This window comes from Siphateles boraxobius, unplaced genomic scaffold (genome assembly GCF_051911475.1).
Source record: "Siphateles boraxobius isolate OS27281-9 unplaced genomic scaffold, OSU_SipBor_1 12, whole genome shotgun sequence".
NCBI lineage: Eukaryota > Metazoa > Chordata > Actinopteri > Cypriniformes > Leuciscidae > Siphateles > Siphateles boraxobius.
The window spans coordinates 34287713-34357898 of NW_027508722.1; the positions used below are offsets into that span (position 1 = coordinate 34287713).

General features: G+C 41.4%; 2 protein-coding genes across 2 annotated transcripts; one reads left to right on the plus strand and one right to left on the minus strand.

Moving 5' to 3' along the window:
• Positions 1-3444: 3444 nt before the first annotated feature.
• On the minus strand, positions 3445-19501 carry rheb (Ras homolog, mTORC1 binding). The gene is made up of 8 exons (XM_077219240.1): positions 19225-19501; positions 14024-14095; positions 9109-9176; positions 8676-8758; positions 6943-6999; positions 6579-6626; positions 5207-5288; positions 3445-4215 (listed from the first exon to the last, which is right to left on the minus strand). The coding sequence occupies exons 1-8, from the start codon at positions 19274-19276 to the stop codon at positions 4123-4125; spliced, it is 555 nt and encodes a 184-aa protein (XP_077075355.1). The 5' UTR covers positions 19277-19501; the 3' UTR covers positions 3445-4122.
• A 4257-nt stretch (positions 19502-23758) lies between these two features.
• Positions 23759-38642, plus strand: LOC143726586 (uncharacterized). Its single transcript, XM_077219236.1, has 3 exons — positions 23759-28953; positions 29052-29129; positions 36554-38642. The coding sequence occupies exon 3, from the start codon at positions 36638-36640 to the stop codon at positions 38135-38137; it is 1500 nt and encodes a 499-aa protein (XP_077075351.1). The 5' UTR covers positions 23759-28953; positions 29052-29129; positions 36554-36637; the 3' UTR covers positions 38138-38642.
• The last annotated feature ends 31544 nt before the right edge of the window (positions 38643-70186 follow it).

Below are 70186 nucleotides of genomic sequence, written 5' to 3' on the forward strand. Positions count from 1 at the left end.
TATATTAAAATGCCGCAGCGCCCGAAACTCTGACCGCGCCGCTCTCACTGTGGAACAGGCATGAATTCCAGCGCGTCTCCTCTGGTGTTGTTAGCCAATCAGAAAATAGCACTATTGTATCTGGGTAACATTTAACGCAACCGTCAATGACACCCCGTAGTCTGGGGTGTTTTTTTGTCTGCCTGACTATGTTACGGAAGCTATCTTATCCTCCGTTTATCTTCATGAATCAGGTAATGATTATTTGTCTTGCCTCAAGCTATAATGCAAATCGATTTGTAAAATTTGCAGATTTATTTATGGTAGCTTGATATTATAATATTGACGATATATGGTTATTATACCACTCAAACATTGCATTGAAGTAGGCTATCATATAGATTCAGTAAAATGGAATAAGTCTACTATAATGACACTGGCTTGTAAACGTGATCATCGCGATCATTTGTCGTTAGAAAAAAAATAAAACCCATGAAATTATATTCATATGACATGCTGAAATATATGCCACTGTACCTGGGATGAAGACATTTCACACGCGACGCAAGCAGAACACCTGCATGTGACCTCCTCCTACAGTGTTCAGGGCTATCATGGTTGTCAACAAATGCACGATGACAGAGTTTACGACAGTAGTAGAGGACAATACTTTTTCCCAACTGTAGGGGGACCCCGAGAGCAAAAGTTACCTGGTGTTACTTTAAAATAATTCGGAAATACCTTTGCAGAGCCGTCCATGCTGTTGAGAGTGACGTTTAGATTTTTGTTTGCATCAGCTCTCCAATTGACCTTTCGCATGGAGCTTGATTGACAGGTGATCATACTTCGCCATCCGCCATTTTGTCCGACAAAGCAGTCAGGAGAGTTAGTAGATTAACATGGGAGGATTTGAACTTGAAAAACTGAATATACTGACGCCTTTCCGCGGTTAAAACAACATTCCTTCTTATGTTCATTCATGTTTATTTGATGCTATAAATCATAGGTTCTCTAAGTGCGGCCCGCGATATCTGAAAAACATCTGTAAAACTGTTAAAACTGTACATTGCTTTGAAAAAATGAATCTATCCGTTTAGTGGTGTTCAGCGGCCGAAAACAGCACCACAACTCCCATTGTAATTTAAAAGGGTTGGTGACCAAGTAATCAATATTCAGTGTGACTTAATGACAAGCTTATTAATAGCCGCGTTTCCATTACCTTTCAAATTTTTCGCCGGCGCGAACACTTGCATTTTCCTATCAACAGTGGAATTAACTTAAAATACTCTATCATTTCTGGTCATACAGAAAATAATAATACATTATTCGCAACTACTTTTATTTGTGTAAACTCGTAATACAAAGAAAACATTGTGCTTTTGTAAAATAAAATAAAACAATCAGTACCTACGCGCTTTCATGATCTCCGTGAACTGGAGCGCGAGAACTGAAACAAAATATATCCTATGTAGGCGAAAGCTTGAAATGTCCACTTTTAAACAAATTAGAATCGAAAGCTAATACCTTCTGATTATGTAATCCGTATGAAAGGTGCATTTCTCTCTAGAAGCGCATCTGCTTAACAGCGGAGATAGAGATATGTTTTTAGCCGACACTTAGAAAACAATAATTAATAAACAATTAAAATGCCTCGCTGTTTTTTCAGACACATTTATTATCATTCGCCTATAGTTCATAAATCACCTTTCTGTGGGCTGTGGTTCCAGAGACACAGGCTATAGCCAGCCTATATGTCTCTCAGTCAGCAGTCAGCACTGCGGGAAAAATATAAATCCCAGGTTCTAATTTGGCCTTAGAAAACCAGTAAAATCGACATGTTTTCCATATTAATTTGTGAATATTTTAAATGTTTAATAAAGGTAATTAAAAAGTAATTTAAACAAAAATCTGAAAAAGTCTGTCGATATTTACTTTTTTGCGCAGCAGTTGCTGTTGCCAGTTCAAATTAAAATGTTGGTGTTCAACTTTGCGTTTTAAAAAGACAACAACCGTTAATTTTTCGTTTTTCAGTTACGGGTTAAAAAAAAGATAATAATAGTGCAAAACATTTGCGAAAATCTGCAATAATGCAAACGCGACTGACAGGCAATGATAGATATGAATGATGATGACTTGTTTGGTAAGCTTCTATTTTGAAAGTTTTTGTTAAAAAAAACTCGCCAGGTTTTGCCTCAGTTATGAATTAAAATGTGTTTATTGCAATAAATGTAAACTGTAGAGATGCAATCTGGTCATTAAAATTATTTCAAATGGGATTTTCTTTTCAGTTTTTTTTTTCTTTTGGCCCTCAGTTCAATGTTGGGTTACTAAATTGGCCCTCACCTATGAAAACTTTGAGAACCCCTGCTATAAATGAACTAGAAGGAAGAGATGATCGGTTCACGAGCGATCTGTCACGACACATTAAAGAGCCACAAAACGGTATTTATTGTTTAAATTTCTTTTTAAAAATGACCAAATTTGAAAGGTGAGACTTTGTTTAATATCAAAAGTAACCTGGTCTGTCCTGTCTGTCGTCGTATTGTCAGTCTCCTCTCTGATCCGCGTTGTATTTTCCACTGCATGAGAACATGGTGATGGCGTGAGAACGGCGTAGCTTGTCGGACATAGCGACAGTAACTATGGGGGGCGGGTCTTTGCGAAGGGTCAATTAACCGGCATCATGTCGACAGATGAGGTAAATCACACTGACAGTTTGATTATATATAAAAGTATTATAGACTAGATCTGACTATAGTTTGAATGAATCCCTTTTCTCCGCATTACACATTGACATTAAAGTACAGAACGGCTCGTTCAGTATTATCCTGATGTATCCATGTGTAGCCTACTTGCAATAGCATTTGATTTTCCCGGCAAAAACGTCCCACTCCGTCACATAAAAATCAGTCTACAGACTTTCATAGGCAACCTAGGAAGTCAGACTCGGAGAAGGACTCGTTAAGTTTCGTTACAAACTGTTCACACTTTGGCAATAAAAAGCGATTAACATCGAAAAAATGAGTAAAATTAAAAATTCTTACAAATAGCATCTTTAAACTTCATTTCACCTGGTTTATTTCCTCCATTACTCTGATTTACAAACTGAGTAATGGAGGAACAAACTGCATTTGCACCTTAATTTAACCAATTACTGCATCTGCATAATGACTGATTTCTACAAACATTTGTCTTTTTTTGTTTTTTATTTTGCATTTTGACATTTTCCCCTCTACAGTCTACAAACATTTTACCTCACCAAATTTTCATTACTGATATATTTTATTTAAACTAAAGGATAAAATGTGAAATACATGTTGCACTGTTTTAATTTCAACAATTTTTGGCATCTAAAAAGTCTCTGTGTGATTAATGATTAAGCAAATAAATACTAATTTGAAACTGCATACTCATTTGTGTTATTAATGGTGTTATTGTGTAAATCACAACAAGCGACTCCAGTGATAGTGAAACAAAATGCTGTTTAATGATTACAATCAAAAAAAGTCCAACAACATTCATTACTGAATGAATGCTGCCAACTTTATTGGCCATAATTACCGTTTAAGAAACATGATATACAAATTCCAAAGGGTTTGGGACAGAGAGGAACATGAGAGGTAGAGAAGAGCTGAACGAAAACATAAGGCTGAAGAGGCAAAATGGACATGAAGCAGAGGGTGTGTGTGTGTGTGTTATTCATGTATGTCACAGGAAGATTCAGAATAAATAAAAAGAAAAAATATCACAACTTAAAAAAATAAAATTAAATGAAGATTAAACTAATTAAAGATAAAAGAAAATGTCAATGCAGGAAAACAGGCAGTTAGCCACTTCAAGTAGAGGGATATCCCAGTGTCCAGTGCTGTGGTGCAGGCCGGGGCAGGAGGACTCTATAAACAGACTTTTCTAGCAAACATTTCATATTAAGAGTCTTTAACCCCGTTCAAATCAGTTAATCCTACAGCTAACCGCGTCTTAACCGTAAACTAGACCAAAACACAGAAGCACAGCCGCTCAGTGAAGCCCAAACACCAGCCTGAAACAAACATGCTTTGCTAGAAAAGTTTGTGCTGTTCTCCGGTGGGCGGGGCAGACTGCGGGAGAGGGGGCGGGGCCAGTGTGGGAAGAGGGCGGGGTTATCTACATCATCGAGCAGGGCGTCCGGCCCTGTGGAGCGCCACCATCCATCTTCTCTGCTTCCAGAATTATCCTCTTAAACACCTCCACCGCCGTCTGCAAACACACACACACACACACATACACACACACAAGATCTTCATTCATTATCCTGCTTCACCTCTCAAAACATTTGCTTGTCTACTGACGTCTCTTCAGGTGTGTGGCAGACTGGTTCATGTGCACCAATAGCCCAACAAATTAATTTAAAATTCATAAAACAGCAAAAAAAAATTAAGCAAAATATCTCAAAGGAAAATAATAGCATAAAAGCAAATGTAAATGTAGCAATATAATAAAACAGCAGCAACCAATGACATAATCTATGATTATTTAACTGAAACTCATGTTTTGATTCATATTTGTCTGTCACTCATACATGAAACAGGTCAGATTTCTGCACTCCAAAAAAATCATGGCATAGTTTTATATTAACTATTTTTATCTTTAAATAATCACATTTCGAAATGCATTTATTAAAAAAATGTTCCTTGTGAAAAGTGAACATGGTTAAAATATGTCTAGCTGTGGAATACGCAATATTCAGTTAAAATGTGTGAGATTGAAACAAATTGGATTTATTGATGATAATATATTAACGTGGTTATTGTGTATTTAAAACACATTACGTTTATTAATACTATATCAGAAATATGACCCGTTTCATTTATGTATGACTGACAAATATGCATTGCAATAAGTTTATTAGTTTGTTCGTAATGCAAATGGATTTTTCAAAAACAAACAAAAAAATCTTAAATATAGGTCTAAATATTGTTTTGAGTGTGTTTTCAGGTACATAACTACCGGAAGAGCATCTTGAGATCTGACAGACGACAGGAGATTGAATAATAAGAGGAACTGATGAAAGTGGATCAGAGATGGAGTGAGTGATTGAGTAATGCATGCAGACCGACTGCTGGATAAAACATTACTGAGCATTAGAGAGAGTGGAGATCAATGATCGTCTTCTGACATTAATGCTGGAGTCATCAGCAGATACAGCACTTCCTCAGCAAACACTAGAGGACAGGAAACGCATCATCACCTGATTCTCTTTGGCTGAGGACTCCATGAACGCTGCGTTCCACGAATCTGCCAAAGCTTTGCCTTCTTCACAACTGATGACACTGAGAGACACACAACGACACGTACAGCTCACATCACATGTTATACATTACAGCGCACAAGCAAATCTGCACTCATTTTACAGAGTTTTATTTATTAAACCTTTATTTCAGCCAGAAGAGAAACCTCTCAGATTAGAAAAATAAGACTGTGCTCGATTAATCGCATTCAAAATCAAATGTTGTGTTTACATAATATATGTGTGTGTACTGTGTATAATTATTTTGTGCATATAAATACACAAGTATGCATGTATATATTCAAGAAAAATCTGTTATTTATATATAATATAAATAATGTACAAATATATATACACTATACACATGCAAATATTTCTTAAATATGATATGTATACATTTGATTTCTTAAATGCATCCATATGTGTGTATTTACATGTACAAAATAATTATTAATATTAATTATTAATTTTTTTTTATTTTGGATGCGATTAATCATTGCACAGCCCTATTAAAAAAATCACTTGTACAGTTTTTTCATTAATCAGACGTGAACATGAACGCTTGCCGGAGCAGTAAATATTCTTAATACTACGAGATTCACACAGAAGCCGCATCATCAGGCGTTTGATTTCTTCCTCTGATGTGTGTGTAGCGTGAGGATTCACTGCAGGAATAACTGTCCCATCATTCCTCCCGAGGCTCAGATCACGCTCGCGGTATGAAGGAAACGCTAGTAGAGGATGTTGACAGCGGTTTATTCCATCGCCTCAGATCCAGGGAATTTACACGGATTACATCACATCCTGCTAACCGTTTCCTCTCTATTCCCACTCAACTATTGTCTGATATACCGTTCACAAGAGATCATATTTGTGGAAAAGTTGAATACTTTATCACATCAATATGAGCACTAGCACTAGTGATGACTAACTGAAATAATATCATGAAGAAAATAAAGTCATCAGTGTCTGTAACATTTATGTTTTAAACATCAAAACTGGGAGAATTGAGAAAGAGTCCAGATATGATTGAGATCTGATTGTATTCTTTTAAAGTACATTATTTCCATAATAAGTACTCTTTTAAAAAATGTATGCTGAGTGTTTCTCTCCTGACGATGTCTGACTCGGGTTATTATAGTTTTTTGGCAGAAAGATTAATGTGCCTTTAAATGAGGTCAGAGCATCTGCGTCTGCAGAACATGTGAAAGTGCTGATCATCATCATCATCATCATCATCATCATCATCATCATGTGACGTATCAGGAACAGAATATCACATGCTTTCATTAATCAAACACCCTTCATGCAAAAATAGCCTCGCGTGACGTACCGTTCCATGTGAAGGTCTTTCTTATTGCCCACCAGCATTATGGGTACTCTAGGAAAAGGACACTGCGGCATTAATGTTGAACATTTATAGCATGCAAATATTTATTCTGCGGATAATTAATCATTACAGTCAAAACTGACCACATTAATATTCTTAATACAGCTTTATTATGAATGATTCATCAAGATTAATCACTCCCGTATTCATTCTTGTGAAATATCATGTTTTTCTCAGAAGTTCATCACATTATGGAAGTAAAATGATTAATGTTGACTTTAAAATAGTTATTAATTATCAACACAACTCCAGTCTCAGTAATTAACTGCACTTTGCAAATGCTGAATTAAAAAATAAACATACTTACTGCACTTTTCCCACCATATCCAACAATTTTTCATGGATAACTTTTACTACTTCAAAACTGCAGAGAAGAGGGAAAGATGGATCAGAATTGGGATTTCTAAAAGCTTGCAGATGATTTTAACCAACTTAAAAATGAGATACAGGCAGAGGTGACTAATCACAGAATAAAATCACTGAATTATCTATTGGTTTATTGCATTATTCATAAAGCAATAAAAGTATTGCTCATAAGCTCAAACCAGATTGTGGCATAAACCCCATCATCCTCCTAAAACATTATTCATAAAACACTCCTGGAACGACTCTTGATTACAGTCACCTTGGGCTTTAAACCTCGACGGCTGAATTCAAACACTTTATAATGAAGGACTTATGGAAACACATTCATTTACATATTCAGATTTTAAAACGCAAAGACCGTCAGCACTGCTTCATGATTGGGAGGCTGGATGGTTATATTTAATAACTGGTTACGGGGTGTAACACAAAGAGAGACTGACATTATAATTTAATTAAAATCATCTAATATCCGGAGACGAAGATAATCATGAACAAACATAAAACATTAAAAACACTTTACCATCTTCACCAAAAATAAAAGCTCATGTCTGGCATTAAGTACTGGTTGAAACAGTTCCTCAAGTACAGTACGTTATGGTTTAATAATCACTGAGCGTCTGAGGAGGTGAGATCAACTAAATAACAACTCAATCAGACACAATGATTTATTCATAAACTGGATTCTGACAGACTTCAGACACATTTACATTTATTCATTTAGCAGACGCTTTTATCCAAATGAGAACAGTGAAACTAACAGTCAGACAACAATATGCAAGTGCTATGACCCTTCTCAGTTTAATCTAACGCAGTATATGTAATTATTATTATTTTTATTTGTTTTAAATAATAAAAAATAGAATAGAGGAGAAAGTGTTAGTATTACTGGATCTGAAGTGCTGCCGAAAGAGATGCGTCTTCAGCCGTTTCAGAAACGTGCCGCACAAATCATAATCACTTCATCTTCACATTAAAGAGGCTATATAGAGTTTAGACTATATAGAGTTATATATAGAGTTCAGAAATAGAGTTGTGAAGTGAGCAACACTCGAGCACAGTAACGTAAAGGAGACTGAATGCGTGTCAAAGCCCCAGTATACTCACGGCCAAGATCTTTTTCGTTCTTTGCTTAGAAGTAAATAGAAGTTACAGTGATATATGGTTCATGACGCTGCTGAAACCCACGTTTAGATGAATATGTAAATATGTACTGTGTGCTTTCCTCTCAATAACTAAATAAACACAACAGGAATGACAGCAGTTCAGAAAGATCATAGAGATGTGGATGTTTTTCACCAGCTCTGCGATTCACGGGCATCATGTTGACAGATGTGGTAAAATCACACTATTATAATAATGAACTGTTATTATAAAGTATATTTGAGACTATATAGATCTGACTATTTGAGACTATAGAGCGTTGATCCCAGAAAATGGCAATGAAATTACTAGAGAATCTTCTGTGTGAACGCAAACACATCCCGGGATTGGGACCCAGAAACACTTCTGGGAAGCTGTTCACACATTGGCAATAAAAAGCGATTACAACATGAAAATTCATACGCACAGCCTCTTTAAGCAGAGACACATCCTTTAGGAATCAGTCTCAAAGAAAACTTGTTGTTCATCCCAGTGGAGAGTTTAAAAACATCAGGAATAATAATCTGCACTCACCTTTTATTTGACGTGACTGAATACACCAGAATGTAACCGTTGATATCTATGGAGTAAGTCTGTGGGAAAATTGAGTATTCGTCCTGAAAGAGGAGATTCAAAACACACTTCAGAGATGATGCATTCAAACATGTAATTATTCATGCCATGATGTTTTTATTACAACTTTGTGAAAGAAAAATTAATTTAAATAATGAATGATTCTGAATGAATGAATTTAAATGATTGATGACAAGTTTTCATTACAATTTTTTTGAAAAAAAGAAAACAAACTGAAAATAATAACTGTAAATATTTTGTAGTACTTCACTTTTTCTCAGTTAGTTGGCAAGGCAACATTTCTAGTTTGTGGTATCAAAATATGTATTGAGATTCCTGGTGTTGGTCTATTGAACTGGGTTATTAGTAAAGACGTGTGTGTAAAGCCTCTCACCTGTCCTGCGGTGTCCACTAACTGCAGGTGATACTCCTGACCGTTCACTGTGATCATTTTCGTAAATGCTGCGGAGAGAAATAAAACACAGTTTGCAGACATCAGCAGCTTCAATCAATACGCCAACATTAATCTCACAAATCGTATAAATAAACGACTGCTCAAACGATTGGGGTCGTTTTTTTATGTTTTGAAAGAAGTCTCTTCTGCTCAACAAGGCTGCCTTTACTTGATCAAAATACAGGAAAAAATATGAAATATTATTACAATTTGAAACAGCTGTTTTCTAAGTGAATATATAGTAAAGTGTAATTTATTCCTGTGATCAAAGCTGAATTTTCAGCATCATTACTCCAGTCTTCAGTGTCACATGATCTTTCAGAAACAAGAAACATTTCTGATTATCAATGTTGAAAAAGTATACAAATAATAATATCTTTAAAAAAACGTTTGAATGTTGGCAAATATATGTTATTTTAGATATTCCATAATGTATTTAAATAAATGGGCAGTTGTATTATGATATAAGGGAAGGTGTGTTTTATGTGATTTAAAACTATTAAGAAAAATAATTAAAATTTTAGAAAATGAAACATGCAAAAAATGTAATAAAGACAAAAAGGTTTTATTTGACAAATTATGCAAAATATTTATAAAAGAAAGGGAATATATACTTCAGTTAATTAGTCATACGTTCATGATTATTGGCCAAAGTTCAGAAATGCTTGAATATGTAGTTATTAGATACAGCCTGCTGAAAATATTCCTCTGAAACATTGTTCAATTTTCAATTAAAATAATCAGGAGTCGATGTGTTACAGACCCTTAAAACACAAGCAAAGAATACTGTGGGGGTGGAGTCACCTCCGATAAAACCACACCCACATGACTCAAGCCCCGCCCCCATGAGTCCACTGAAACCACTCAACTGTTCCACTGAAGGACATCTGCGTTATGAACCGCCCCTTTAAAAATATCTCCTCATAATCTAATAAGACAACATGTGGTCTACTTAAAGCTCCAGTAGGTAGCTTTTGTAAACAAATATTTGTTAAAACTGTCATGATGTCCTGAAAGTAGAATATGAGACAGATAATCTGTGAAAAAAATCAAGCTCCTCTGGCTCCTCCCTGTGGTCCTATTGCCATTTTCAGAAATACACCGCTCCCGGTCAGAAACAACCAATCAGAGCCAGGAGGAATGTCTTAGCAGTGTCAATCACGCTCCTGTACGCGCTGATCACCCCTCTCTTGCACAGCGCGAGTGCGTACCGTCGTTCGTGACTCTCCTGTTCGAACTCGTTCATCCAAATGAACAAATCTTTTTCCGAGTCATTTCGTTCATTCAACGAACGAAATGACTCGAAAAAAGATTCGTTCATTTGGATGAACGAGTTCGACCAGGATCACGAACGTGCATCACAGAACAGAGCAAGGCGAGCATTTGTGCTTATAAAACTTAAAGTTTTTTATTTATTTTTGAAATGACCGATCATTTCGCTAGATAAGACCCTTATTCATCGTCTGGTATCGTTTAAAACCCTTTGAAGCTGCGCTGAAACTGTCATTTGGTCCTCGAAACGTTTGTGTCCTATTGAAGTCCATTATATGGAGAAAAAGCCTGGAATGTTTTCATCAAAAAGCTTAATTTCTTTTCGACTGAAGAAAGAAAGACATAGACATCTTGGATGACATGGTGGTGAGTAAATTATCAGCAAAAGTTTTTTTTAAAGTGAACTAATCCTTTAACGTTATCTTAGTAGCTATTTATAACTTATAGAAAGAGTGCAACCTTATAAAGTTACATGTATTGCAAAATACATAATGATTTGAGGACCAAGTTTGTAGTCAAAGTATGAACAGGCCATAGTCAATGTAAAGCATATTGTTGATGTTTATTAGTGAATGTTCCATAACTGTTTATAATCCTCCGTTATCGGTGGTCCTGCTTACTAGCCTGCGCGTTCACGGCCGGCTCCGCTGTGGGGGAGGAGCTGTGAGGGAGGAGCTGTGGGGGAGGAGCTGTGGGGGAGGAGCTGTGGAGGGAGGAGCTGTGGAGGGAGGAGCTGTGGGGGAGGAGCTGTGGGGGAGGAGCTGTGGGGGAGGAGCTGTGGAGGGAGGAGCTGTGGGGGAGGAGCTGTGGAGGGAGGAGCTGTGGGGGAGGAGCTGTGGAGGGAGGAGCTGTGGGGGAGGAGCTGTGGAGGGAGGAGCTGTGGAGGGAGGAGCTGTGGGGGAGGAGCTGTGGGGGAGGAGCAGTGGAGGGAGGAGCTGTGGGGGAGGAGCTGTGGAGGGAGGAGCTGTGGGGGAGGAGCTGTGGGGGAGGAGCTGTGGGGGAGGAGCTGTGGGGGAGGAGCTGTGGAGGGAGGAGCTGTGGGGGAGGAGCTGTGGGGGAGGAGCTGTGGAGGGAGGAGCTGTGGGGGAGGAGTTGTGGGGGAGGAGCTGTGGAGGGAGGAGCTGTGGAGGGAGGAGCTGTGGAGGGAGGAGCTGTGGGGGAGGAGCTGTGGGGGAGGAGCTGTGGAGGGAGGAGCTGTGGGGGGGAGCTGTGGAGGGAGGAGCTGTGGGGGAGGAGCTGTGGGGGAGGAGCTGTGGAGGGAGGAGCTGTGGGGGAGGAGCTGTGGAGGGAGGAGCTGTGGGGGAGGAGCAGTGGAGGGAGGAGCTGTAGGGGAGGAGCTGTGGGGGAGGAGCTGTGGAGGGAGGAGCTGTGGAGGGAGGAGCTGTGGAGGGAGGAGCTGTGGGGGAGGAGCTGTGGAGGGAGTAGCTGTAGGGGAGGAGCTGTGGAGGGAGGAGCTGTGGGGGAGGAGCTATGGAGGGAGGAGCTGTGGGGGAGGAGCTGTGGGGGAGGAGCTGTGGAGGGAGGAGCTGTAGGGGAGGAGCTGTGGAGGGAGGAGCTGTGGGGGAGGAGCTGTGGAGGGAGGAGCTGTGGAGGGAGGAGCTGTGGGGGAGGAGCTGTGGAGGGAGGAGCTGTGGAGGGAGGAGCTGTGGGGGAGGAGCTGTGGAGGGAGGAGCTGTGGGGGAGGAGCTGTGGGGGGAGGAGCTGTGGGGGAGGAGCTGTGGGGGAGGAGCTGTGGGGGAGGAGCTGTGGGGGAGGAGCTGTAGCGTAGCAGCGAGCAAGGGGGTTGGACCTGTAGGTTGTGCTTCTTCAAATTTTCAGGCTAAGTCAACATTTTCTCAAAACTCCCTACTGCAGCTGTAAGCGGCTCCTGAAAGTCACAGTGAGGAGAGCAGAAGCAGTTCATGCTGGTGTGTGTATCTTCATGCTGGTGTGTGTATCTTCATGCTGGTGTGTGTGTCTTCACTGAGTCTGGAATCAGCAGCACAAACACTGAAGCTGCAGGAGGGAGTCACATGCGTTTGCATCTATCCCGCCTGCCATTCACGTACCACACAACAAAACATGACACACACACACACACACACGCGCACGTGGTCAACGCAGGAGGTCAACATACGGTCAATAAATTCAGTTTACCAACAAGCTAACAGACAAACACTGTGTCCAAACTAGACTGAATGCAAAAACAAGCCATTAAAGGTGAATCATAGTTTTAGTCCAAATCAGCCAAAATGTGCAACATATATGTTGCATAATGCATAACTTATCATAATTTAAACTACATGTCGAGTCATATCAACAACTCAGTAACAAGTCTTAAGTGCACACATATTGAGTCAGACGTGCGGTTCAGTGAGTCAGATGTTGAGTAATCATCCCGAATGATTCAGCGAGTGAATCATTTTAGAATCATCTGAGTCATTATGAAGAACTGATTCATGAGTCATTTGTAGTAGAGCAGGGCTCGCAACCATTGGAGAGTGTGGAAATAAGATCATCACTGGCACCTGACAATAACTAAAGAGGTGTATGTATTTCATTTAGGCTAAATAAAGTCGCTTTAACTTGCATATGGATGTAAATTTTGAGGAAATCCTCACAGTTAAGTGCTAGAATTACTATTAAAGGGATAGTTCACCCAAAAATGAAAATTCTGTCAGTATTTACTTTCCCTCATGTTGTTCAACCCCGTAAGACCTTCGTTCATCTTCGTAACACGAATTAAGATATTTGTGATTAAATCTGAGAGCTGGATCACTCCTCCATAGGCTTCTAATGGATTGAAACTTGTTCCCCGAAAAGTTATTAAAGACATCGTTAAAATAGTCCAAGTGACTACAGTGACTCAATCTTAAGTTTATCAAGCGACGAGAATACTTTTTGTGCGCAAAAACAAACAAAAATAACGACTTTATTTCAACTATTCATTTCCTTCTCTGTGGGCCTCGAGTCAGTTCACTAGTGTAACAGCGCAGCGCTTCTGTTGTTGTACGTCACACGCATCACACACATGACCAGCGTCGGCCAATAGTGAGCCTGCGTGTGACGTAGCTCTACGCTATAAGTTAACTGACTCGAGGCCCACAGAGAAGGAAATGAAGAGTTGAAATAAAGTCGTTATTTTTGTTTGTTTTTGCGCACACAAAGTATTCTCGTCTCTTGATAAACTTAAGATTGAGCCACTGTAGTCACTTGGACTATTTTAACGATGTCTTTAATAACTTTTCAGGGAACAAGTTTCAATCCCTTAGAAGATGAACGAAGGTTTTACGGGGTTGAACAACATTAGCGAGAGTAATTACGGACAGAATTTACATTTTTGGGTGAACTATCCCTTTAAAGCGTGAGATTTTATCCTGTGCTATCGCAATCTGACAAAACATTCGCTTCAGTGATTATCCCTCCACGTGCCATAAGGTTGCAGACCGCTGTAAACTCTATATATGTATACAGAGTACACCAGTCGAGAAGGAAATAGGAATATATATATCATCTATGGTTATTTATCACTTCACAGATTGAATTTCAATTCCCAACCCTACATTATTATTATCATGCATTGATTATGATCTGATTGACTTACTGTTTTCAATAGTAGGGTCGTAGGAGTCGACAAACTGGCCTTCCACAAACTGTATTGTCAAGGACGATTTCCCTGAAACACAGAAACATGAGAACAAAGTCAGAGACGTGAACGATCTTAACATTCAGATCACGAGAGAATGAACACTAGTAACAAGCATTAACACATTACATACATAAAGAGCGAGTGTAGTTTTCTTCAGTTATGTAATGCATGACCAGCCTAAAACTCCCAGAATACATGTATAGTAAAATGCATATGTTAGATTCATGATAAAGAGATAAAGCAATTCATATCTCACACACAAATATCTTAATAGATGAAGAAAATGTCAGTGCTAAACATCTTTTTAGATTTCTTTATGCAAAACATTATTTATCCTTTTGATTTTGGGGTGAATCGTGATCTAGACGGGTTCTTGACTGGTTTCATGTGATTCGCTCTTGATCTGGATCTCTGCATGTGAATGTATCATAATCAAACACATTCCCATTCAACAGAGCGTTAGTGATGAAACTGCCATAGTGGTAGTAACGCAGGACATTTACACACACACACACACACACACACACACACACACACACACACACACACACACACACACACACACACACACACACACACACACACACACACACACACACACACACACACAATGAGTGTGTGGGCAGATTTGCCCTGGAGCCTGTTGCTATAACAACGGCGAGTTCTGCATCCAGCATTTGTAAATGCGAGCTCTCATTCACCGGGAAAAGCCCACAGGAACATCGGGACATTCCGGAATGGAAGTGAGGCTCTTTGAGGACAGAAGCGTTTTTGATCATTCAAATGAAACATCCAAACATGTTCTGACTAGAGATGCAGGAGAACAGGAGAATCTTCGATGAAAACAAAGAAATGAATATTTTACACATCAGGAATAAACTGGATTGTGAAAAGCAGTTCCTGAAGTCATTCCACTCAGCAGATAATGGGGAATTACCAAAGGCAAAGCCTCCAAAACTGTAGCAAGTTTGTCAATGTTACAGTTAAAAAACATTCCAAATCAGAAATAAAACGCAACAATTGTAGTAACTGTGTCTCTTCAGCTCAAATGATACAAAATAACAGCTTCTCACACTCTAAAGGTGATTGGCTCTTTTAAATGTAAGGCGGGGCTACAGACGCCATATTGGGTGTTATGACTTCTCCTATCAATATATTTAGGCTGTCAGCGGTAATGCATGCGATTAATTCAAAATTACATGCAAATAAATTACTGAAGCATGTGAAATGCAAACCAGTAAAGCCTCTCTAGTAAAGTTTTGATGGATGAGGTTTGTAATCAAGGTAAAGATGATTGCGATGACGTACAGAAAGAAGAACACGCGAGTCAAAACAAACAAGCGGAAACAAACCGTATGTGCGCTCTCGACACACTGAGCACAGTGTATTTATTCAAACACATTCACATTGTTTCCACACACATTCAGGATAATATTTTGCTTTTGTCATGTGTATGTTGCTATGTTTAGTAAATCTGAATTAATCTGTGTACTGTAGCGGGTAAATGCAGTCAGGTCAAGGTAGTTGGTTAGTTGTTTTTTTTTTGGCATCTCCATGTGTAATCCTTATATTATTTGGTTTCCTTTTTTGGAAAGACAAACAAATTTTCCTTGAAAAAAGCTAGCAGAAAATAAAATTTTGTGAGAATCACCTTTAATCTGATGGTACTTCAGGATATAGCAAATGATGACTAATTGAATACATTAAACAAGAAAAATGGTGTATGCTTAATTTCACAAGTGTGTTATTAATTGCGATTAAAATGTTTAATCTATTGACAGCCTTAATTTAAATTTGTTGCCATATAATCTTCACAGGTAATCAAACAAACAATGAACACAATAAAATATCATATAGGCTAATTCAATCTAGAAAAGTCTAAAAAAGTTCGTAAATACAACTCTATGGAATATTCTTTAAATGTTCTTGATCAATTTTTTTGGGGTCAATCTAACAAACTAGGCTAAGTCCTTAAAAATGTGTCCTTATGCCATAATACATCTCTGGCAGAATGGAAAGAAAAGGTTGGAGTAAAGTAGTAAGCGATTGATGACATCAACAGAAAAAATAAAGTCGTTTCAGAGACTGACAAAAACCAAACATTTATTTTTGTTAGAATAATGTCACTGATGAATCATTCACAATAAGACCAGGAATATGAATTAATTTTTAAAAAGTCTAAGGAAACATCTATTGCATTGGTTTCTTTTCAGTTGTTCATTACAAGTATTTCTCGACGGTAAAGCCATTAGAGAGCTTCAGCCCTGATTCACTCCATTTTAATGGAAGCGCATCGGATTTCAAGCATCCTTCCTCATCAGCTCTATAAATAGACCCTGAAACCGGAGCAAACGCATCAGGAACATATAGTTCCGATCGGCCGGCGCGTGACCCCGCAAACAAAGCCCAGATGTGGGCGGACGGCGTTTAGTCAGTGACCGGTGAAGTGGACACGCAGAGATCCTCCAACGCACAGCGCTGAGTCTGTGCTGAGAGCAGGAATACTGTACAAATACAACAACACACGGATTTAAAGACTTACTACTCGAAAAGAAATTCAATTGATTTTGGAAATCAAAAAGTAGGGAGTTTATGGATGGTTTAATCAAACTGAAAAGACTTGCATAAAGAATGCATCATTAGAATAAAACTTAAAGCTTTTCATTAGCATTGAATAGTGAAGGTTACGGCATTGCCATACACTGAGCTGGAAACCAGAAATATCACGAACGCAGAACTGACGGCTGAATCCAGTTGAAACTGGAGGACAAAACATACACCATGTTATCTAAAGTTCACATGCATCTGACATATTGATGCCTGAGATGAACCTTACGAGAGCTGACAGCTTCATTAAATCATCAAACAGAAAACATACATTTATTTCTCCTGCATGCTTTCATGAAACATTTTCACTATAGGTCCAAATCTACATCATACAGATTTTTCTTTGCATTAATTTTGGCATACCCGACTCAAAAACAGTTTGAGAGGATGGATGGATGGATGGATGGATGGATGGATGGATGGATGGATGGATGGATGGATGGATGGATGGATGGATGGATGGATGGATGGATGGATGGATGGATGGATGGATGGATGGATGGATGGATGGATGGATGGATGGATGGATGGATGGATGGATGGATGGATGGATGGATGGATGGATGGATGGATGGATGGATGGATGGATGGATGGATGGATGGATGGATGGATGGATGGATGGATGGATGGATGGATGGATGGATGGGTGGATGGATGGGTGGATGGATGTGGATGGAAGGGTGGATGGATGGAAAGATGGATGGATGGGTGGATGGATAGATGGATGGATGGAAGGGTGGATGGATAAACGGATGGATGGAAGGGTGGATGGATGGAAAGATGGATGGATGGATGTGGATGGAAGGGTGGATAAATGGAAAGATGGTGGATGAATGGAAGGATGGATGGATGGATGGATAAAGCACCAAAATTCTGGCAAAATTTTACTACAACTGGTTTAATTCATTACCTGAGAAAATGACATCCTGAACAACATTAAGAATTCAATTACACACATTTTATTACAGAACTTTTTTAGTCTCATCTTTTTGTTGCATCACTATTTTTATATCAGTGACATTGATTTGAAACGTTGAATCTGAGTGCAGTGCATATGCATGCAAAGGTTTGGGAATGTATGAGAGGAACTGTTCCCAAAGGCTGAAGTAACTCAAGTGTGTCCTGATGTGATGTTGGCATGTTCCCTCAACAGTGATCTGCAGGAATCATCGTCACACACGTGTTCTGTGTAAACGCTTTATTGCAGAGAGAATACATTTGCTTTAAATGACCACTGACACAATAAAATCCAACAGATCACGATCCAACTCAAGTGGGAAGAATCAGAGTTTGTACGTTTGAGTCACTTATTGCAAAATCCATGAGCATCAGAACATCCACAATTAATTTCAAGCTCCAAAATAAGTCTTCTGAACTCATATAATAACCTCCAAGTTATCAAGCTGTTTTTACTGAAAACCTTTCCTTTTAATTCAACTCTTAATCCCCAATTGAGAGTTCACATAGGCCTTTTCAATTCTAAAAAATACTCAAGAGCATTAACACAATACAAAAACTCTAATTTTTTCAATCTGAACATCAAATCAAATGAGATCTGCTGAGGAAGGTCAAATTTTCTCTGAGTAGCCTAATAAAAATGTGTTCAGACACTGATTTTAGGGTGAATTAGGCTATTACTCTGACACACTCAATGAACAGTGAATACATTCATTACACAACACTCATGTTTGAAATCATATCTGTGTCCGATCCATGAATTTATTATAAATTAGCTTTTTATAGCAACTGAGATGTAGACAAAAACTGAAATCAAACATTTTGACACATTATTTAATGAACATCATCAAAAATAACTAAAAACAAGCATCATTGACATAGCGTGTTATTTGGAGCTGATTTAAGGGGAGCCAAAGCATGACATTTATTTGCCGATGCCGATAATCTCAAAACGGTCAAATATCGGCTGATATAACTCTGAGGAGAAAAACTGATTGGACAAACCTGCAGCATACAAACTCATTCACAACATCACACCACAGTCACTAAAAAATAATGTGATAACTTATTATTTAAGTATACCAATTTAAATAAGTATAAATTGGGTTTTCACATGAAAATATATCTGCCTTTTAATGTTAGGATGAGGTTGATTGATCATTTTTAGTGGTCTATGGCATGACTATAGATGACATGAAGCTACTATAAATGAATACTGGCCTCTGTTAGGTGTTAACATTTCTATTCATGATATGAAGAATGGAAATGCATGAACCATAATGAATATACAGACAGTATAAGCACTTTGACACTGGACCGAGGCCTGCATGCGCCTGCATCACACTGCATTAAAAGTAAAGAACAGGCCAATCAAGTTTAGGGTTAACTGCATGAGGTTGTAGGGTGTATTTTACCATGTTATATGTCACTAAGCATGCATACATCAGCTCGTGCTTAAATGCATGCGGATGCAGCACGCGCATGGGGTAACATTCAGCTCACGCGAGCACGCATTAATCTCATGCATGCGGGGAAATATAAAAAGCTGATGTAAATGATACATAAGACGCAACGATCAACGCGCACTTACCGACGGATCTGTAGCCCAGGACGGCGATCTTGCGCGATTTCGGCTGCGGCATCTTTACTTATTCCCTACCACATCAATATCCACATGTAAGAGGGCTTGTGCTGTCTGGAAGAAACGAAATCACATGGATTTAATCCGGTATTGCGTTACAACGTCGTGAAGCTAGAATGGGATAAAGCAATTTCTCCGATCTGGCGAATAAAGCAATTTTTGATAAATTACGAGGAAAGTCACAGACTCTGCGTCACTGCCCGCCGCAAGCCTACGTTAATTATGCAAGAATGAGCGCGCTGGATTGGTTGAGAACGCCCTGAGAGGCGGGACGTGTCGCTGTTAATAAGCACAACCATTGGCTCACCGGGTCTCAACTGTGAATGTGATTGGATGACTACAGTTGTCAATGACGAGACGCCAGATTGAACACATTGACATTTGTTTTACCATTTTCTGACTTGCAGAAGTGCAGAATTACTTTCAAATTATATTATAAGGACTTTACGTGCCACTTGTGTTTGGTCGTTTTAACTATACATTAAATGTCCATTATTATATAGCTGAATCTATAGGTAAAATGATCAAACTTTAAAAAAAGACGCAAATCATCATACATATACACCACAATATCACAATTAATCGATGGCCTAATAATTTCACACTTTTGAGCTGATGTTAATTTTATCTGCACTTCTAACAGAAAAAAAGTAGCCTATGATCAAAATCTAAAACAAAACATGTTTTCTTTGGAGTATCATTAGTAATTAATTTTTGCATCCTTCAATCCCTTTATAAAAATACAGTTTTGTAAAGACATCATCCTGCAGGAAGTGGCCTTTTTTTGCAGGAAAACAACAGCACAAACATCAGTAAGGATCAGTATTATCAATTGGGTTAATTTTGTTTTTAGTGGTTCTTCAGGTTGACGTCCCTATAAGATAACTGTATTTCACTATGACTCACTATAACTCTTTATGAACATCCAGTTAATTTCCTTGTCATTAAATACGTGCATTACATGTGCATTAGATAATTAATGAAGCTGAAATGTCTGACTTAACCAAAGCAGATTTGTTCTGATTTACACTATAATACAAATACTTTTTTTAAATTACACAAACTCAATCCAGTTTCTCCATGTTATAGAGCTGAGCAGATTCAGGAATGAGCCAGTTCAATTCTCAAAAGTTTTTCATCAAATTAATCTACATGTTATTTGAAAGATTTTGATCAAATGAATATAATTTACAATACCGGTTGACTTTCTGTGAAATGTCAGTCTCTGCTGCCCTCTTCTGGTCAGTCAAATATTCACACAAACTTTAATTTCTTTATATTCAAAAACTGAGGAACCTAAGGACTAATAATCATAAACCACAATTTATTTTCTGTTTGTCTATCTTTCCCTCCAACATTTTCAGAATTTGCTTCAATGAAGCTTGCTTCCAGTAATACAATAAAAATAATATGTTTCAACTTCATAATCACAACAACAACAAAATACTTTGTCGATAGGTGTAAATGAAGTGCTCAAGTGAACCATCTGGGACAGGAATATGGAGAAAATTATTCAATGGCATTATTTTACTTAGTATCTGTCCAGTTTTTGCTCTGTTTTGTTATCGACAGTGAAAGTGAATGTGTATTAATTAATGTGTATTAGAGACTATAGTGTTTAATTTAATTTTATATTGAGAAATATTCTGTGAAATAAGTTCACAGTAATACTTATATTACTAATACAATAAAAAACAGTTTTTGCACTTATTAATGGTTTGAGGCAATTTACCATGAAATTAAATTTTTTTAATACATCATCTATGTTTTTAATTAAACAGTATTTTATTGGATACTCTGCTGCCAGAAAAGTAATGTTTTTTGTTTGCTTGTTTATTTTTTTTTTTTACAGTGTACAGCCCAATATATTCTAAAACAAATATTGGCAATCTACATTTGAGTGCATTGCGTTGAAACACACACAGCTGCTGCCTAAAAAATAAAGTATAACAAATAAGGTGAGAAAAGTACATTTTAAAATACCTCAACTGGTGTACCCTGTTAAAATTCATGCAGGATTACCCCCTTTTTAACTGCATTATATTTAATGAATAAAAAAGATGTTCATCTGTGAAAATGATCATGATTAACAAAATGTGTAAGTATCATAAACTTTTGTTTATCACAGAGCTTGTTTTTATTTTATTTTATTAAATCCAAAAACCTATGGGAAAATCCCATTGGGTTTTGTTGAGGAAACCAGTGTGACGCAAACTGCCGATTGGCCTCCTTTTACAGTCTATAGGTGCGTTCCATTCGACCGTAAGTGGACTGCGAAGTGGACTTCACAGGGTATTTCGCCATCTTAAGTGAGATTCCAATCCGAAGGGAATGAACATGTTCTGTTCGAAGGGCACTGCAAACGGCGTAGGGAATAAGGGAACATCGATACATCACTTCACAGGAAGTGGAGAGCGAAAATCAACCAACTGTCTTTGTGCATCGCGTCACCAGTCTGAACTAACCATAGAGCAGAGCCGTTGGAAGAGATTTTAAATTTAAATTTCTAACAGCTCATAGTTTACGTATGCATTGAGTATTCATAAATATTGTTATTATTATACAAACTAGAGTATTTATGAACGGTTGGGCTGATTAATGTATCTTTAGGCCAATTATATGATTTTAAATTAGAAAGGAAAGTAAATTACAAAATTTTATTCAGTAATATCATAATCTGTTGACCCTGTTGTTGCCTTTCTTTGATGACGTTGCAGGGCATTCCAAATGAGTGATTATTGTCAGCGAAGTCCACTTCAACTGATGTACCGTGTGTAGGGAGCAGTGAACACTGCGTAGGGACCCTGTCAGATGGAACGCACCTTATGATTTGCCTACTTACTGACGTCATTATCAGAAACGGCACCCGTCCATTTTACAACATTTACCAGGAAGAGACCTTTTTTGTTGTCGTGACTAACGTTATCTATTTTATCTATTGAGAGAAGAAAATGAAAAGGGAATCAGCGATCAATGAAGAAAAAAGATACTTTTTAAATAGTTTGTTTCAGAACAGACAGCAGATCTTTGTTATTCTCTTGGTTGTTCGTTTTTGAAACCATCGTTCAGAAAGTGAAAGTAAAGTGTAACTTAGAGTTCAGACGGTGAAAATGAGTGCACATGTATTTCCAGAAAAACTGTCTTGTCCTGTGTGCCGTGAAATCTTCAAGTCTCCTGTTCTTCTGTCGTGTAGTCACAGTTTCTGTGAAGAGTGTCTTCAACAGTTCTGGAGAAGCAAGGAAACTCGGGAGTGTCCAGTCTGCAGGAGAAGATCCTCAAACGAGTTTATTCTTCCTAATATGGCGTTAAATAACTTGTGTGAGTCGTTCCTGAAGGAGAGCGATGAGAGTCGTTCATCGGTATCTGAGGAGATCTGCAGTTTACACAGTGAGAAACGTCTACGGTTACGTATGTAACCCTCGTTCCCTGAGTAGGGAACGGAGACGTTACGTCGGATGACGACGAATGGGGTTTCGCTTAGAAAGCCTATCAACTTCGAGTATTACAAAACGAGCCAATGGCAAAGAAATGCCATGGGTCTGCGGAATTTGCATGGCGTAACTCCGCCCCACCTCGTGGGTATAAAAGGAGGAAGCCGGCAGCAAGCAGATATGTTTCTTCGCTGAGGAGCCAAGACTGAGCTCAGGCGATCCCCGCGGTACAGCGGAAAGTGGCAGGCAGACGTAACGTCTCCGTTCCCTACTCAGGGAACGAGGGTTACATACGTAACCGTAGACGTTCCCTTTCGTTGTCACTCCGAGTTACGTCGGATGACGACGAATGGGGTTACCAGTCTAATCACGCCACCTTCTCAGCTGTCTTCCAGTGCCCTGCGTAAATCGAGATCCCTGTCAACCTGGACAAAGGACTCCATATAACACAGGAATACCAAGGTACACTGGGAAGCATATCCCAAGCTTAGGGGAAGTATGCAATTAATGCCAGCCCGGAGGGGGGGGGACTTAGAGAATACAATATGACCCGAAGGAAGCATATGGGAAACACTGGGGTGTCCAGCCGCAGGTGGAATATTTAAACCCCAGGGGTGGCAAGGTGGCTTGCCAAGGGAAAGACACACGCTCAGAGAGGCTTACAGTGGAAATACACATGTGGGGGTCGCTCAGAGGAGGGACCATGCACACGGGAGGCACCTAGCCGACGCACAGGCAATAGACACTGGCGCCGACGTCAGGAGTGCTGGAGGAGCTCAGGGCTTTCGGAGAAGCTCACCTGAGGAAAGTATCGCACGTATCCAGTCCGTGGAGTGGAATGGCGAGCAAGCGAAGACACCTGAGCGGGTCCGGTACTAGCTGGTTGAAGCGAGTACACGAGAGGACACAGGCTCCACTCGGAGATTATAGAATCTGGCGAATGTGTTAGGTGTCGCCCAGCCTGCAGCTCTGCAGATGTCTGTTAGCGAGGCGCCATGCGCTAGAGCCCAAGAGGACGCCACACTCCGGGTGGAGTGGGCAGTCACACCAAGGGGGCACGGTCGACCTTGCTGCTGGTAAGCCAAAGCAATGGTGTCCACTATCCAGTGAGACAACCTTTGCTTGGAGAGAGCCTTTCCCTTCAGCTTCCCACCATAACAGACAAAGAGCTGGTCTGAGGTCCTGAAACACTGCGTTCTGTCTACATAGGCGCGGAGAGCGCGTACTGGACAGAGCAGTGCCAAGGCTGGGTCTGCCTCCTCCGAGGGCAGCGCTTGCAGGTTCACCACCTGGTCCCGAAAGGGAGTGGTAGGAACCTTGGGCACATATCCAGGCCGGGGTCTCAGGATCACGTGAGAGGAAGCCGGCCCAAATTCCAGGCACGCTTCGTCAACGGAGAATGCGTGCAGGTCCCCAACCCTCTTGATGGAGGCCAGTGCAACCAGGAGCGCTGTCTTCATAGACAGGAACTTAAGCTCGACTGATTGCAGGGGCTCAAAGGGAGCACTCTTCAGGGCAGTTAGAACCACTGAGAGGTCCCAAGAGGGAACGAGAGGAGGACGAGGAGGATTTAGTCTCCTCGCTCCTCTCAGGAACCTGATGATCAGGTCGTGCTTCCCTACCGACTTACCTTCGATGAGGTCATGATGTGCGGCAATGGCGGCAACATAGACCTTCAGGGTGGAGGGAGACAGCCTTCGCTCCAGCCCCTGTTGAAGGAAGGAAAGCAAAACACTGATCGAGCATCTCCGGGGGTCTTCTCGGTGAGAAGAGCACCAGTTGACGAAGAGGTTCCACTTCAACGCATAGACGTGTCTCGTGGACGACGCTCTAGCGGAAGTGATGGTAGCCACCACCGCTGGTGGTAGGGTACTCAAACCTGCCTCGTCCCATCCAGGAGCCACACGTGGAGGTTCCAAAGATCGGGACGAGGGTGCCATAGGGTGCCCCGTCCCTGAGAAAGAAGGTTCTTCCTCAGAGGGATCGGCCAGGGAGGTGCTGTCGCGAGGAGTACTAGTTCGGGGAACCAGGTCCGGTTGGGCCAGTAAGGGGCAACCAGAATGACCTGCTCCTCGTCCTCCCTGACCTTGCGCAGAGTGTGCGCAAGAAGGCTCACTGGGGGAAACGCATACTTGCGGCCCTGCGGCCAGCTGTGCGCCAGAGCATCCGTGCCGAGCGTGCCCTCGGTCAGGGAATAGAACTGGGCGCAATGGGTCGAGTCGTGAGAGGCAAACAGATCTATCTGCGCGTCCCCAAACTGGTCCCAAATCAGCTGAACCGACTGGGGATGGAGTCGCCATTCTCCAGGGAGGGGCTGAAGCCGTGAGAGCTCGTCGGCTGCACAGTTCAGCGCTCCGGGAATGAAGATGGCTCGAAGCGACCTCAGATGCTTCTGACTCCATAGGAGGAGGTGGCGAGCGAGTTGTGACATACGGCGGGAGCGTAGACCACCTTGATGGTTGATGTACGCTACAGTGGCGGTATTGTCTGAGCGGACTAGTACGTGTTGACCCCTGAGCAACGCCCGGAAGCGGTGCAGGGCAAGGCGTACTGCCAACAACTCGAGGCAATTGACATGCCACAGCCGCTGGGGTCCTGTCCAGGAGCCCGCAGCAGCATGTCCATTGCACATGGCGCCCCAGCCCGTGGTGGAGGCATCTGTTGAGACAACAACATGCCGGGAAGCTCGTGCCAGGGGGACACCGGCCCTGAGAAAATCGAGGTTCGACCACGGGGTGAAGAACTGACGGCAGGTCGGAGTAACTGGTACTCGGAACGTGCCGTGTTGCCATGCCCACCTCGGGACTCGGTCGCGAAGCCAAAGCTGAAGCGGTCTCATATGAAGCAATCCGAGCGGCGACCGCGGCTGCAGATGCCATATGCCCCAGGAGCCTCTGAAAAAGTTTCAGTGGAACCGCACTCTTGCCCTCGAATTGTCTTAGGCAAGTCAGCAGTGACTGCGCGCGCTCGCTCGTAAGCTGCGCGGACATGGCGACCGAGTCGATGTCCATACCGAGAAAAGAGATCCTCTGCACGGGGCAAAGTTTGCTCTTCTCCCAGTTGACCCGAAGGCCCAGACGGGCTAGGTGCCGGAGCACTAGGTCCCTGTGTTCGCAAACCTGATCTCGAGAGTGAGCTAGGATCAGCCAGTCGTCGATATAACTCAGGATGCGAACCCCTTGCTCTCGAAGGGGAACAAGGGCCGCCTCGACGACCTTCGTGAAGATGCGAGGAGACAGGGCTAGCCCGAAAGGGAGAACCGCGTACTGGTATGCCTGCCCCTCGAAAGCAAACCGGAGGAACGGTCTGTGTCGAGGAAGAATGGAGACATGAAAGTAGGCGTCCTTCAGGTCGATCGCTGCAAACCAATCCTGGGGCCGTATGCATTCGAAAACGCGTTTGGCGGTGAGCATCTTGAACGGCATCCGGTGAAGGGAGCGGTTCAGCACGCGCAAGTCCAGGATTGGCCGTAACCCACCGGTTTTCTTGGGGACAATGAAGTAGGGGCTGTAGAAGCCGGACCTCATCTCGGCTGGAGGGACAGTCTCGATTGCACCCTTCGCCAGCAGGGTGGCAATCTCTGCTCTCATGATAGGGGCATTGCCACCGACCAAAGTGGAGCGGACTCCCCTGAAGCGGGGAGGAGACCGTGCGAACTGAATCGCATAGCCGAGCCTGACGGTACGCGCGATCCAGTGGGACAGACGGGGAGCTCTAGCCAGGCTCCCAGGAACTGAACCAACGGGATCATGCGAGCCACAGGCGTCCCCCCGGAGGGGCAGCGAGGCGGAGTAACTGGCCCAGATGTGGACGGCATAGCGGCCCGGAGAGGGGGCACAGTTAGCAACCGCACCCTGGCAGAGGGGGCCAGGGGAGGACCAGGCTGGTCGTCCCGCAGGGGCCTGCTCTGCCAGGGGTCTGGCGACAGAGGGGGACAGGGGCGAAGCGGTCCGTGGACGGCACGCCGTGTCAACCGCCTCTGGGACAGAGGGGGACGAGGAGAGCACGGCTTGTGGGCGGCGCTCTGTGACGTCCGAGAACTCTGTGCTCAGAGACGGGAGAATCAGCTCTTTGGAGAATAAGGATTCTTCCCCGGCCCTCCCCGGGGAAAGGAGTGGTCCTGCTACCAACTCCTGGAAAGAACTGAGTCCCATCTCTGAGGAGCCCAACTCAAGAGCGCCGCTTAACCCGGCGTGTAGCGGGGTGCGGGGCTGGAGAGGACTGTGGCGTCCGACCGCGGCCTCCAGAGCCGACCCGGGTGAACGGGCGGGGTGGGAGCCGCGGGGGGGCGCCCTCGGCAGTGGGCAGACCGAGGGATCTGAGCGGACGGCGGGGCCGTCGGGACAGAATCAACCTCAGTCTGCTCCATCGCCGAGGTGCCCGTCTCACGAGCGCCGCTTAACCCGGCGTGTAGCGGGGGGCGGGGCTGGAGAGGGCTGTGGCGTCTGCCCGCGGCCCCCAGAGCCGGCCCGAGAACGGGCGGGGTGGGAGCCGCGGGAGGGCGCCTTCGGCGGTGGGCAGACGAGGGATCTGAGCGGACGGCGGGGCCATCGGGACAGAATCAACCTCACTCTGCTCATGGGCGGCTGAGAGCTGTTGGGCAAGCCCTCAACCGCACCGCCGAAGAGGCCGACCTGGGATATGGGAATGTCGGACAGACGGGTCCGCGCGACATCCAGCACATCAGACAGGTTCAGCCACAGACTGGTGAGCATCACCTGACCCAGGGAGCGTACGGCCACTTTCGTCGCTCAGAGAGCAAGGTCAGTGGCGGCGCGCAGCTCAGTGAAGAGCCCTGGGTCAGTCCCGCCCTCGTGCAGGTCTATGAGCATCTGGGTCAGGTGGACCAGCAGAATGACCATGGCATGCAGTGAGGCGGCTGCCAGTCCCGTGGCGCTATAGGATCTCGCCACAAGCGTAGACGAAAAACTACAGGCCACGGGCGGGTGCTTAGGATTGCGCCGAGAAGAAGCACTCTGAGGACACATAGCATCGCAACAGAGCGTTCAGCCGGGGGAACCCCAGTGTACCCATGGGCAGCGGCCCCATCGAGGGGAGGAAAGGCGGATGAGATCAGCGAGCGGTCCCGAGAAGACAAGGGGGTCTTCTTGGACTTCGAGATCTCATCATGCACGTCCGGGAGGAGAGGTATTGGGGTTTGCCGTGGACGAGGGTCGGCGGCCTTACCCAAAACCCATCGTCCCAGGAAAGCATGGTCGTCATCTCCGGATCAGACTCAGGCACAGCCGTATGCACACCGGAAGGTGGCAGCTGTGACGAGCCCTCACTTCCAGAAGACTCAAACCCACCTAGTGATGCTGCAACAGACATGGCATCTTCCTCTGTAGCTTCAACTGAAACACGCGGGCCACCAGAGGGTAGACTCGCGGGAATCAGCAGTTCACTAGCGGGCACCGTCATTGAAGAGGGGGGCTGGGGACACGGACACATAGTCGGCGCCTAGATCCAGACCGTAACCCTCAGGTCACCCTGGCCACCAGCCGAAGATCGGGGGGTGGATGAGGGGACTCTCACTCTTGCGAGTTCACCGAGTCTCGACCTATATATGACGCGATGATCACGTTCCCAGCGAGAACATGAGTCACCCACGAGCGCTGTTCAAGCATGATCAAAGCCCAAACACACTAGACAGCGCTCGTGCCCATCAGAGTCCGATACCAGTCCGCTGCAACCAGAAATGCACGGGCGAGCCGTCTTTAAAAAGACGTGCCACGTGTAAGCTCTTTTAGTGAGAGAAAACTCAAGTGTTGAAGCACCCGGGGAGAAACGCACCGACTGGCAGACCACTGCAACAGATCAGCAGGAAGCACGCTCTCGCCGTAGATCGCCGTCACACCAACACTCGAGGTACTCGTTTGTAAAGCTGACAATTCAGAGATGGCTTGTGGAGAGAAGAATACACTTGGCTCCGAAGCGAAAAACATATCTGCTTGCTGCCGGCTTCCTCCTTTTATACCCACGAGGTGGGGCGGAGTTACGCCATGCAAATTCCGCAGACCCATGGCATTTCTTTGCCATTGGCTCGTTTTGTAATACTCGAAGTTGATAGGCTTTCTAAGCGAAACCCCATTCGTCGTCATCCGACGTAACTCGGAGTGACAACGAAAGGGAACTAAAACTCTTCTGTCTGGAGGACAATCAGCCGGTGTGTGTAGTGTGCAGAGATTCACAGAAACACGCCAATCACACTTTCAGACCCATCAGTGAAATTGGTCCATCATATAAGGTAAGAAAGATTTATTTCTGAGGATTAAAGCGTGTACTACTACATACATGAGCATTTTACAGAAATATCTGGTGTCTTATTTTCACTTAAAATTTTAGGAGGAACTGAAGTCCTTAAAAGAGAAACCTAAACACAAAGAAAACATTAAAGGAGAGGAAACAGTTCAACACACCAAGGTGAGGATTGATTCTTTTGAAATATTCACAAATTTAATTAGAACAGCTTAATTAGACAAATATCTGAGATTACAAGTTCCATTATTGGAGAACACACAGTCGACTCTGACTCCTTGATTCCATTTACTTTACATCAAAACATGGTCAGGAATAATACAAGATTGCAGTCGTTATTACACACTTAATTATTTTCCTTCAATGCAAAGATTTAAAATCCACTGCGCTTTCAGCTTGACTGTCCTAATTAGCCCAGTTTAGTGAAAACATTACCATAACTTATTCTACGGAGCTGTTGAATGCTTGAATCTGATTGGTTGACAAAGATTCTAAGGTGCGCAATTATTTTCAGGGAAACACGGCTAAAGTAGTTCCAGGCAGGTTTAGACCGCATTACAGTTCCATATCACTGCGCTGAATTATTCCAGTTATTTCAAAGGTCCTTAGACTACAACAGAAAAAGAACCAAAACCCACAACGACACTGACCAAACAAATAAATATAGTAAACAATAGGATAAAAATGTAAAAATGTGACATTTCAAAAAAAAAATTGCCACAAAAATGACATTTTATGTATGAAAAGCACATACTCTCTCTCTCCTGCTCAAACACACACACACACACACACACACACACACACACACACACACACACACACACACACACACACACACACACACACACACACACACATACGAAAAAATGTGTTGTCAGCTGCTCTGACGATTTTATCAGTGAAATAGTTTAACAACTTAAAAGCTACATGGAATTTCTCACTAGCAAGGTAATAACTGCACTGTTCTTGAACAGATAAACATACTTTTTATTGACACTGCTGTTGAGACAGTTGAGACTCCAGTAATTCACACATGAGTAATCTCTCTCTTTCTCTCTCTCTCTTAATAACTGCATTGGTTTGCTATCAATGGCTCAAACATCTGTTACTACTCTAAAATGGTGTTTTGAAAGTAGAATCGGAGGCTTGGGATTTGATGCGGTATAAATTAGTCCTTCACACAAGAGTGTTTTAAGGACAAAAACCTGACAAACATCTTGAAATAGATCACTTGAACAATGTTTTGAGGTGCGGTAACCACAGTACTGTATAAGCCGGATAATTGACTCTGGGCCGTTGAATTATTAGAAAATAATGTATACCTGAGGTGTAACTCTGCTTCGCATAATGTCCGCATTACCACCTCAGTGTGGATTATTTTCTAATAATTCAACGGCCTGTCGTCAATTATTCCTTACTTGATGAATAGCTGTCAACGTTGTTACCTAGCTGTTGCCGATAAGGCATACCTAATTTTACAGAGGCAAAAGTTATTAGAAATAGCCATGTTCTTTAATGAGTTCATCTTATTATAATGGTCAGGTGATGGCACTAAACGCACATGATCATTGTCTTAAAAGGTCAGGGATTAAAGTTCTCCGTCGCTACGACGGATTTCCGTTAATTGCAGCGAGTCTATGACGGATTTCCGTCAATTGCAGGGTTCCCGTCTGTCCATGCCTTAAATTCACTTTTCATAATTTTAAGGCCGTAAATAGGCTTTCGTTTCTCAAATAGTGTGATAAATGTCTTAATTTTAGTTTACAGAGGTCTTAAATTAAGGAAAGACGAGGTGTAGGCCTATTCACCCTGCTGAGGAGGATGTGATAAAGCCTGGATTGGAGCGAATGCACGTTCCTCTATCCACTCTAAGCATTTTGTAATCGCTTCGCTTTTGGTCCACTCCGGGTTTTCAAATCCCGCGCACGGAAAAACTGCTCCGTGTTCACTTTTGGAGAAGTGCATGTCAGGCTACAGCTGGTTTGCTGCGGTCCGAATTCGAGCGCGTTTGTTCCCGGAGCCCCCCGCAGCGTTGGTCTTGTTTCACACTCAACTTGGCGCATGCTAGAAAACAGAACGCGGGTCAATATTGGCCGTTTCTCAATACCAAGTAACCTACGCAAACTTCGGACTTGCGTCCTTGGTAGTTCAGACTTGCCAAGTTCGACTCAGGAGAACGAACTCCCGAGGACGAGATTCTGCAAATGGAACAGCGCGTTCTTGATCGCGTCACTCAGCTCGCTCTGCTACTCCGGTTATGTCTTTATGTATATTTTAGGCAACAATAAAACGAAATATGGTATAAAATACAACTCTGCCTCTTTTCATCAACAATACAACGAAATGTAACTTATATAAAACACCTCTTTTCATTATAAATGAACATATTATCATAAACATATTGGCCAAACAAATGTGGTTCAGGCAACGCACATTGATTATCTTCACTGCATATATTTATAACAACACGAAATATAAAACACAACCCTGCTGCTTTTTGTTTTCATTTTAAAAATATCAAACATTATTGATCATTAAAACTGACATTTAACAAACACAGGGTTGTATCGTTTTATTTTATTATACATGTACACATACAGTGAAGAGAATGCATATTAAAATATATATAAATAATATTTTATATATTTTAGAATATATAACATTACACAACCCTGTCTCTTTTTGTTAAATGTCAGTTTTAATGATCAATAATATCCAGTATAAAAGTATAAGTAGCCTAATAGGTTGGCTATAAGAAGCTATACAATGAGAAATAAAGCAAACAATTCAGTCAAACATTAACATTGTAGCCTTTTAGAGAGCTGACTAAAGTTAAATAGCCTAAATATATAAAGTTATGAAACTTCACTTTGCCCTCAGCCAAAACGATTTGCCATGGAACAAACTATATATTAATACAGCATGTTTGGTCTTATAAAATAAATAAAAACATGCACTGAAAAGTTATGTAGATGGTTGATTATTTGTCAAGCTAAGTAATTCTTTTTCATAGATTAAAATAGCTTTTAAAATACGCAAACTGGCAATATTAAAGCGGTTTAAAACATCTCCCCTTAAAACGCTATTGGTCTCGACAATTTAAATAAAGTTAAAGGAATATGACTTGGCCTGAAAAAAAGTTCAGTCAGAAGAATTTTTTTCACTTTAATCCCTGTAAAAGGTGCATGGACAGATTAAAAATAAATACAATACATACAATAATGTACACTTATTGATGTGTTTATTCATGATGTGAGTTTTTAATAATTTATGGTTAGTTTAATCATTATCATTATGAACACAAGTAAAGCATGGAAAACGATACTCGGTTACTAGCGTAACCTCGGTTCTCTTACGAGAGGTTCTCTCGTATTGCGTAAGTTTAGCTTACGCTACGGGAAAGATTTATCTTCTCGAGATATTGAAGCCAAAAATTATCCTAATTTTGTATTCATTGTCAACGCAGTGCAGCAGCTAGCAGACCTAGAGCAGGCCATCTCGCGTGCTCATTGGCTGCCCTGCGGGCAACTGCTGCAGCCTACCAGTGAGCCCGGCGTGACGTCACGCCCAATGAAGGGCGCCCGCGCCTTCATAGCGTCACAGCCCGCCAGAATGGGTGTGGCTTAGCGTATGAAAATAGGGGCTGTAGGCTGACTTCCCTGGTTTTCGTCGACTGAAGCGAAGTCTCTCGTGGCGCGAGCACGGCCGGTTACGCAATACTCGTTCCCTCTCTAGAGAGAACCGAGGTTACGCTAGTAACCGAGTATCATTCTCTTACGAGAGGTTCTCTCGTATTGCGTAAGTTTAGCTTACGCTACGGGAACACTTTGTCAACGCCGTGCGCGCCAAGCATCCACCCTGAGACCCCGAACTTTCAGGGGAACCCCATAAGTGGGAAAATAAGGTGGCCAGCCATGCGGGCGCGCATACCCTACTAGTGCAGCTCAACCAGGAGAGCTGAATCATGTGAGAGTGACCTGAGCAGGAGATCTGGGCAGAATACACCTCTCCTTTAGACTGACAAAAGTTTAGCCTGCAAAGCAGGAACTTCTAGGTTATAAAACCTGACAAAGGTAGACGGGGAGCTCCAGCCCGCCGCTACACATATGTCATGGATAGAAATCCCACTGGACCATGCACACGACGAGTCAACGCCTCTCGTGGAATGAGCCCTGATGCCCAGAGGGCATTGCAGACCTTTTGACGCGTGAGCAGCTGCAATAGCGTCCACTATCCATCTGGACAGGCTCTGTCTGGCATCAATATCTCGAGAAGATGAATCTTTCCCGTAGCGTAAGCTAAACTTACGCAATACGAGAGAACCTCTCGTAAGAGAACCAAATTTATATTTATTGCAATAATAAACGAGGGCGGGGTAGCTGCTAGCTCTCTTGTAACGTAAAGAGAGCTAGCCGCGTGCTCGTTGGTCGAGAGCAGTCTCTCGTGGCGTGTTCCTCGGCCTCATCCTCAATTGCGACGGCAGTGAGGCTCGTGAGCGGCAGCTGCGCGACGGTGAGGAGGCTCGAGGGAGGCTTCGAGTCGAGCCCGCAGGGTCGACAGCGGAAGCGCTTCACAGAGCTCGCAGCCCCCGGACGCGAGGGCGAGCTCTGCAAGTTCCAGGCCCAGGCAGAGAGCGCAGATCAAATGGCGGTCTCCGGCGCTGAGCGGGGCTCTACACGAGCCGCAGGAAGTGCGAGGCATCTTTAAAAAGACACTCGCTGCTCTTTTAGAATTTTAGATATTCTAGCAAGGCAAAAGGATACGTCGCCGGATAGCGTAGCTCGCACGGATGGCTGAAGGTGGCGAAGATGGCCGGCTTCCTCAGCGCTGTCCTAAGCTGGCTGTTCGCTGTTCGACGGCGGCGGTGGCTTCTCTTAGATCCAGCGATGCGAAGAGCTCGCTGAAGAGACGAAAATCAGGGAAGTCAGCCTACAGCCCCTATTTTCATACGCTAAGCCACGCCCATTCTGGCGGGCTGTGACGCTATGAAGGCGCAGGCGCCCTTCATTTGGCGTGACGTCACGCCGGGCTCACTGGTAGGCTGCAGCAGTTGCCCGCAGGGCAGCCAATGAGCACGCGAGATGGCCTGCTCTAGGTCTGCTAGCTGCTGCACTGCGTTGAATGAATGAATACAAAATTAGGATAATTTTTGGCTTCAATATCTCGAGAAGATGAATCTTTCCCGTAGCGTAAGCTAAACTTACGCAATACGAGAGAACCTCTCGTAAGAGAACCAAATTTATATTTATTGCAATAATAAAGTAACAGTTAACGCTGAAAATGTAGATGATCATGCTGATCGATCGGACCCAACTTTGAAAGCACAACTTGAGGAGAATGTGTGACAGTGGTCAGTAGTCTAACCGGTGTTGTGCTCTCCAGTTTCAGGAAGCCGATGTTACGGTTTAACTGGTTACTGTATTAAGTGGTGACCTTACGCCAGATGTGAACGATCGGCTGCAGATTCGTCAATTCCGAAAGCCTGTGCCGTACATTCAATATTTGCACTACATGATGCTGGTATTATTGTAATGATTCAAAAAACAAGGCAAGCAAGACTCCAAGCAAACTTTTGGGCCGTACTGCTCAGAAACAGCTTCATGAAAACATCTTAACCTCTAAAAGCAAAAGAGGTTTTGCTTTCGCATCCAAACACACAGTGACAGTACATTCACTGAAGTCTCGTCTTTTTTATTGCGTATGCCTTTGGGCAGCATTATGCTAATATTTCACACTGTGGCATGAATGTTTGAAAAAGTAATATCTGGACCTCAATCAAGGCCTTTTAGGCTGGAACAGCGTTCTCTGTTAGATAGAATAAATCACATTGTAACTAGGGATGCACCGATATGAACATTTTGGCCGATACCGATAACCGATAATTCTTTACATTTGAAAGCCGATAACCGATATATTGGCCGATAAATCTAAATTAAAATTTTTATATACTTTGATAGCCTGTATACATAAACAAAAGGCTCACCATTAAAAGCCTTGTCTCAAACACTTTTAACATAAATCAAACATATACAATACAGTATAGCCTAGTTTTTTAAAATTAATTTTACACTCCTATGGGCAACTTTCTTTATTAAAAAAATTTTAACACTTTATAATAAGGTTTAATTTTGTTAGCATTAGTTAGCATGAACCAACAATTTTACAAGACATTTTTAAGAAAGTTGTACCTGTTAACATTAGTCAATGCACTGTGAACTTACATGAACACACATATTTTATTAACTACTATAACAAAGGCTATTGCTCTCTGTTAGTTAATGCATTAACAAATGAGACCTTATTGTAAAGTGTTATCAAAAAATCTATTGCCTAACAAAAAATAAAATGCCTAAATAATGCAAACAAGTCATTGGATAACATTGGGCTGCATATAAAGAAACAAAATGGATCAATAAAATGGAATCGCCTCTGCACGGACAATAAGGAAATTATTTTTATCAAACCATATCATTGATGAAAATAATACGAGAACAAAATAATGGTAGTTATTAATTATAACACAATGTTTTTGAAAAAAATAGACATTTTTAATATTACAGTGATAGTAAACATCTTTAATAGCTTAGTTACTGTTTCAAATGACATTGCTGTGTGAGCTGCGCGCGCTGAAGCTGAAGAGAACGAACGTTAAACCAAATCGCTTTGCTAGAAGGTTAATCAACTCAACGGTTGCTGAAGAATGCAAACCCAAAGAATTTACAAATTTATTACAATAGTGAATACAATTATAATTATATGACAGTCCCAATCATAGCTTTTAATGTTTTGCATTGTTGTTTAATCTGATGCTGAAGAGAACGAGCACCGGGAAACTGAAGAACTTTTCTAGCAGGTTGTTTAAATCCACGAAACGCATCATATGTGAGATTAATCAGATATTTATTTTACATCAACTTTATATTACGACTTATCTGCACAAAATGACGTGAATGCACAATCGAACTTGTGCTGGTCATAATGTTGTAGTAATCCCTGTTCTGGACGAGCTATTCCCACAACAACGCGCTGAAACGGCAACTAAACCCAGAGAATTCACAACGTTTTATTACAATAGTGTTCTCATTATAATGGCATGTATATGACAGTCCCAATTATAGTTATAAATGTGCATTGCTGTTTGAGCTGCGCGCACGCTAAATAGGCTATAAAGATGATCACCGGTATATCGGTATATTGATATATCGGCCCAATTTTCTTATCGGATCGATAACGATAACATCAAAAAAGACCATTTATCGGCCGATAACGATATGTGGTCGATATATCGTGCATCCCTAATTGTAACTTTACAGATCGTATGAATCCACAAACAGATAATTAACGCATTAAAGGAAAAGAAATGACCCCTTCATATGACCCCTTTAATATGTATATTTATTTTGGAGTAAACAGAGTAAAAAACTAAATGTAAAATGCTTAAGTTTTTTTGGTTGAGTTATGTGAAAGAACCTTTACTGTTAACAGGGATGTTGGTGCACATTTCATAATTTTATAATTTAAAAATATAACATTGTATCATTCACACATGACCATAATTATTGTTGTATTTTACATGTTTCACATTACAGGACATAAATGATATCATCAAGAAAAGCATCATAGTTGAAGATGGAAATCCTGCTCGATATCGTCTGCAAAAAAAGACAGACAATATGGATGAATCTGAACTATATAGAAAAATGACCTTTGGGGAGAGAGACTTAAAGAAACCCCATAAAACCATTCTGATAGTGGGAGAAACAGGAACAGGAAAAACAACCCTGATCAATGTGATGATCAACTACATGTTGGGTGTTCAGAGAGAAGACAAGGTTTGGTTTGAGATCACAGATGATCAGAGAGACCTAACATCAGTTCACAGTCAGACCTCCATCATCACTGTTTATGGGTTTTATCTACAAGAGAATAAAACTGATCTAACAATCATCGACACACCAGGATATGGAGACACACGTGGAGTTGAGAGAGATAAAGAGATCGCTGAGAGTTTACTTAGTTTATTTACAGCTGAAGAAAGTGTTCATGAAATACATGCAGTGTGTCTGGTGATTATGGCACAACAAAATCGACTCTCTGACAGACAAATATACATATTTGATGCTGTTCAGTCTTTATTTGGGAAAGATAATGCTGAAAACATTGTCTTGCTCTTCACACACTCAGATGGAGCTCGACCTAAAAATATTCTGAAGGCTGTTAAAGAGGCTAAAATCAAGTGTGCAGTGAATGACAAGAAACAGCCAGTGTATTTCCTGTTTAACAACTGTCAGTCAGAAACTGCTGATGAAGAAGATGATGAAGATGATGATGATGAAGATGATGAAGATCATGAACAGAGGCGGGATCAATCATGGATTCGCAGTTTTAGAGGAATGGCAGGATTGTTCAAGTTTCTTGAGAGTGTAAAACCAAAATCCCTGAAGATGACTCGAGATGTGTTGCAGAAACGGAAACACCTGGAGGCAAATATCTCTAATCTACAGTCACGTGTTCAAATGACAGAACTAAAGCAGAAAGAGCTGAAACAAACTCGAGAAGCTCTGGAGCAGAACAAGAAAAATGTAGAGGAAAATAATGACTTTGAGTATGAAGTTGACGTGCCCTACAAAGAGAAGGATGATATTGATCCTTCTGTAGCCAAAGAGGCGATGTGCTGCAGCGTCTGTGAGGAGAACTGTCATTATCCAGGATGCTGGTGGGTCAGAGATCTCTCATGGTGCGAAGTGATGAAAGATAATCACTGTACAGTGTGCACAAAGAAATGCCACTACAGCAAACACGTCAAAGAAGCAAAAATATATGTAACAAAGACAAGAAAGGAGAAAAAGACATATGAAAAATTAAAGAAGAATTATGATGGTAAGATCGGGGATGGTGTGTCTGTGGTCCAGAGGCTGGAAGTAGAACTGCAGGAATTAGAGAAAGAGAAAATAAAGCTGGTGAATGAAGCTTTTCACTGTGTGGAAACTCTGGAGATGATCGCACTCAACACTTATTCACTGTTCACACTTCAGCACATTGATTTTCTGATTGAAAAGCTGAAGGAAATAAATGAGCCTGAAAAAGCTGAAATACTGGAAAACATCAAGAAGAGAGCAAGAGAAGAAAAACAAGAAGCTCTGGATACACTGCCAGAAGTTCATATATATTAATAATCACAAATAATGCCTCATCTCAAATGATGCTGACACTGAAAATCTGAAATCCTGAAAATGTTTCTGCTGTGTTCAAAAGCATGTCCTTCATGTGATGTTAAGCTGTATTATTATTGATCGAAATTGTAATATGAATCTAACATTTTTCTATCATCACACTTACCTGTATTTTCCATTTGTAAATTGCTGCATAAACTGCAATAAACTGCATCTGCAAAATTAACTAATGTAAAAGTGATTACTGTGAATTTTGTATATTTGTTTATACAGTAAGATACTATTGAAAATACAGCAATGATTCTGTAAAAGCAATAAATAGCCAGAACATTGTTATTCATCATAAATTGGTGTGCATGTAATCATCATTGTCACTAAGAGGCTGATAGAGACTGTTTTAACTGTGTTATAAAGCACTGTCATCTAGAGGCCATATGAGAAACTGTTGAATATCATGACAGGTGAAAAACATGATATACATTTATAAATTCTGCTTTACTATAAATCTGGACTGTGCTGTTAATTCACTATGAAATTGTTTAGCCCCTGTGTTTATTGCTTTATGCTTCATGTGTTCATTGAGAATATACAGAAATATTATTTTCTTTAGGTGAACTGTCCCTTTAAGAGTAAAGTATGTTAGTCAAGTAATACACTCAGAAAATCCAAAATCTAATCCTGAAACTGTGTCCATATCGACACAATTGCTTGTATTTTTATCATTAAGTTGTTTTGGATAAATGCATCTTCTAAATTAACAAATACAAAATACTATTTGATTACTGCAATTATTTTCTAGCTATATATTTTTTTTTTCAAGCAATAAATTCAAATTGAACATATACTTGAGACTGATAATTCTATAATAAATAACATATTTATTATACAGATATTTATTGGAAAATAATGTACAGTCGCTAAGGGGCTGTTTAGGGACATTATTTTTATTATTGTACTATTAAGCACTGACACTTAGAGGCCTTATGAGAAAATAACTGATAGTATCTGTTTCAAAATGACAAATGTATGAGAAAAAAAAAACACTCATGTGAACAGAAACAGACCTGTGTTATAATTATGACAGAAGAGAGATGAATGACCTTCATTCTGCTTAATTCTCAATAAAACACAAACAGAATATTTTGCAAGACATTGAAAATGTTTATCTTAGCTGCTTCTAAGACACTTTGAGCTCATCTGTCGAGTTGCACAGGACTCCTACCTGAGAATCTGCACCACAAGTGCAACGCTGTACCAACTGAGCGAAGCAATTTTGCTGCATCAGAAAACCATATAGAGTTGTTTATGTACATGATGGGAATATTAAAATGCATTTGCTTGCAGGTCCTGCACTATGAAAGTTATTTGAAGTCACAAAATAATATTGTGTGCAAGGAATGGGGAAAAGTTTTTGGAGTTTTGCAAAAATGTAGATAACATAAAAATGTTCCAGTGAGCCTTGGTTATAATAAGCAATGGTCCCCATTTAGACATTCTGTTGATTATAAGTAGAGTTGCACCTGTCAACTAATTCTCATTAGAGTATTCATTAGCACTCCACTGTATATGCCCACCTGTGGTGTAATTTTAGTGAGTCGAAAATGAAAAAACTTAAAGTGGCTTATAATGATGCACTGAGAATTGTGCTTAAAATTCCTAGGTGGAGTAGTGCCAGTGAAATGTATGTGTCTAACAATGTGCCCACTTATAACGCTGTTTTAAGAAATTTTATGTATCGATTCATGTGCAGACCGACAGGGTCTAAGAATATGGTCATTGTGTCCATAGCTGATGTTTATAAGAGTGACACAGGGTATACTTGCTTTTGGAAACATTGGACCCGAAGCCTGTATATGTTCTATAAGTGATGCCTCATCTTTATCATTCTTAATTGTTTTGTATTGTTTTTTCATTTATATATGTTACGAATTTGCGTGGAAGCAAAGGCAGTAGGCGGATCTAAATGCAGCAGTATAGACTTTAATTACAGATACAGACAAGATACTCGTGGTACGCACATTAAAACATACATTCAATAACTGACCACGAACAAAAGAGCAGACAGGATTTAAATACACAGACGGGATGAGGGAACAAGACACAGCTGGGGCAAATCAGAACACCGAGCGGGACCATACAACCTAACAAGACAACACACCTGAAACAAGGGACCTAATAATGACATGACTAGGATAACAGACTACAATTAACAAGGCACAAACTGAATAAAAGACCAAAGACAGAGAAACCACAAACCAGAAACATGACAAAATGAATAAACACCGTAACATTATCCCCCCCTTCCATAAGGCGCGACCCTGCGCCGAATGAACATCAAATAGGGGCGGGAGGGTGGGCGCCCTGGAGGCTGACGAGGGCGTGGCTTGCCCGGAACAGGAAGCCTCCAGGGCGGAGCAGGACGTGACGGCGGCCAGGGCGGAGCAGGATGAGGCGAAGGCCAGGGCGGAGCAGGACGAGGCGAAGGCCAGGGCGGAGCATAGCGTGGCAAAGGCCAGGGTGGAGCATGGCATGGCAAAGGCCAGGGCGGAGCAGGACGAGGCGAAGGCCAGGGCGGAGCATGGCGTGGCAAAGGCCAGGGTGGAGCATGGCGTGGCAAAGGCCAGGGCGGAGCACGATGAGATGGTGGCCAGGTCGGAGCAGACTCAGACGAGGATGATGACCATGTCGACGTCGTCTCCATGGCCCTCACGGAGTACCTTCTGCCCCCCCCCCCCAAAAAATACTTGGGGAAATCCTCGGGAGGAACCTCCAGGTGGTAGATGGGTTCCGGGCAGGCCTCCCGGAGCTTGAAGGGCGCAGGCAGGACGAGGCGCAGAGGCGGGGCCGGCAGGGCGAGGCGCAGAGGCGGGGCCGGCAGGGCGAGGCGCAGAGGCGGGGCCGGCAGGGCGAGGCGCAGAGGCGGGGCTGGCAGGGCGAGGCGCAGAGGCGGGGCCGGCAGGGCGAGGCGCAGAGGCGGGGCCGGCAGGGCGAGGCGCAGAGGCGGGGCCGGCAGGGCGAGGAGTCTGGGAACGCCCTCCGTAGCCTGGCGAAGCAAACGAGTCCTCCTCCTCCTGCGAAGACGCTTCACTGGGCTTGATTCACTACTGGACGTACTTGACTCAGTAGACTCGGTAGACTCACTTGACTCGGCAGACTCACTTGACTCGGCAGACTCACTTGACTCGGCAGACTCACTTGACTCGGTAGACCCACTTGACTCGGTAGACTCACTTGACTCGGTAGACTCGGTAGACTCGGTAGACTCACTTGACTCACTTGACTCGGCACTTGATTCACTTGACTTGGCACTTGATTCACTTGACTTGGCACTTGATTCACTTGACTTGGCACTTGATTCACTTGACTTGGCACTTGATTCACTTGACTTGGCACTTGATTCACTTGACTCGGCACTTGATTCACTTGACTCGTCACTTGACTCACTTGACTCGGAACTTGACTCACTTGACTCGGAACTTGACTCACTTGACTCGGAACTTGACTCACTTGACTCGGAACTTGACTCACTTGACTCGGAACTTGACTCACTTGACTCGGAACTTGACTCACTTGACTCGGAACTTGACTCACTTGACTCGGAACTTGACTCACTTGACTCGGAACTTGACTCGGAACTTGACTCACTTGACTCACTTGACTCGGAACCTGACTCAGAACTTGATTCGGAACTTGACTCGGAACTTGATTCACTTGACTCGGAACCTGACTCACTTGACTCGGAACTTGACTCACTTGACTCGGAACTTGACTCAGAACTTGATTCACTTGACTCGGAACTTGACTCGGAACTTGATTCACTTGACCCGGCGGCGCTTGACTCACTTGACTCGGCGGCACTTGACTCGGCGGCAATTGACTCGCTTGACTCGGGAAGCGCGGTCTCACTTGACTCGGCGGCACTTGACTCACTTGACTCGGGTTCGTCGAGGCTGAAGCGACGTGCGGGTTCGGAAGACAGAAGCTCAGCCTCAGGCATGTCGATCTCGGCAGGAAGAAGCTCAGGCATGTCGGTCTCGGCAGGAAGAAGCTCAGGCATGTCGTGGAAAGCGGGCTCGACTCGGTTCACGTGAAGCGCAGGCTCGTGGAGCGTGGTCTCGGTTGAGCAGCTGAAGTGAAGCGCGGGCGCGACCGGGCTGACGTTAAGCGCAGGCTCTCGCAGCTTCTCCTCCACGCCCACAGTAAACGGGGAACCGCTCCACAACAGGGCCAGGTCAACGTACCATTCTAAAGATCCGTGAGGACCAGGTTCGGGCATCAGAGACCGGAGTGGTTCCGATAATCCTCCGCGGAAGAAGATCTTCAAGCCGTGGGTGTTCATTTGCGCGAGATATGCCAGCTCGAGGAATTCTGCGACATAATCCTCGATGGCGCGATTCTCCTGGCGAAGACGGAGGATCTGGACATCAGGACTCCAGGTAGGCATGGCTGCTAGATCCTAGGGGGTCAGTTATTCTGTTACGAATTTGCGTGGAAGCAAAGGCAGTAGGCGGATCTAAATGCAGCAGTATAGACTTTAATTACAGATACAGACAAGATACTCGTGGTACGCACATTAAAACATACATTCAATAACTGACCACGAACAAAAGAGCAGACAGGATTTAAATACACAGACGGGATGAGGGAACAAGACACAGCTGGGGCAAATCAGAACACCGAGCGGGACCATACAACCTAACAAGACAACACACCTGAAACAAGGGACCTAATAATGACATGACTAGGATAACAGACTACAATTAACAAGGCACAAACTGAATAAAAGACCAAAGACAGAGAAACCACAAACCAGAAACATGACAAAATGAATAAACACCGTAACAATATATATATATATATATATATATATATATATATATATATATATATATATATATATATATATATATGTACTGTGTTGCCTCTATGGACCTCTGTGTCTAGTTGATATAGTATAGTATTAATATGCAAATTGTTCATTGTAAAACTTCCCCTCAGAAGAAAGATGGAGAATAGTGGGATATAATTTACAGAAAAGATGTAACCATCCAGCTTGCTTTTCTGACATTGTGGACTTCTTAGAAAGACAGGTGAAAATAGTCCCAGATCCGGTATTTCGGAAACATTCAAGATGTTCTGCCTAATGGAGGTAGAAACCTGAATACCAAATCGCCTCATTTGAAACCTAGAAGTAGTTTTGCCACCACAGTCACTGCAACCGGTGCAAAGGAGTGTGGTGGGAAGGCTGTGAATAAAACCTGTCTCTTCTGTGAAGGAGAACATGCATTGGACTTCTGTAAAAGGCTTGTTGAAAGATCTCGTGCAGAAAAGATGATTTTTCTGAAGAAAAAGGGGATTTGTTTCGGTTGCTTGTGTACAGGACATTTCAGCCGTGATTGTAAAGAGAGAAGCATATGTAAGATATGTCAACTCAAACACCCAAGTCTTCATATTTTTCCATCAGAGAAAAAGGGCATTCAGTATAAAGATGAGTCCTTGGTCTCGCTGCAGTCCAGTGCCCTTACTGGGGCTCGTAAAGAAAACTGTGCATTGTCTATCGTTCCTGTATGTGTGAAATCAAAAAAAGGAAGTAAAGTTGTGACCACCTATGCTTTTCTGGATTCTGGGAGCTCTACATCTTTCTAGACAGAGAGTTTGATGTCCAAGCTCAATCTCACCGCAAAGAAAATGAACATCCTAACCAGTCCCCCCAGCATTTCACGATTTTTTTGTGTGATTTCTCCGATTAAAATGACTGATTTTGTGGTGGTAATTTCCAGAAATTAGTGAAAAATTTTGCGATTTATATATTTTATAATTAGGACATCACATTTTCCATAATAGTATTATGTCAGATGCACAATAGTCATACATGACACAAATCACAAACAAAATGCATAAAGCTTGTTTATTTGGTCTAATCAAATTAACTTGTAAGTAGTTATTAGCCTACACCTTGTGTCAAAATGATTTATGACCCTATGATTGACAGGTGGGCGTGTCTATCCTTTGATCTTCCCCCGCCCCTTCCGGTTCCTCCCCTTCCTGTCCCGCCCCTTGTCCCGCCCCTTCCGGTTCCTCCCCTTCCTGTTACCTTTGACCCAGTTCCGCCCCTTCCTGTTACCTTTGACCTAGTTCCGCCCCTTCCGGTTACACTTTCTGTCAAAATGATGGATGGTTAGCTTTGACCTAGTTCCGCCCCTTGCGGTTACAGCTTCTGTCAAAATGATGGATGTGTGACAGTTAGTTTGATTGTTTGATCAAGAAAAGGGAGGTATTGGCCTTGTTAACATAAGCTTTGATGTTACAGTTACAAAGTGATGTGACAGTTAGTTTGAGATGTGATTGTTTGAAGTTGGTGTTTTGGTCACCGCATCCCTGAGCTTTATCAAGGGGAGCTGTGAAAGTGATAAGAAAAAAATGTACAACTATTCACTGGACCAAGCATTATGTTCATTTAAATAAAATGGTGAAAGTTTATCTGTTCTGTAAAAAAGAATATAAAATAAAATCTCACACAAAAAGTTGAAATAAATGTACAACTATTCACTGAACCAAGCATTTCAGTTTAAATAAAATGGAGCCACAAAAATAAAAAATGTACAACTATTCACTGAACCAAGCATTTCAGTTTAAATAAAATGGTGAAAGTTTATCTGTTCTTTAAAAGAATATAAAATAAAACCTCACACAAAAAGTTTAAATAAAATGGAGTCACAAAAATATTCCAAACAGTTAAAAATGTATTAGAGAGTTGAAGAAAAAACATACAGCTTATGTAAAACCTCACACAAAAAGTTTAAATAAAATGGAGCCACAAAAGTATTGCAAACAATCCAATGTATGAATGATCTGACTCTGTCTCAAAAACATAGGGAGCACGCGCGTCTATGTGTGTGTGTGTGTGTGTGTGTGTGTCAAAGCAGGAATTTCCCCCCCCCCCTCCGCATTGCTGAGGACCTTGAAAGTTTATCTCACACAGAAGTTGAAAAAGCATTATGTTCATTTAAATGAAATGATTATAAAATTTACATTTAGTCATTCACAAATATTTGACACTGACTCAAGTTGAAAAACCATGCTGTTCAATTAAAAGTATATAAATTAAACAAAAATAAAATCATCTTACTGTTTCACCATGGTTGAAAAAAACCCACAAGTGTTTCCCCTGAAGTCTTTTCTCTCTGTCACACCAGCGTGTGGCTGGCCTGGTATCTGTTTTTGTGACACGTTCCTGAGCCCATTGAAAAGCATTGTGTTCCTTTAGAAGTGTATAAATTAAAATATATCATATATAAAATAAATAGTTTACTAATTGTTGTTCATTTAAAATCTTACTAAATTACTGAAGTTGAAAATCATGCCGTTCATTAAAAAATCTTACTAAATTAATGAAGTTGAAAAGCATTCTGTTCATTTAAAATAAATATTTTACAAATTTACTGTAGCAATTATGTTAGATTTAGATAAAAATAAAATCATCTTACATTTTCACCAGGGTTGAAGTAGCTCCTATCACATAGATGTCCATATTGACCATTTAAAGTTGAAAAGAACCACAGAGTATTTCTCTCTTTCTCTCTCTCTCACACCAGCGTTTGACAGTCAGAGGGGTTGTGTTCAGTGATCAGAATGAGACTGTGAATGTTTGCTAAATTTATTTCATAGTGTATAAGCATTAAAAGTTTGAAATAGTTTCAAACTTATTCAATGAATTCATAAAAAACAATTATGCTATATCGATGGTCTCTGGGGAAAACTTGACTATATTTTTTTATTTATCAGGGTGCATGTAAAGAACTTTGAAATTTGCGGCTCTCACAAGTTATCTCACACATTGTGTGAAATGTTTAATAATTCCTCAAGTAGTATCTGTGAGAAAATCCCCACATAGGCCTATCTGTAGTGAGAGAGCAACAATGAAGACTTTTAGAATCTGTGATGCCTCAGGCCGAGCCCCATTGATAGCCTGCTTATAAGCTCCTTCCGATCACCAGCACATCTTCAGAGAAATACGTTATTTTACAATAATGTTAGATTCAGGATATAGGGTGACAGAGCAGATGAGCCTCTGTGCATCACGTAATGTTAGTCTGCTAACGCCTTTCCAGAGCCAAAGTTTTGTTCGTACTAAATTTATTTCAAAGCATAATCGTAAAAGTTTAAATATGATCTTTTAAAAATGAAAAGATTGTTTAAATGAAATCTTTACATCTTTACAATCTTTTTTTTTAACGGTGACCCAAAGTATAATTGTTATTAATATAACCATAATGATTTTTGTACTGTAACAGCATATTCTACCCCGTACACCTAAACACGACCATCACAGAAAAATGCATTTTTACATTGTTTTTTACATACTGTTTTGCACTCTCACACACTAAGTTGGTTCCATAAACTCAAATAAAGTATATAACTCAATGTATAATGACAAAATGTATTCAAACAATTTAAACTTAGTTTTAGCTAAATAATATATATAAAAATTATATATATATACAAATATAAAATATAAAAACTCCTTACATTTTCATAGAACTGAAGAAGTAGTAGAAATTAACAATAAAAAAACAAATAGTTTAAGATGTCATAAACAAAAACCCTCCCAGATCCTTCAGGGATAAACTACAGGGTGAGATGAAGCTTCACACCCTCACAGAGACGAGAGGAGTGACAGGCCAGATGAGCCTCTGGGGTCACAATGCCCCAGCATATGCAAAGTTAGTCTGCTTTCCACTGTTTTATTCATATTAAACTTGTTTAATTAAAAGCATAATCTTAAAATTTTAAATGAGATCTTTTCAAATTAAAAGACCGTTTAAATCAAATCTGTAAAGTTTTATTAAAATCGTATCTTCTATTTATCTTCTACTTCTGTATGATATAAATGAATTTCATAAATTTAACCTAAGGTATAATTTTTTTACTAAACATCGTTTGTTCAAAAAATAAAATACATTTTTTTTATAAATCAAGAATTGTGCTTTGGCGTCTTAGATCTTATTTCAAACTGTATTTTTGTCCATGCGACATGAAACATGTTGTCACAATGTTTTTGTTGTTTTAAAAGAAATCCCAGGACTCTACATTGCTCTTATTTAGATTAAATTGTATCATTTAGAAAATCACCACACATGTTCAGAGACGCGATGTGCCTCTGTGGTCCATGAGTAATAAGTAAAGTTTGTCTTGAGCGAATATATAATTTTACTCGTCTTAATTCAAAGCATGATCTTACTTTTTCTACGGTAGCTATGATCTATTGTACGTATAAGATCATTTTTACTTTTCTTGTATCTCCCAAACTATCCTTATTCATTGTGGAAACACACAGGGTGAACCCCTTTACTGAGAGTATACTATCGGTTATCTACTCAAAATATATGTAGAATTTTAAAATGTTAGCCTTTGTTGATGCGACAGGCCACATTAACAGACTTTGAAGAGAGCTGATGATACTATAGCGGGAAGCATGCCCCTTTGACCTCCTCCATTTTTGTAGGCTTTTTGTTAAATACCCTATAGCTTAGTCCTTAATGGTACGCTGTGTAGAAATTTCCCCATCTAGCAGTGATATTGTATTTTGCATTCAAACGCATAGTGCTCTCTAGCGCTTCGCTTTTTCAAATGCGTATTGCAACTACGGTAACCGCTATGTGCCAAGAAGCTACGCCCTGTCGTCCAATTGCACTTCATCGAGTTTAACTATACACGTTTTACCGTTATGTTGCCTATATAATGAATTACACAACCACGGAATGAAAAAGCTTGTAATTTAGACCATAACACTGACTTAATTGTCGAGGAGAAAGCAGGACTTCGGTGTCCCTTTCAAAGTCTTTTCTCCTTCATTAGCTCTATCCACCTGGGAAAAGCCACCCCCATATTTACCCTCGTTTTAAATTTGCCGGTCGCGTTTCCTTTTAGATTAAATTTTTAAGCTTTATCATGGCTACGAGGATTGCATTATGAAGTGCCGTGCAATCTTTCAAGCGCCTCTCACTGACCGCTTCAGTGGTTTCAGTCAGCCGGCTCTGAACGAAAAGGTTGGCTAGTTGAGCTAGGCTAGTGCTTTTTGTCCCTCTCTGCTATTATAGTTTTTCAATATGGCGGAACGACATGGAGGCCTCCATGGACTTACCCGTACCATGTAAATAAAGATAAGAAATTCTTTGCTTACGAGGATAAGTCAGTTCGTTGGCAAAGGTAATTTTACACCAACGAGAAAATATTTATGAATAAAGACATTGATTTTAGCTAATACAATACTTTATAAAAAAACTACCATAAGTTTAATTTCAGATGTGTAAATTACGAAACTCAATTTTTTAACCGAGTGAATCTACGCATGAGAGATCTTCATAAGTCATAACTTCAAACCAAAAGATTAAAAACCAAAGATTAAGCTAAATGACACTAGGCTCCAGCGTACCTAAAAAGTTAAAAAGTTAAAATCATGCATACGTGTTGTGTTCTGACACAAGGCCATTAGCTGATTCTTTTTGTTTTATAAATTTACTTTACTGATTTCTACAAATATCAGCCTGAAAATATGTACTTAATACACGATGAAACAAGATAATCATGCTACCAATTACGTCTGACACAATGTTTTTAAGAAAAGTAGAGTTTTAAAATGCAACTAAACCAGATGATTTTTCTTTTGACAAACCTACAGAAATGCATGTCGATTACTAAGTTTCAGGCATAGTGCAAACATGCAATGTTCGAGAAAGTGTAATCTTTGCGAGGTCTCACCCACAAACGCAAAACTTTGTGTTGGGAAAATATTATGGAAGTAATTTTCAAACCGTAATTATATTACATTTATATTTTATTACTATTATGGTTTCATGTTGATTTAAAGTATTTGTTATTAATTAATACCTTTATTTTTATCTAACAATTCAATATCCAGCTCAAAATTTTGTTCAAAAATTGATCTCTGATCCAAATAATTAGATAATGTAATGCTCACAAGCCACAGATATTCTCCTGCATAGTATGTGTGTAAATAGTAGTGCTTAAATCTTTGGCTGTATTTTGTCACCCTCATGCTGATCCATGCATAGCTTTTTACTAAAAGAAAATATTATGGAAGTCATTATCAAACTTGAATTAAACCATATTTTATTTATTAATATTAGGCTTTCGTGCTGATTTAAAGTTTTTTATTTGTTATTAACTAATACCTTTTTTTTTTTTTACATCCACCACAATTTTTTTTTCAAAAATTGTTCTCTGACCCCAAATAAACAGATAATGGAATCTTCACAAGCTACAGTTAGATATTATTCTGCTTAGTATGTGTGTAAATAGTTGTGCTTAAATGTTTCGATGTATTTTTACACGCCAACATATTCTGTCACACCGTAGTGATGTAAAGTTCCACACTCTTGTAAAGACTATGGTCTAACTTTAAAACATAATCTTTATACATGAATTCAAAAGACCAAATCACTAAGAAAAGTACCGTTTAAAATAATAAATACACAAAAGTTCACAAATGATGGTTTTATTACCATTACTATTCAGATAGCAGACGACACTGGTTCACATTTTGAATGTGTGTCTGTTTTAGGTGAAGACTTTTCTTTGAGAGCCGTCGACAGTCATTGTTTATAGGAATAAATGACCATTGATAATTTAAGTGTTTGTACTCTGAAGTATTTCTGTTTGAGAATGTTTGACTAAATTGCAACTTTCCCTCTATCTGGGATGTGGAATCACACAAAGTATTAACGCAAAAAGTATGTGCATGCTGTTTTACACGTTACAACAGAATCACATATGACTATTGCACTGAGAGAGGCGTATTCATTAAGACTGTTAAACAAATCGGTTTAAACCTGCAGATAACATTGCACAAAGTAAATTCTAGTGATCAACTTTCTAAAAAGTAAATACAACATGAGCCATACAGAAAAGCCACTTGTGATCAGTTTTGTATGTTTGTAATTGACATCATGTTTCTTTTTGTACAGTTTGCAAAAACTATAGTCTCCGAGCGTGGTCAAACATATAGGAATTTATGAAAAACATGAACAGATATTTCTACATGAGATATTTATTTTAGAACATCTTTCAGCTATGTCTACGAAACATCGACATGAAAGATGAGTATTGCTGTTTTTCTGTTACCTATAAAACTATTATACTTCAAACTCGTCTAGCTATTGCCCATTTCACAGCACAGTCGGTTATTTTTTCTACGTGGCTAAACAACGGTTAAGCTAATGAATTACTGTTGAAAGGCGGGATGATTCATTTTTTATTCCGTCTACACCGATACTTTGACACAAGAGTTTTAGTCAGGGGGTCTTTTAGGCCTGATCCAGAAAACAGACATTGTGTTTTATGTCTTAATAATCGTTCTTCTTTTTATGAAAAGTAAGCAGTTTTTGGCCTCATCATCAAAAATGTTTAAACATATTGTAAATATCAATTGTTATATAAATTATATGTGAAACACGCTCAGTCGCATTAGAGTCGGATTCTTGTTTATATTGAAGTTTGTTATTGAACCGCTAGTGTTCTTAAATTCTTTACCACGGTTTCATTTTTAACAACACAATCGTAACACTTTTCGTATTTTGTACGATGTTTTCTTTACACTCTCACCCCATGGATATCGGTTTCCTACAGTTAGCTGTAATGTTGGTGAACTCTAGGCCTTCTCTTTTTCATATACGACAGTATTTGCATGAATTGGCTTGATTTAATAAAATGATGGTTTAAACCACATTATATTATTATACCATTTTTAAATTGCGCTTAAATGTATATTTTATATTTTAACCCTTTATGCAAATATAGAATAGGCCTACCGCACAAGGATCTCTGAAATATTTTTTTCGTGTAAAACATCTATGTAGATCTATGTTTTTAAAAATACAAAGACATCTTTCTACCAGCGACCCTCAAAATCTGGGCATACAACAAAACACAGTGCATCCGTGTAGCTACGATGATTGATCAGAAAATTACTTTTGTCGCTTTGTTTGAAGAAACACTTTAATCAGCTGGTGCTTGATAACTATTAAACAACCCTCCATTCGGTAATGATGCGATATTGATATCGCGTTTTAATTTCAACTCAATGCGCTAAAGGTCTATAACTGAACTTTAACGTCTTAATATTTGGTAAAAGTTAACTTAAAGCCTTACTTTCTAAACGCTTTTTACGGAACTTGTTGCGAACATTCACTCAGCCATATGTTTAAAAAATATATATATTGGTGTAATTAATAGAATTCCTGAAGACAACCGATCCGAAACCTCTTATCACTTAGTCGAACTCCATTATCCTTTAAGACTGCGTCTTTTAAACGTTTTTAACCGCCTAAAGACTCAGGGTTAGACGGTCTATAATAAGCTTTTTCAAAAGCTCCGACATGTTCTCGTTTCGACCTCTGTAAAAGAAATAACACACACACATATGCATAGTGGTTCAACCTTTTTATTAAAATGACACATCTAATATTACAATCAGTAAAAACAGGATAGATAATGACTACATGTTATAAGTAATATAATAAAAGAATTAATAAAATAAATAATGGTCGTACAAAACTCTAAATGATATAATGACTTTAGAGGCTAGTGAAAAAAGGGGTAACAATAACATCATTGATAGTCTAACCAGTAGATGAAATTTCTGCAATCCATCATGTTACGATCTATGATGTAATTGACAAACATTTCGATAACTCTGGACGTGTCATCCTCGTCATTGTCTTTTAGTTTTGGTATCATTAGCTTACATACATCGGCCACATACGTACACATACAGAGTACATCGGGGATTTCTAACTCACAGCTGCATTCAAGCAACCAGAGCATCTTTTACAAGTACAGACGGCGGCTCAATACCGTTGACACATATGTTTGATAATTCACCCCAAGAATCAGGCGTACCTCTTATCAATCTCATATGTTTCTTGAGATTTCTTACACGCTTGGTTTCAACATTAACGTCGTCATCATCATCATCATCATCCGATTCACTTGAATACTCGATGACTCTTTCCATTAATGAAATCAGCTGGGTTCTGTAATTTCCTTTAAACATGAATTCCATGTAACTCTTTCGGCTAAAGGCAGCAGCCATGCTGGTGGGGGTTTGGTCACTCTCCATTCACGATTGAGAAACCTAGCCAGAGGTCGACGACGTCGGAGACGATCTCCTTGCTGGATTTGTCCAAAAGCTCGTCTCTGATTTCTTGTAGTTTAGTACCGATGAATGGCTCGTCTTTTAATTCGCGCAGAATAGCCCCGAGTGTTCCTTGAATAGTCTCAGGCTGTGATTTTAACCCGCACCTGTTTAGGACAAATGCTATGATGAGTCGTAGAAGACTAGTTTGCGGTAGGTTCAAACAAACAGGAATGTCGAAGCAAGCTTTAGCAGGCCAACCAAATGTTTACCACGGTTCCTTCCAAATGTTCCTTCAACTTCTGATTAATGAGATGTAGCAGTAGACCCAACAGTCAGCGTTTTTACGATTTTGAATCCATTTGAAGCAACCGTCTGTAGCGTCGAAACCAGGTTTAGCAGCGTTACCACCACACACACACAAACAGTTAGGAGAAACCGGCTTGCGTGCGATAACTGAGGCTGAGCTCTGTGTAGAGTTTATCAGGACAACTGATAGTGCTCACCCGCCCGTAGGAGGAGTTGTATAGGGGTGTCATCGTCATGACATCGTAAACTGTTACGTAGGATTAAAGCCTCATTGAATCATAAGTCATGGAGAAGTTATGCATATACCGCCAGAGAGAATTCTATTAATTACACCAATATATATATTTTTTAAACATATGGCTGAGTGAATGTTCGCAACAAGTTCCGTAAAAAGCGTTTAGAAAGTAAGGCTTTAAGTTAACTTTTACCAAATATTAAGACGTTAAAGTTCAGTTATAGACCTTTAGCGCATTGAGTTGAAATTAAAACGCGATATCAATATCGCATCATTACCGAATTGAGGGTTGTTTAATAGTTCCCTTTCAGTCGATAACGTCGGACGTAGTCGACGCGACTGAAATGGGATCACGCTAGGGAGCCTATCATCTTCGAGTACTATTGAACGAGCCAATGTAATTGGCGTGCGTGATTCGCATCACACACTCCGCCCCCGCGGCGCGGGTATAAATACGGAAGTGGATGCACGCACTAGTTGCCTTTCGCTTCGGAGCCGATCGTTTGATGTCTCTGAGAGTGCTGTTGTCTACAACGAGCGAGTGTGTCGGTGTTCTTCAGGAAGACTCTCCCAGTGCTGGTGTTCTACAGCGCGAGTGCAGCGGTGATCGCGAGCTTTGAGCTCTCAACTGCTGTTTTAACAGCAACAAATTTCTAAATGTTTGTGTGTGTTGATGGCTGGTTAGAGGGCGGAAAAGTGAGTGCTTCACTGTTTCAGTTCTCTGTTCAGTGTTGCCGCGGTCATTTCCCTGTGTGCTCCGGCACTGGTGACGGTCCTATTTTCTGAAAGAGCAACACGGGTGCGTTTGCGTCTTTTTCAAGATGTCATTCCGCCCGTGCGTTTCTGGGTGCGGTCGTTCCCTGTCTCTCTCTGATGGTCACAACTGTTGTGTCACGTGTTTGGCTTACAGCACGCTGAGACAGCTTTTGTGGACAGCTCATGTTTTCACTGTGGGAACATGACTGTCGCAGTGTTGAGGGCGAGACTCGCCTTCGTTCGCGGAGGGCGAGTCCCCATTACCATGCCCCACCCTCGGGTGCTGTGTGGGATGGGTGACCGGAGGATAGTGTTGGATGTCCCGCCCGGTAACCATTCCCTGTGGGCTCCTCACTCCTCCCTTCCACTGCAACCACTGGAGCCTCCTGTGTTGTCTGCTGGTCCATCTGTAATGGGTGGGCCAGCGGTTTCACTCGGGGCTCCCCGGGAGGACAGGACGCCGATTGCAGCATCAGAGGGTGAGCTGACTTCTGGAGATGATGACTCGGCTGCATTGTCTCCCTCCGGGAGTTCAATGTTGCCCGAGCCGGATCCAGAATTATCAGCTATGCTGAAACGGGCCGCCGAGGCTGCCGGGCTCGAGTGGAACCTCCACCGTGTCCCGTTCAGTCTCGGTTGGAATCTGGAGTTTGGTATCTTGGGGCGGGCCGCGCTGGTTCTCAGCTCGCCGCCCCAGTGCCTTTCTTTCCCGAAATGCATGGAGAGCTTATCAGGTGGTGAACAGCATCTTTCTCTGCCAGAAACTGCCTGAATAGCTTTTCCCCCTCATTACCCTTGATGGAGGAACGGTGAAGGGTTGCGAGGTGTCCCTCCATTGGAGCGGTCTGTCGACACAGGTGCACCTGTGTCCGGCGGCCGCTGCCTTTTGGGGGGATCCTCGTCTCCCCCCTAAGGCCTGTGAGTTTCGTCCGTTCCGACGGGCAGAGCTTACAAAGCCTGTGGGCAAGCCCCTTCCTCTTGCGTGCCATGGCGTTGCTGCAGGCTAGGGCACCCATGGCATGCACGAGGGTAATCCAGACCGTGCGCTCATAGGTGAGCACCGCACTGCATCCGACCTCACCCTCCGGGGTACGGGTGTCGTAGCGTGCGTGATCGGTCTGGCGATGTCCACCTTGGTGGTCCAGTAGCGCCTTCGTTGGCTCAGCCTGGTTGGTATGGCGGATGCGGACAAGGTTCGGTTCCTGGTCTCCCCAATTTCCCAGGTTGGGCTGGTCGGCGACGCGGTGGAGAACTGCATCAAACAGTTCTCTGCCGCTCAAGTGCAGACGGAGGTCATCCGGCACATCCTGCCCCGGTGGCCAGCTGCTGCCTCCACCCGCCGCCGGTGGCAGCTCCTCCGCCTGCTCGTCGCCGTGGGCGTTCTCCGGCCGCCGCTCCTGCTGGCCCTCCGCAGCAGCCTCCACCCAGGCCTCAGCAGGGAGCCGGCCGCAGTAGAGACGCCCAGCCCGCTCCAGGCGCTGCCAAGCCAGGTGGCAAGCGACAGCGAAAGCATTCCGGAGCGGGCCGCCCAGGAATGGATGAGATGCTCTTGGAGTGGCACGATCACTCCCTCCCCCCGGGTGAGGGCCGGGTGGAGCCTTTGTTTGTGTGTGTGTCTGTTCCGCCGCTGGCTCCCTAAAAAAAAAAAAAAAAAAAAAAGCGGAGCAAGCGGTACCCACACTTCAAAGAGAGAGCAATTTCATCTGTTCCTGGGTCCCAAGAGGGCCAGTCTGGCGGGTGTGACCCTGTATAGCCTTACACCCATCAGCTCCCCCTTGGTCGCCAGCAGGCAGCTTGGTGCGTTCGAGGACCCGGTCATCCGCCTTCTCACGCGCCCCCTGCCGCTTGTGGAGACAGGTAAGTGTTGCACAGCACACTAACACCACTCTCTCTACTTTGCTGCCCCACCTCAGGCTCGGCTACCCCGCTCAAGTCAGTGATAGTCATCACATTAGGTGTTGAGCAGACGTGCTCCTGAAAATTCAGTGATATTCATCACACCGAGTGTTGAGCAGTGCTCCTGACTTGTGCGTGCTTATCTTATCCTGCTGGCGAAGGATTTGATATAGCCGCTCCTCCAGCCGGTACGAAGGCCAGTTGTAAACTCGTTCTTCGTGCTACTAGGTGGTGGGTCGTGACCATCTTGGCCCAAGATTGGTCTGCAGCTTTGACCTGAAAGACATGTGCTTCAGATCTCTACCTCCCGCACCGCAGGCCATCCTGTGTGTTGCGTCTAAGGGTGGAGTATCAGTACAGTGTCCTTCCCCTCGAGTGCTCCAGAGCCCGTTGGGTCTTCAGGTCAACTGGAAGAGAGTAATCTCGCCCACGGGCTGAGTATCTCTTTTCTAGTTTTGGAGAGGTACTCGGTCCAACATGTCTCTCCAATGAGAATGTGTTCAGCTGGTGTTGAAGTGAGAAAGGGTCCCACTGAAAGAACTTTCAGAGGCTCCTGGGGTATATGGTAGTCGCAGCCTTTGGCTCCCTCCATATGTGACCGCTTCAGCGCTAGCTTCACGATCGAGTCCCGAGGTGACCGTGGCAGAGCAGCTCACCCTGTGTGACTATAGTTCATCCCGGTCTGCTGCCAAACCCTCTTCAACAGAGCGGCCATGTACAAAGGGCGTGTTTTAACGGGGGCCTGGGCGACCCCCGACTACACGGGCATTCGTGCCTCGAGTTGTTAGACATTGCGACCGTTGCGCAAGCTTCCCCTGCATGTCACAAACTCACCCGTCACCTCCTCCTTGGAGTCAGACGCTTCTGAGGGCGCCTTATTCCACTCCTCCCGCTTACTCAATCGTGCCGCCATCGAGCCTCACGACAGTTATAGCCAGGGCAAGTGGAGACTCCATCCCCTGGGTCCGGCTGGGTCATGACCATTCCGGGGCCGCTCAGTTGCCCCCCCGGTTTTATTTTTCCGCCAGTGTTTGGGTAAACCGAGCGGACTACCCTTGGACAAACACTGGGACTCAGCGGCCCCAGGGGCCCGCAGAAATGCGTTTAACCCCAGTGAGCCTTCTAAAAGTGACTGCGACTCATGGTCGCCTTGCACCTGCAAGTCAGTGAAATCATCACTCTTCATGTTGAGCAGATTTGCTCCTGAAACTCAGTGAAGTTCATCGCACTCTGGTGTTGAGCAGCAATGCTCCTGTAGCTCAGTGAGTCCATCACAGGTAGCTCAGTGAATTCATCACACGCAGTGCTGAGCAGAAATGCTCCTGGTGCTCAGTGAAGTTCCTCGCACTCAAGTGTTGAGCGGAAATGCTCCTGAAGCTCAGTGAGTTTATCACACTCAGGTGTTGAGCAGTAATGCTCCTGAAGCTCAGTGAACTTGTCACACTCCAGTGCTGAGCAGAAATGCTCCTGTCGCTCAGTGAGGTTCTTCGTACTCAAGTGTTGAGCAGAAATGCTCCTGAAGCTCGGTGAGTTTATCACACTCAGGTGTTGAGCAGGAATGCTCCTGAAGCTCAGTGAACTTGTCACACCCAAGTGCTGAGCAGAAAATGCTCCTGAAGCCCAGTGATCTTCACATGTTGTGTTGAGCAATGCTCCTGTCTTTTGCGCCCGTCACTTGCACCTACGTGCCATGTCAGGAGAGGAACAGGTCTTCATAGTTGCCCCTCATTGGCCCAACTAGACCTGGTTCCCTTCAACAGCCTTCCTGACTTCCCCTGGAAACTCTTTCGGGGACGGGGCACGATGGCACACGCGTTCTTCCCCCGGAGATTCCGGGCGGTCTTACATCTGAACGCGGAGGTTCAGGTGGCTATCACAAGAACATGTGTTAGTTACCATCACTTCTGCGAGCACCCCCTAGAATTGGGTAGCGTGCTTACGCCTTTAGAAGTGGAACCTAGTCGTTGAGTGCGTCTTCTCCCCTGAGGAGATCCTGAAAGCTTTCGATCACTTCAGTGCTCTCTTTCCTGCAAAATGGGTTGCAGTAGGCTGTTTTCTTAAATCACCCTCAAAATGATGTTGCCTCGGTGTTTAAACGACGCTCATCGTGTTGCAGAAGTATGCAGAAGCACGTTCTGATCGTCAGGTTCCTGAGGAGCAAGGTCTTGTAAATCCTTGTGTCCCTCTTTATCCTCTTGGGCCTTGTCCCTGGTGCGACTGCACTGCAGAGACCGCCCCTGAGCCACTGCAGGTAGTGAGTTAAAAATTCTGTTATATCAGTTCTCCTGCTCGCGTGGTCTCTACTAGAGGGTAGGGACTTGCTCGCTTTCGGTCAACGTATTGTGCCTGGAGTCTGGGCCGGCTAACTCTCACAAGCTGAGACCCCAGCTCGGATTGTGCCCAAGGTTCCTACCTCTCCCGTAATAGGAGCAGGTGGTGAGCCTGCAAGCGCTGCCCTGGAGGAGGCAGATCCAGCCCTGGCTTCTCTGTCCGATTCGCTTGGACGTGTACAGAATGCAAGTCATAGACCTCAGACCAGCTCTTCAAATATCTGTTGGAATTCAGCAGAGAGGGAAGGCTGTTTCCATGCAAAGTTGCACTTAGTGCTTGCCTTCATTTCGGCAAAGATCCGAGATGCAACATGTCCACTTAGGTGTTGAGCTCCTCTATGATGAGTGTAAAGTGCTCCGCCTGGGCGTTGACGATATACTTTGCTAAACAGATTCTAGAGTTGGGGGCTGGACGACACCTAGTTGAACCGCTGCTTCCCGTGGGCTCCCTTCTCATGAAGCCAGTTTCACCGTGAGCCCGGTTCAAGTGTCGGCTTGCGGCGCCATTCCCCTCCTATGGACTGGATACGTGCGCCTTTCTACTCCAGTTGAGTTCCCTTAAAATTGAACCCTGTTGAGTTCCTCCACACCCCTCCGACGTCGGACGTGCGGAACGTCTGGTGTTAGGCCTACCACTCGTAAGCAGTGTGGAACCTGTGTTAGGCTGGGTCCATATGTTGCGGTCCCTTCGGTGACCCCATATGTGTATTCTTCCACGATACGGCTCCCTGCGGTGAGCCCGTGTCTTCCCTCGGCAGAGTCTCTCTGCCGTCACTGTCCGGTGTGTCTCCCCCCGTCTTAGGCTGGAGCCACCCCAGTGACATTCCATATGTTAGACTGCCCGGTTTCCGCCCAGTTCATATGTGTATTCTCCACATTTCCTCCCTCGGGTTGGATGTGGCTTCCGCAGCGTCCCTTCCTTCCAACGTACGGGGAACGCTTTCCCAGTGGTCCTGTAGGAACAGCAGTGACTTCCCTGGCCTAAGCCCTGTCCTTCCCCGCCTTAAGTTTGCGGGGGCATCAGGAGGCTTTGGTTTAGGCACTGGAAGGTGGCAGCGTTAGTGGCGTGTTCAATGGTTGATCCCATTTCAGTCGCGTCGACTACGTCCGACGTTATCGACTGAAAGGGAACGTCCTGGTTGCGTATGCAACCCACCGTTCCCTGAAGGAGGGAACGGAGGACGTAGTCCCCTTGCCACTAATGCTGGACCACCGCTGACCCCGGGTTACTCTCGGCTCCTCAGCGAAAAGCAACTAGTGCGTGCATCCACTTCCGTATTTATACCCGCGCCGCGGGGGCGGAGTGTGTGATGCGAATCACGCACGCCAATTACATTGGCTCGTTCAATAGTACTCGAAGATGATAGGCTCCCTAGCGTGATCCCATTTCAGTCGCGTCGACTACGTCCTCCGTTCCCTCCTTCAGGGAACGGTGGGTTGCATACGCAACCAGGACGTTATCAAGCACCAGCTGATTAAAGTGTTTCTTCAAACAAAGCGACAAAAGTAATTTTCTGATCAATCATCGTAGCTACACGGATGCACTGTGTTTTGTTGTATGCCCAGATTTTGAGGGTCGCTGGTAGAAAGATGTCTTTGTATTTTTAAAAACATAGATCTACATAGATGTTTTACACGAAAAAAATATTTCAGAGATCCTTGTGCGGTAGGCCTATTCTATATTTGCATAAAGGGTTAAAATATAAAATATACATTTAAGCGCAATTTAAAAATGGTATAATAATATAATGTGGTTTAAACCATCATTTTATTAAATCAAGCCAATTCATGCAAATACTGTCGTATATGAAAAAGAGAAGGCCTAGAGTTTACCAACATTACAGCTAACTGTAGGAAACCGATATCCATGGGGTGAGAGTGTAAAGAAAACATCGTACAAAATACGAAAAGTGTTACGATTGTGTTGTTAAAAATGAAACCGTGGTAAAGAATTTAAGAACACTAGCGGTTCAATAACAAACTTCAATATAAACAAGAATCCGACTCTAATGCGACTGAGCGTGTTTCACATATAATTTATATAACAATTGATATTTACAATATGTTTAAACATTTTTGATGATGAGGCCAAAAACTGCTTACTTTTCATAAAAAGAAGAACGATTATTAAGACATAAAACACAATGTCTGTTTTCTGGATCAGGCCTAAAAGACCCCCTGACTAAAACTCTTGTGTCAAAGTATCGGTGTAGACGGAATAAAAAATGAATCATCCCGCCTTTCAACAGTAATTCATTAGCTTAACCGTTGTTTAGCCACGTAGAAAAAATAACCGACTGTGCTGTGAAATGGGCAATAGCTAGACGAGTTTGAAGTATAATAGTTTTATAGGTAACAGAAAAACAGCAATACTCATCTTTCATGTCGATGTTTCGTAGACATAGCTGAAAGATGTTCTAAAATAAATATCTCATGTAGAAATATCTGTTCATGTTTTTCATAAATTCCTATATGTTTGACCACGCTCGGAGACTATAGTTTTTGCAAACTGTACAAAAAGAAACATGATGTCAATTACAAACATACAAAACTGATCACAAGTGGCTTTTCTGTATGGCTCATGTTGTATTTACTTTTTAGAAAGTTGATCACTAGAATTTACTTTGTGCAATGTTATCTGCAGGTTTAAACCGATTTGTTTAACAGTCTTAATGAATACGCCTCTCTCAGTGCAATAGTCATATGTGATTCTGTTGTAACGTGTAAAACAGCATGCACATACTTTTTGCGTTAATACTTTGTGTGATTCCACATCCCAGATAGAGGGAAAGTTGCAATTTAGTCAAACATTCTCAAACAGAAATACTTCAGAGTACAAACACTTAAATTTTCAATGGTCATTTATTCCTATAAACAATGAATGTCGACGGCTCTCAAAGAAAAGTCTTCACCTAAAACAGACACACATTCAAAATGTGAACCAGTGTCGTCTGCTATCTGAATAGTAATGGTAATAAAACCATCATTTGTGAACTTTTGTGTATTTATTATTTTAAACGGTACTTTTCTTAGTGATTTGGTCTTTTGAATTCATGTATAAAGATTATGTTTTAAAGTTAGACCATAGTCTTTACAAGAGTGTGGAACTTTACATCACTACGGTGTGACAGAATATGTTGGCGTGTAAAAATACATCGAAACATTTAAGCACAACTATTTACACACATACTAAGCAGAATAATATCTAACTGTAGCTTGTGAAGATTCCATTATCTGTTTATTTGGGGTCAGAGAACAATTTTTGAAAAAAAATTTGTGGTGGATGTAAAAAAAAAAAAAAGGTATTAGTTAATAACAAATAAAAAACTTTAAATCAGCACGAAAGCCTAATATTAATAAATAAAATATGGTTTAATTCAAGTTTGATAATGACTTCCATAATATTGTCTTTTAGTAAAAAGCTATGCATGGATCAGCATGAGGGTGACAAAATACAGCCAAAGATTTAAGCACTACTATTTACACACATACTATGCAGGAGAATATCTGTGGCTTGTGAGCATTACATTATCTAATTATTTGGATCAGAGATCAATTTTTGAACAAAATTTTGAGCTGGATATTGAATTGTTAGATAAAAATAAAGGTATTAATTAATAACAAATACTTTAAATCAACATGAAACCATAATAGTAATAAAATATAAATGTAATATAATTACGGTTTGAAAATTACTTCCATAATATTTTCCCAACACAAAGTTTTGCGTTTGTGGGTGAGACCTCGCAAAGATTACACTTTCTCGAACATTGCATGTTTGCACTATGCCTGAAACTTAGTAATCGACATGCATTTCTGTAGGTTTGTCAAAAGAAAAATCATCTGGTTTAGTTGCATTTTAAAACTCTACTTTTCTTAAAAACATTGTGTCAGACGTAATTGGTAGCATGATTATCTTGTTTCATCGTGTATTAAGTACATATTTTCAGGCTGATATTTGTAGAAATCAGTAAAGTAAATTTATAAAACAAAAAGAATCAGCTAATGGCCTTGTGTCAGAACACAACACGTATGCATGATTTTAACTTTTTAACTTTTTAGGTACGCTGGAACCTAGTGTCATTTAGCTTAATCTTTGGTTTTTAATCTTTTGGTTTGAAGTTATGACTTATGAAGATCTCTCATGCGTAGATTCACTCGGTTAAAAAATTGAGTTTCGTAATTTACACATCTGAAATTAAACTTATGGTAGTTTTTTTATAAAGTATTGTATTAGCTAAAATCAATGTCTTTATTCATAAATATTTTCTCGTTGGTGTAAAATTACCTTTGCCAACGAACTGACTTATCCTCGTAAGCAAAGAATTTCTTATCTTTATTTACATGGTACGGGTAAGTCCATGGAGGCCTCCATGTCGTTCCGCCATCTTGAAAAACTATAATAGCAGAGAGGGACAAAAAGCACTAGCCTAGCTCAACTAGCCAACCTTTTCGTTCAGAGCCGGCTGACTGAAACCACTGAAGCGGTCAGTGAGAGGCGCTTGAAAGATTGCACGGCACTTCATAATGCAATCCTCGTAGCCATGATAAAGCTTAAAAATTTAATCTAAAAGGAAACGCGACCGGCAAATTTAAAACGAGGGTAAATATGGGGGTGGCTTTTCCCAGGTGGATAGAGCTAATGAAGGAGAAAAGACTTTGAAAGGGACACCGAAGTCCTGCTTTCTCCTCGACAGTTAAGTCAGTGTTATGGTCTAAATTACAAGCTTTTTCATTCCGTGGTTGTGTAATTCATTATATAGGCAACATAACGGTAAAACGTGTATAGTTAAACTCGATGAAGTGCAATTGGACGACAGGGCGTAGCTTCTTGGCACATAGCGGTTACCGTAGTTGCAATACGCATTTGAAAAAGCGAAGCGCTAGAGAGCACTATGCGTTTGAATGCAAAATACAATATCACCGCTAGATGGGGAAATTTCTACACAGCGTACCATTAAGGACTAAGCTATAGGGTATTTAACAAAAAGCCTACAAAAATGGAGGAGGTCAAAGGGGCATGCTTCCCGCTATAGTATCATCAGCTCTCTTCAAAGTCTGTTAATGTGGCCTGTCGCATCAACAAAGGCTAACATTTTAAAATTCTACATATATTTTGAGTAGATAACCGATAGTATACTCTCAGTAAAGGGGTTCACCCTGTGTGTTTCCACAATGAATAAGGATAGTTTGGGAGATACAAGAAAAGTAAAAATGATCTTATACGTACAATAGATCATAGCTACCGTAGAAAAAGTAAGATCATGCTTTGAATTAAGACGAGTAAAATTAAATATTCGCTCAAGACAAACTTTACTTATTACTCATGGACCACAGAGGCACATCGCGTCTCTGAACATGTGTGGTGATTTTCAAAATGATACAATTTAATCTAAATAAGAGCAATGTAGAGTCCTGGGATTTCTTTTAAAACAACAAAAACATTGTGACAACATGTTTCATGTCGCATGGACAAAAATACAGTTTGAAATAAGATCTAAGACGCCAAAGCACAATTCTTGATTTATAAAAAAAAATGTATTTTATTTTTTGAACAAACGATGTTTAGTAAAAAAATAATACCTTAGATTAAATTTATGAAATTCATTTATATCATACAGAAGTAGAAGATAAATAGAAGATACGATTTTAATAAAACTTTACAGATTTGATTTAAACGGTCTTTTAATTTGAAAAGATCTCATTTAAAATTTTAAGATTATGCTTTTAATTAAACAAGTTTAATATGAATAAAACAGTGGAAAGCAGACTAACTTTGCATATGCTGGGGCATTGTGACCCCAGAGGCTCATCTGGCCTGTCACTCCTCTCGTCTCTGTGAGGGTGTGAAGCTTCATCTCACCCTGTAGTTTATCCCTGAAGGATCTGGGAGGGTTTTTGTTTATGACATCTTAAACTATTTGTTTTTTTATTGTTAGTTTCTACTACTTCTTCAGTTCTATGAAAATGTAAGGAGTTTTTATATTTTATATTTGTATATATATATAATTTTTATATATATTATTTAGCTAAAACTAAGGTTAAATTGTTTGAATACATTTTGTCATTATACATTGAGTTATATACTTTATTTGAGTTTATGGAACCAACTTAGTGTGTGAGAGTGCAAAACAGTATGTAAAAAACAATGTAAAAATGCAGTTTTCTGTGATGGTCGTGTTTAGGTGTACGGGGTAGAATATGCTGTTACAGTACAAAAATCATTATGGTTATATTAATAACAATTATACTTTGGGTCACCGTTAAAAAAAAAGATTGTAAAGATGTAAAGATTTCATTTAAACAATCTTTTCATTTTTAAAAGATCATATTTAAACTTTTACGATTATGCTTTGAAATAAATTTAGTACGAACAAAACTTTGGCTCTGGAAAGGCGTTAGCAGACTAACATTACGTGATGCACAGAGGCTCATCTGCTCTGTCACCCTATATCCTGAAGCTAACATTATTGTAAAATAACGTATTTCTCTGAAGATGTGCTGGTGATCGGAAGGAGCTTATAAGCAGGCTATCAATGGGGCTCGGCCTGAGGCATCACAGATTCTAAAAGTCTTCATTGTTGCTCTCTCACTACAGATAGGCCTATGTGGGGATTTTCTCACAGATACTACTTGATGAATTATTAAACATTTCACACAATGTGTGAGATAACTTGTGAGAGCCGCAAATTTCAAAGTTCTTTACATGCACCCTGATAAATAAAAAAATATAGTCAAGTTTTCCCCAGAGACCATCGATATAGCATAATTGTTTTTTATGAATTCATTGAATAAGTTTGAAACTATTTCAAACTTTTAATGCTTATACACTATGAAATAAATTTAGCAAACATTCACAGTCTCATTCTGATCACTGAACACAACCCCATGACTGTCAAACGCTGGTGTGAGAGAGAGAGAAAGAGAGAAATAGTTCTTTTCAACTTTAAATGGTCAATATGGACATCTATGTGATAGGAGCTACTTCAACCCTGGTGAAAATGTAAGATGATTTTATTTTTATCTAAATCTAACATAACTGCTACAGTAAATTTGTAAAATATTTATTTTAAATGAACAGAATGCTTTAATTTAGTAAGATTTTTTAATGAACGGCATGATTTTCAACTTCAGTAATTTAGTAAGATTTTAAATGAACAACAATTAGTAAACTATTTATTTTATATATGATATATTTTAATTTATACACTTTTAAAGGAACACAATGCTTTTCAATGGGCTCAGGAACGTGTCACAAAAACAGATACCAGGCCAGCCACACGCTGGTGTGACAGAGAGAAAAGACTTCAGGGGAAACACTTGTGGGTTTTTTTCAACCATGGTGAAACAGTAAGATGATTTTATTTTTGTTTAATTTATATACTTTTAATTGAACAGCATGGTTTTTCAACTTGAGTCAGTGTCAAATATTTGTGAATGACTAAATGTAAATTTTATAATCATTTCATTTAAATGAACATAATGCTTTTACAACTTCTGTGTGAGATAAACTTTCAAGGTCCTCAGCAATGCGGAGGGGGGGGGGGGAATTCCTGCTTTGACACACACACACACACACACACACACACACACACACACACACACACACACACACACACACACACACACACACACACACACACACACACACACACACACACACACACACATAGACGCGCGTGCTCCCTATGTTTTTGAGACAGAGTCAGATCATTCATACATTGGATTGTTTGCAATACTTTTGTGGCTCCATTTTATTTAAACTTTTTGTGTGAGGTTTTACATAAGCTGTATGTTTTTTCTTCAACTCTCTAATACATTTTTAACTGTTTGGAATATTTTTGTGACTCCATTTTATTTAAACTTTTTGTGTGAGGTTTTACATAAGCTGTATGTTTTTTTCTTCAACTCTCTAATACATTTTTAACTGTTTGGAATATTTTTGTGACTCCATTTTATTTAAACTTTTTGTGTGAGGTTTTATTTTATATTCTTTTAAAGAACAGATAAACTTTCACCATTTTATTTAAACTGAAATGCTTGGTTCAGTGAATAGTTGTACATTTTTTATTTTTGTGGCTCCATTTTATTTAAACTGAAATGCTTGGTTCAGTGAATAGTTGTACATTTATTTCAACTTTTTGTGTGAGATTTTATTTTATATTCTTTTTTACAGAACAGATAAACTTTCACCATTTTATTTAAATGAACATAATGCTTGGTCCAGTGAATAGTTGTACATTTTTTTCTTATCACTTTCACAGCTCCCCTTGATAAAGCTCAGGGATGCGGTGACCAAAACACCAACTTCAAACAATCACATCTCAAACTAACTGTCACATCACTTTGTAACTGTAACATCAAAGCTTATGTTAACAAGGCCAATACCTCCCTTTTCTTGATCAAACAATCAAACTAACTGTCACACATCCATCATTTTGACAGAAGCTGTAACCGCAAGGGGCGGAACTAGGTCAAAGGTAACCATCCATCATTTTGACAGAAAGTGTAACCGGAAGGGGCGGAAACTAGGTCAAAGGTAACAGGAAGGGGCGGAACTAGGTCAAAGGTAACAGGAAGGGGAGGAACCGGAAGGGGCGGGACAAGGGGCGGGACAGGAAGGGGAGGAACCGGAAGGGGCGGGGGAAGATCAAAGGATAGACACGCCCACCTGTCAATCATAGGGTCATAAATCATTTTGACACAAGGTGTAGGCTAATAACTACTCTTGTAAAACAACCTTTGGGAAATTTTTCTGCCTGACCTATGTAAATATTAACAGCAGGTGTAGTAATTTATACTGTAGAACTGTGTGTAAATCAAATTCATACATTTGCAAAAAATAGGTCTGTCAGTCAGTCACACACACACACACACACACACACACACACACACACACACACACACACACACACACACACACACACACACACACACACACACACACACACACACACACACACACACACACACACACAGACTGTCACTCGACTGGCTGAAATTAGTTCCCTTTCACGGTATACTGCGCTTTTAATAATTCTTTTTAGTACCATCGAGCATATCATACATTTTGTGATGTCATTAGATCATGTTAAACACGTGAGCAATGAGCATGAATTTAGAGAGAAAACACATTAGGCAGGCAGGACGCAAGTACGACGAGTGACGTCATGAATATGCTAATTAACGTATGAAGTAATCTAGCGACTTTTAGGGAAGGCTTAGATGATAGTCGATAGTAGACTTTCTTTTGAGGTCTAAAATTTTATTACACGGGCTGCAAAACAATTTACCCCCACTCTCGTGCAATATATCAGGATATTGCTTAGCCCGGTCCTTGGCGCATATGTGAGAGGGCAGGTGAGACACATTTTCTTTCGCCATGTTTCTAACAGACCGCTCACAGACATCACGTGTGCGCAACATCTGTATCCACGTAAAAATGCATTGAAACTTTAATTAAACTAGAGATATTTCAATTGGGTGATTATAATTTAATGTTTTGTGAGGTCTTTTTCATTTTTGGGATTACTTTGTTGTTATTATCGCAAAAAAATGCGACATTTTGTTGATTTTGTGTTGTATTCAGCGATCGCGGAATCGCGTTAAACTGGAGGGACTGCCTAATGAAGAAATCTGTTTGCTGTTATGTTCTGAAGGATCTGGAAGTGTCAGGATTGAATCAAGAGCATTACTGTGCTTTACCAGAGGTTTAGACGCAGAAGACCATGCCTTTAAGTAAACCCATCATCGCCACACAAAATTATCTTGCTTGTTGGCCTCATTTAAGTCATCTATGTTTGCCTTTAATAGATGCTGATGTGGATTTGTTGATTGGTGCTAATGTGCCAGAGGCTTTGGAGCCATAGCAGATTATTTGCTGTTCAGACAGTGGCACGTGCGCCATTAAGACCATGTTTGGATGGGCAGTTAATGGACCAATCAAGCGACAGGAAGAGTTTGCTGTTGAGGAACATCCTCACATGGCTTGTCAATTGGATTACAGTTATGAAACTGAATGAGTTGTGGGAGTTCAAGGGTGACTTTCCTGAATGTGTTCAAGAGGAACAGCAAGGATTGTCAAAGTAAGATCATCAATTCATGGATTTTGTTTCGCAGTCAGCAAGACTGACCACTGGACATTATTACGTTGGTCTTCCACTTAAAAATGAAAAGGTGGGCATGCCAAGGAATAGAGCAATCGTGGAACAACGTGCTCTGAATCTTAAAAGAAGGCTTAAAAGAAACGCTTCTTTTCATGCTGACTATACTTCCTTTATGGAGAGTGTCATCTCTAAAGGCCATGCTGAAAAGTTTCCTACAGCTGAACTGGAACGACTTGATGGACGCTTATTGTACATACCTCACCATGTTGTGTATGTTGTGGAAATTTTAATATTCATTGATCCCAAACAGGTATCATAAGAGAAAGAACCTATTCAATGTATAAAAGTATATGTGTGTACGTGCTTGTGCGTGACTTTTCAGGAACATATGGGACAGGACCTCAGACCTTAGAGACGGTCAGTTTTGGCCAGTTTATTTCAGTACCAGTTTGTGTCTTTAAGTAGAAACTGAACAGCAGTAAGGACCTTATCTGAGTGGGTGAAAGGTACAGCGGGTGAGGAGGAACCTTGAAAAGAGTATAAAGGCTGTCTTATAGCTTCCTGTTGTGTGTCACTCTCTTGCACAGCGTAACTTCTGTGTACTAGACTGAACCTATTCTTGCAAGAATAAATACTTATCATTTCATTAATTTGACTCTGAGTGTCTCTTACGCAGTGATGATGTTTAACAGAATTCTTGCCACAACAATTTTGGTGTCAGAAGTGGGATTCCTTGGAAGTGCCTTCTGGACCTGAGAGCGGACGGTGTTTGGCCACCTGGACTGAGCAGTTCCAGCTCTACCTCGTAAGCTTGAGAGAGAGGGGCCGACCGCTATCGGGTCCGGGAGGGGCTCCACTGGAATCAAAAGAAAGCGAACCCGTGGCAACCAACATATCTCTGGTAAGAGACGTCTAAAATATTTTCTTTTGGGGAAAAGTATTTTGTTTCGGGTATGAAATGTGAGCAAACCATATTGGCTGAGGGCTGTTTCTGTGGTACGTAATCTGAGATTAATTGAGATCTATATATAGATCAAGAGGTTTCAAACAGATACGAGAGGAAATTATCTGAGATTAATTGAGGTCTGTAACAGATCAAGAGATTTCAAACAGATAGGTAACCTGAAAATGAGTTGTTCCGCCACGGAGCAAATTGTTTTTAGGTACTGAGGCTAATTAGGGGGAACCAGAACATTTTTTGGTAAACCTTAATTAGGAGGGCACTAATAGTGCAACCCGACCGATTTGGGTTAAAAGGAAAAATCGGGTCTGTTGGGGACGCCTAACAGATCAGGAAAACGCGCGTTGAAGAGAAATCCACAGAGAACAGAGAAGCAGCCAATATGGGGAAGTCTCAAGGTAAGCATGCAAAATTTGATACACCGGTTTTTCAATCAAATGAGAAAATTATGGGGGAAAATTTATGTTTTAGATATTGAAAAAACTGAGAAAATACCATGATTTCCCCAGGTAGGGAACACTGAGCACAACTAGACTGAAAGTAGTGCGAGAATCAGTTGAACAGGGCAGTGAGAAACAAAAAAGGTAGTTATGGCTGTGTTCAACATGTGTAAGCAATGTGGACAAACAATGGATTGTTGTCTTAAAGGGGCAGATAAATAGAACTGTCGAGAGAAATAGGGTTTTACTTCTTCATCCAGTAAATGGATGCATGACATTAGATGTCTAGAGAACTTAAATTTATATGATAAGGATTGAAGTAGCAAGCAGCAAAAGGCTGTGTGTGTGAAATAGAGGGAACTGTAAGTGAGAGACTTGATGGAAGAGGGAAGTGAAAAACAAAAAGGTTGGTGTGTGAGATATGTGTGTGGGGATTGTTAGCAAACAATCATGTACTGGTTAGATAATGAAGGAACTGGCATGTAGAGAAAAGAAAGAATTAGCATGTAGAACAGAGGATGCAGAAGGAACTGGCATGTAGGGAAAGATGGAAGGAATATAGTAGAAAACTATATGTGATGAAAATAAAATGTCTGACAGAATTTATGGAAGTCAAATTAACTGTTTGAATGGTATGAAAAATGAGTTTCAGAATAAAAATAAGGCATTGAGTACGATTAACGGGGATTAATGTGATATAAAGATAAGGAATGTTTCATTAAGCAAAATGGGGAAAATTCTATATTTTAATGGTAAAATAATGATTGAAATTAGGTTTAGTTTTAGTTTGACAACCATTGTGTTTTGAACCTAGGGTCCAGCTATGCTGGGGGTACAGCAACAGGGTTTGCTTATTCAGCC

Excerpts from the sequence above, each read along its gene's own strand:
- rheb (XM_077219240.1), bottom strand. The coding sequence starts at position 19,276 with ATGCCGCAGCCGAAATCGCGCAAGATCGCCGTCCTGGGCTACAGATCC. Across the intron at positions 9,177-14,023 it reads CGACCCTACTATTGAAAACA|CATTTACGAAAATGATCACA; the intron begins GTAAGTCAATCA and ends TTCTCTCCGCAG. Across the intron at positions 8,759-9,108 it reads TAGTGGACACCGCAGGACAG|GACGAATACTCAATTTTCCC; the intron begins GTGAGAGGCTTT and ends CTCCTCTTTCAG.
- LOC143726586 (XM_077219236.1), top strand. The coding sequence starts at position 36,638 with ATGGATGAATCTGAACTATATAGAAAAATGACCTTTGGGGAGAGAGAC.